The sequence below is a fragment of the Mus caroli genome, unplaced genomic scaffold, assembly GCF_978045245.1.
Source record: "Mus caroli unplaced genomic scaffold, Mus_caroli_1 scaffold_9, whole genome shotgun sequence".
Classification (NCBI taxonomy): Eukaryota; Metazoa; Chordata; class Mammalia; order Rodentia; family Muridae; genus Mus; species Mus caroli.
Genome location: NW_028227264.1, coordinates 19,805,053 through 19,875,630, shown reverse-complemented (window position 1 = coordinate 19,875,630; position 70,578 = coordinate 19,805,053). Strand labels below are relative to the sequence as shown.

Genomic DNA, 70,578 nt, shown 5'->3' with positions numbered 1-70,578 from the left:
GGCATTTTGTTCTTGTGGCTGTCTTATTTTAGGTTTGTTGAGGGATTACCTTCTTGTTGTTTCTAGGGCGTGGTTCCTGTCCTTGTATTGGTTTTTTTCTGTTATTATCCTTTGAAGGGCTGGATTCGTGGAGAGATAATGTGTGAATTTGGTTTTGTCGTGGAATACTTTGGTTTCTCCATCTATGTTAATTGAGAGTTTGGCTGGGTATAGTAGCCTGGGCTGGAATTTGTGTTCTTTTAGTTTCTGTATAACATCCGTCCAGGATCTTCTGGCTTTCATAGTCTCTGGTGAAAAATCTGGTGTAATTCTGATAGGCTTGCCTTTATATGTTACTTGGCCTTTTTCTCTTACTGCTTTTAGTATTCTATCTTTATTTAGAGCATTTGTTGCTCTGATTATTATGTGTCGGGAGGTATTTCTTTTCTGGTCCAGTCTATTTGGAGTTCTGTAGGCTTCTTGTATGTTCATGGGCATCTCTTTCTTTAGATTTGGGAAGTTTTCTTCTATAATTTTGTTGAAGATGTTTGCTGGTCCTTTGAGTTGAAAATCTTCATTCTCATCCACTCCTATTATCCGTAGGTTTGGTCTTCTCATTGCGTCCTGTATTTCTTGGATGTTTTGAGTTAGGATCTTTTTGCATTTTACATTTTCCTTGATTGTTGTGCCGATGTTCTCTATGGAATCTTCTGCACCTGAGATTCTCTCTTCCATCTCTTGTATTCTGTTGCTGATGCTCGTATCTATGGTTCCAGATTTCTTTCCTAGGGTTTCTATCTCCAGTGTTGCCTCATTTTGGGTTTTCTTTATTGTGTCTACTTCCCTTTTTAGGTCTAGTATGGTTTTGTTCATTTCCATCATCTGTTTGGATGTGTTTTCCTGTTTTTCTGTAAGGACTTCTACCTGTTTGATTATGTTATCGTGTTTTTCTTTAAGGATTTGTAACTCTTTAGCAGTGTTCTCCTGCAATTCTTTAAGGGATTTTTGTGCTTTCTCTTTATTGTCTTCTGCCTGTTTAGCAGTGTTCTCCTGCATTTCTTTAAGTGTGTTATTAAAGTCCTTCTTGAAGTTCTCTATCATCATCAGGAGATATGCTTTTAAATCCGTGTCTAGCTTTTCCGGTGTGTTGGGGTGCCCTGGACTGGGCGAAGTGGGGGTGCTGGGTTCTGATGATGGTGAGTGGTTTTGGTTTCTGTTAGTAAGATTATTACGTTTACCTTTCGCCATCTGGTAATCTCTGGGGTTAGTTGTTATCGTTGTCACTGTTTAAAGATTGGAGCAGAAGCTGTGTTCCACTCACCAGCAGTCTCTAAATCCTGCGGCGGGGGTCGTGGGTAGCTGACGGTACCCCGGTGCTGGTCCAGCCGGAAGAGGCCTGTGGTCCTACACAGGCCGTTTTTCTGCTTCCCTAACTAATGCAGTCTCTGGTCCCGCGTGCAATTGGATTGGAGCAGAAGCTGTGTTCCACTCTCCAGAAGTCTTAAGATCCTGTGGTGGGTGTTGTGGGTAGCTGGTGAGTGTCAGCCGACCCTGCGCCCCAGCTGCCCCGGTGCTTTTCTGACCGGAAGAGGGTTGTGGCCCTGTGTAGGCCGGATTTCTCTCTCCCCAACCAGAGCAGTCTCAGGTCCTGCGTGATTGGACTGGAACAGAAGCTGTGTTCCACTCACCAGCAGTCCCAAAATCCTGCGGCGGGGGTCGTGGGTAGCTGGCGGGTGTCAGGCAACCCTGCGCTCCCGCTACCCCGGTGCTGATCTGGCCGGATGAGGCCTGTGGCCCTACTCAGGCCGGTTTCTGCTTCCCTAACTAATGCAGTCTCAGGTCCCGCACAATTGGATTGGAGCAGAAGCTGTGTTCCACTCACCAGCAGTCCCAAAATCCTGCGGCGGGGGTCGTGGGTAGCTGGCGGGTGTCAGGCAACCCTGCGCTCCCGCTACCCCTGTGCTGATCCTGCCGGATGTGGCCTGTGGCCCTACTCAGGCCGGTTTCTGCTTCCCTAACTAATGCAGTCTCAGGTCCCGCGCAATTGGATTGGAGCTGAAGCTGTGTTCCACTCACCAGCAGTCCCCAAATCCTGCGGCGGGGGTCGTGGGTAGCTGGCGGGTGTCAGGCAACCCTGCGCTCCCGCTACCCCGGGCGCTGATCCAGCCGGATGAGGCCTGTGGTCCTACTCAGGCTGGTTTCTGCTTCCCTAACTAATGCAGTCTCAGGTCCCGCGCAATTGGATTGGAGCAGAAGCTGTGCTCCACTCACCAGAAGTCTTAAGATCCTGTGGCGGGTGTTGTGGGTAGCTGGCGAGTGTCAGCAGACCCTGCGCCCCAGCTGCCCCCGGTGCTTTTCTGACCGGAAGAGGGTTGTGGCCCTATGTAGGCCAGATTTCTCTCTCCCCAACCAGGGCAGTCTCAGGTCCCGCGTGATTGGACTGGAGCAGAAGCTGTGTTCCACTCACCAGCAGTCCCAAAATCCTGCAGCGGGGGTCGTGGGTAGCTGGCGGGTGTCAGGCAACCCTGCGCTCCCGCTACCCCGGCGCTGATCCGGCCGGATGAGGCCTGTGGCCCTACTCAGGCCGGTTTCTGCTTCCCTAACTAATGCAGTCTCAGGTCCCGCGCAACTGGATTGGAGCAGAAGCTGTGTTCCACTCACCAGCAGTCCCCAAATCCTGCGGCGGGGGTCGTGGGTAGCTGGCGGGTGTCAGGCAACCCTGCGCTCCCGCTACCCCGGGCGCTGATCCAGCCGGATGAGGCCTGTGGTCCTACTCAGGCTGGTTTCTGCTTCCCTAACTAATGCAGTCTCAGGTCCCGCGCAATTGGATTGGAGCAGAAGCTGTGCTCCACTCACCAGAAGTCTTAAGATCCTGTGGCGGGTGTTGTGGGTAGCTGGCGAGTGTCAGCAGACCCTGCGCCCCAGCTGCCCCCGGTGCTTTTCTGACCGGAAGAGGGTTGTGGCCCTATGTAGGCCGGATTTCTCTCTCCCCAACCAGGGCAGTCTCAGGTCCCGCGTGATTGGACTGGAGCAGAAGCTGTGTTCCACTCACCAGCAGTCCCAAAATCCTGCAGCGGGGGTCGTGGGTAGCTGGCGGGTGTCAGGCAACCCTGCGCTCCCGCTACCCCGGCGCTGATCCGGCCGGATGAGGCCTGTGGCCCTACTCAGGCCGGTTTCTGCTTCCCTAACTAATGCAGTCTCAGGTCCCGCGCAACTGGATTGGAGCAGAAGCTGTGTTCCACTCACCAGCAGTCCCAAAATCCTGCGGCGGGGGTCGTGGGTAGCTGGCGGGTTTCAGGCAACCCTGTGCTCCCGCGACCCCGGCGCTGATCCAGCCGGATGAGGCCTGTGGCCCTACTCAGGCCGGTTTCTGCTTCCCTAACTAATGCAGTCTCAGGTCCCGCGCAATTGGATTGGAGCAGAAGCTGTGTTCCACTCACCAGCAGTCCCAAAATCCTGCGGCGGGGGTCGTGGGTAGCTGGCGGGTGTCAGGCAACCCTGCGCTCCCGCTACCCCTGTGCTGATCTGGCCGGATGTGGCCTGTGGCCCTACTCAGGCCGGTTTCTGCTTCCCTAACTAATGCAGTCTCAGGTCCCGCGCAATTGGATTGGAGCTGAAGCTGTGTTCCACTCACCAGCAGTCCCCAAATCCTGCGGCGGGGGTCGTGGGTAGCTGGCGGGTGTCAGGCAACCCTGCGCTCCCGCTACCCCGGTGCTGATCTGGCCGGATGAGGCCTGTGGCCCTACTCAGGCCGGTTTCTGCTTCCCTAACTAATGCAGTCTCAGGTCCCGCGCAATTGGATTGGAGCAGAAGCTGTGTTCCACTCACCAGCAGTCCCAAAATCCTGCAGCGGGGGTCGTGGGTAGCTGGCGGGTGTCAGGCAACCCTGCGCTCCCGCTACCCCTGTGCTGATCCGGCCGGATGTGGCCTGTGGCCCTACTCAGGCCGGTTTCTGCTTCCCTAACTAATGCAGTCTCAGGTCCCGCGCAATTGGATTGGAGCTGAAGCTGTGTTCCACTCACCAGCAGTCCCCAAATCCTGCGGCGGGGGTCGTGGGTAGCTGGCGGGTGTCAGGCAACCCTGCGCTCCCGCTACCCCGGCGCTGATCCAGCTGGATGAGGCCTGTGGTCCTACCCTGGTGGTTTTTCAATAGCCACTAATCTTGCCTGGTACAATCTGGGGGCTTGTAAATTGGCATGGAAACTTAAAGCAGGTACTTGTTGGTGCAAAGTATAAATTAGTTATATATGGGGACAGTAGTTTGGTTTTTTTTTCTTTTAGTTTATTTTTGGGTTTTTTTTCATCTTCAGTTGTCTCTGATGCAGCTTATACAAAGATAATTGTTGTTCTGTTAACTGAATACCACTCTGTAATTGCAAAAAAAAAAAAAAATGCTGCTGTTTTGTTGACATTCTGAATGCTTCTAAGTAAATACAATTTTTTTATTTAAAAAAATGTATTCTGAAGGCCAGGCATAGAAGTGGAAATTTCTGGTTTTGTTGGAGACACATTTGTGTTTTTCTGATAACTGTTTTATGAGAGGATATTTTGCTGAGAACAGATGAGGTGTTTTTCTGGAAGCTGTCTGGTGAAATGGCATGCGCTATTTTTCTGGAGCAGACATGTGGTGTTTGGAAAGAGTATAAGTATAACCGAACAGACAGTGGACAACGCTCTTGCCTTGGCTCACCTTGTAACTCTTTGCTGGTCTTCATTGGGCTTCTCTGACGCTGGCCTTCACTGACCACACACTTGCATTGTTTCATTGCTTTCTTCATTTTTTTGAGACTTCAGGGAGAGAAATGCATCAAAGAATTTCTGGTGGCATTCCAGCTGGTTCTTGCTGCTTCCACTAACTCTTGCTGGAGCCTCAAGGTTTCTTTTGGATAGAGCCACTGCTACTGATTTGTGTTTGGTGTTTGCCGAGTGGACTGGACTGCTCACTATGAAGATTGGAATCACCCCAAAGAACTATTTCTAAAGAGATCCACGACCCCATTTCCTAATATCCTCTCTTTTCCCCTGCCTCTGGTGGGTGGTGGGATAGAAGGGAGGTTGAAGCATTTAAGAATCATAATTAAAGTAGGTTTTGAAAAAACACCTAAGCCTATAAGGCATGGTCCCTCATGCCTTTAGTCTCTCTACTCAAGAAGCAGAGGCAGGTAGATCCCTGTGAGTTCAAGGCAAGCCTGGTCTAAATAAGGAGTTCTAGGACAGCCAGGGCTACATAGAGACCTTGCCTTTTCAAAGAAGAAATAAATTAAAAATAATTGGCTAAGTAATTTACTTAATGAATCTTGATGAATGTAATTATTTTTAAGTAAATTGCCATTAGTGTCACAGGAACCTATAAAGTGATTTTGTAATAAAGTATTGACTTGTTCTTTGGGCTCCCAAGTCAATAAAAGCCTGGCACCTCTACCTTCATCTGTATTTGTCTCTCTTACTCTGCACACTTCATCATCATACATTTTAAGTTAGCATTAGCTGTGCTAAGTATTATCGAATATCTGTTTGAAAAACAAGGCTAGGTAACCTGTCTCCAATAGTTCAAGAAACACAAGTGTCTTATCATACCTTTCACGATGCCTTGTTCTAGACTCTGAAAGGGTCCCAGAATGTCTCCACACATGGTTTTAAATTTGTAATGATCTTGAATTCCAGGAACAGCAGTGCCTCAAAGACAGTGGGAACTTCTATATGTCATATGGAAGTAGAGCTCAGATAATGGTCAACTAGGCAACAGAGATAAGGAAAAACCAGGCCACACAGTGACCAAGCCTGTTTAGTTAAGCATTTTTTTTTCTTTTTAGCACTTCCTCTATATAAACCTAAAGTTCATATCAGTGCCATGATGATGGACTTGTAGTCACTGAGCCTCTTTATCCATATATCCTACCACAGCCATATTGTGTAACCCTTCTCTGCTTGTCAACACTATGTGTGTCTGTAATTGGTGTGGTGTGGCAGGTGACTGAGCCTAGTTGCTTGGGATTCCCAGAGCTCTTGCTATACTCCACTGATATCACCATGTGGTTTGGATTGCATTCTTCTAGCAGCTAATACTGATGAGCATGCCTCTTGTGTGATTGTGCTCATGGTCTCTGAAGCAGCTTTCTCCTGTATATGTAGCCATCCATTGTGAGTTCTGCCTCCTTGTTGTGAGGCCAAAACTCAAATTCCCACTCTCTCTTGAAGGTATGTCTCCCAGACTCTGCCCTTGACAGATGAGTGTGGTGTTTCAAGAGGAAGCTGTTTAGTGTTCCAGTAGTGGCAAGGTCAAGTTTTGACTGACAAGTGGTATGAAAATATCAGTAGGTATTTGTCCTAGTGTTCAGGGATGCATGAACAGAGTCTCTCTCTCTCTCTCTCTCTCTCTCTCTCTCTCTCTCTCTCTCTCTCTCTCTCTCTCTCTTATGCAAAAGCAAGAGGTTTATTTTCTGGTGCGATGGCATCAACCCACAATCAGTTGAAGGCAACCCTGAATGGCTAATAACTTGTAATACAAGCAGTTTTTATACTCTTTAGGAGTACAGGTTACATCAGCAAGATTACAGCTCAAACTTATTGGCTAAGCATGTTGACCTTTAAATCTATTGGCTAGTAAGCATAACATACATTTGAACTATACCTGGGACTTTCCAGAGGGTCAGGTAACTATCAGTCAATATATGCATTCTGAGAATTTTTTACTAAAGAATGATCCTGTGGGTGGAGAATGGAACTTGGCCTAGCTTTGACCTCAGGTGGGAGGGGGAAGCTGTAAGGAGGGTATGGGACTGGAAAAGCCCTCAGGGTCCCTCATCCTCCCCTGCTTTTCTTGTACAAGCTCCAATCCTGGAGCTATGCTCAGGGGTCTTGGGTAACTAACTCATTCTTCAGGTCCTGTCCTCAGGGTCACATATTGTTGCTTCAGGACCATCAGCTGTACTGCTTCTATTCTCTCTTTTCTGAAGGCTGTTAGGGTGTTCACTATGCAGGGTCTAAATATCAACAATAGCAGGAGAACAATTAGGGGTCCAAACAAGGTGGATATGAGGGTGGTTAACCAAGGGGAGGAGTAAAACCAAGACTCGAACCCCCCCTAACATTGTTTTCTTTCTCTCTTCTGCTTGGCTAGCCCTTCTCTCACCTTGGCCATTGAATCTTTAACTATCCCTGGAATGGTCTCCAGTCTGTGTTTCCCAATGTTTCACACCACCAGGGAGCAGAGAAAAAGTGGTTGGCCCCCTAACACTGATGGGCCTGCTGCTGGCTTCTCCCATCTTGGGGGCACACATATATGGGAGTTTCTTGCAGGACACTCCTCAACTTTCGGTGGCTGTACCCTAAGCCACACCCTCCAAGGCTGCTTCTGGGACAGAATTTAGATTCACAAGTCCCTTGTCCTCCACATTCAGGCAATGCCTCCCCCTGTGTTGAAAGACCCTAGTGGGGAGACCCCCCCACTCAAGTCCCGAGATGGTGAGCACACCCAAGGAATCACGAGAGACCTTCTTGATGCAAACACACGAGGTAGTTTAATGACAGAGCTCCTGGCCAACAAGTGTCTCACTCAGGAGACAGAAGATTCGACCTCAAGGCTCAGAAGCTCGGGGTTTATATACAAAAAAGTTGGGGGCATGGAAAGAATTAGTGAGGTTACACACAATTGGACAGTTTAAACATCAGCAAATTGTATGCGCAGTGCGAGGCAACAGCAATTCTGAGCGGCAGGTGCTTATGACTCAGCTGAGATAGTCCAGATGCCCTTGTATGCCTCTCCTATATTTATGGCTAGGAGTTCCTGGAATGACTTAACAGCAATAGCCTTTGTTCTATGCCCTTAGCCCAGAAAGCCCTTCTAACTAGCAAGCCACATGAGTCATGGACCTTGAATTTAATTTTCTTTTAGTGTCTCCAGGGTGGGGACACCCTAGGAGTCAAGGTCCACCACTAAATCACAGAAATCAAGACAAGGTCTGTCCACCAGATACAATGCAGGTGTTCCTCTGTAGTGGACCAAGACACATCCCCAGTGGCTGAGAACACTTGCCAAGTCACCCTGGTAGGGTTGTGGGGGCTGCCAAGGCTCAACACTAGAAGATACACCATAGCCATCTCATGGTTTCTCTGGCCTTGTAGAAGAGGGTTGCTTGAATGCAAGGTTTCATGAACCCTGGTAGTTACTCCATCCACTTTAACAGAGGTCAGGGTGGTCAACAACACCAGGGATGGCGCTCTCCACATTGCTTTCAAGTTTTCATCACAATGCCTCTTAACATATACCCAGTCTCCAACATGGTACTTGTGTGGAACCTCTGGGGTACCTGTGTTATACAGGGCACCAAGGTTAGGCCACAATTCCTGGTGGCTTATCTGGAAAGCTGGCAATTGAGCAATAAGACTCCTGTCAGGCTGGGCAGTGCTGGCACACGTGTTTAATCCCAACACTCGGGAGGCAGAGGCAGGCAGATTTCTGATTTCGAGGCCAGCCTGGTCTACAGAGTGAGTTCCAGGACAGCCAGGGCTATAGAGAAACCCTGTCTCGAGAAACAAAAAACAAAGAAAAAAAAAAAAAAAGAAGAACCAGGGACAAGGGAGTGGGGGTCCCATGCATGATCCCAAAAGTGGACAGGTTAAATGGGGAGGGGGTGTTCAGGCTCAGAACAGGGCCAAGGAAAGGAGCACCACCCAGTCAGTACCAATCTCCAAGGACAATTTAGTTAAAGTCCCTTTTAGGGTTCAGTTCATTCACTCTACCTGCCCTGATCTCTGGAGAGGGAATGCACAATGGAGCTTCCAATTAGTCCCCAATATCTCTGCCAATCCCTGACTTACCTTAGACAGAAAAGTAGGACTGTTGTCCAATCCATTTACCCTGGGCACTCTGAACCTCAGAAAAATTTCCTCTAATATTTTCTTAGCTATCATAGTAGCTATTTCCTATTTGGTGGAAGAAAACTTCAACCTATCCAGGGAAAGTATCTACAAACACCAGAAGGGATTTGTAACCATTAACTTCTGTAAAATCAACCTCTCAATATACTCCAGGCTGTTCTCCCCTAGGTTTTTGCCCTGTTTACTCTTGGCCACATAAGCATTCCCATGTTGGCCTACCTTACACTGTTCTACTATCTCGCTGGTCCAAAACCTGAGGTCCATTATATATACTTTAGATCCCTTAACTGCTTGAACACGCCTTTTACCCCCTAAATGTGGCTTAGTAAGTTTTTTGCTTGCTTTCTGGGGAGTATAGGTTTTCCTTCTTGTGTGCACCATTGCCCTTCCTTCTCTAGGTAATAGTTGGTAGGGTGGCTAGCAATCTGAGTCCTTTCTTCTTCTGTATATTTTAAGTGAGGCCATCCCTTAGTCCAGTCCCATTCCCCAGTGGGTGTCTCTTGCAGGCCCATTACTGGAATAGGCTCCTGGATAGCCACTTCTCGAGGCACTTGATCTGCCTGGTTATTGCCCCAGGCCAAAGAGTCTCTTTCCTTCTGATGTCCTGGGCACTGAATAATACTCACAGTTGCTAGCTTCATCAGGGCATCCAAGAGATCCAAGATTTCCTGCTTTTTTTTTTTTTTTTTTAATTTCTTGTCCCTCTCTCTTGGTATATAGCCCCGTGGGCATGGGCTGTGGCAAGAGCATACCTGTGTACATATTACTTTTCTTGCTGGCCCCAAGTTCCAAGGCTTTGGTGAGGGCAATTAGCTCTGCTTTCTGCACCAATGTGCCGGGGGGTAGAAGTTCAGCCCAGATGACATTTGATCCACCACAGCAGCATCTGCTCGTCTCTGACCAGCATGGAGAAAACTGCTGCCATCTTGTAGCCTTGGCTCCCTGCAGGGATCAGTTGTAGAGGTCTTTCCTTCACCTATGGGCTCTCCTTTTGGGCCAGTTAGTTGTGGCCCATCAGGCAGGAAATGTATCTGGGCCCCCATTTTGGAGAGTATGTCTCAACCCAGCAGAGGGTACGGACAGTCTGGGATGACCCTAAATGAATGGGATACCCGGTCCATCCCTAAGTCCACTGTTCTTCAGGCAGTCCGTGAATACATTTTGGTGCCAGTGGCTCCTTGGACCCAAGATTTTTCTTGGGGATGCAGCTATTGGCTTGGAGGATGACCTAGTGCTGAGCCCCTGTGTCCACCAAGAATTGAGTGGGTTTCCCCTCAACTCTCAGAGTTACCCTGGGTTCACGGAGGGGGTCTGAACCCTGTCCTCCCTAGACGCCGTCTTCCCTCAGGGCTAACACCTTCACTGTTTGGGGGCGCTTTTCCCAAGGCCTGGGATTTCCTGCCCCTGGCTTCTGTTTGTTAGAGCGCTCTGGGGCCCAGTGGCCCCTCTCCTTGCAATTTGCCCACCGGTCCTTTTCAAGGGGGTTTCTGTCTCTCTTTGGTTGGAGTCTCTCTTCTCTGCTTTCCCTAACTACTTTAGCCAAGATTCTTTGTAAATTCCTTTCCTGTCACTTTTCTTTTTTTCTTCATCTTCCTTTAATCTTCTTCCTTTCTCTTTCTCTGCTCCTTCTCCTCCTCTGTGTCCTTGTTATGGTGGACTTTCTCGGCAACCTGCACTGAATCCCTCAGTGACTTATCCTGCAGTCTCTCTAGCCCCTGAAGCTTTTTCCTGATATCTCTACTAGCGTGGTCTATAAATGCCACAGTCAGTGTAGCTTTGTGCTCCCCACTGCTGGGGTCACAGGATGGATATTGGCAGAAGGCTCATGAGCTCCTCTAAAAAGGCTACAGCAACTCATCTGGTCCCAGCTTAACCTCATGTACCTTGGTCAAATTGGTGCGTTGTCATGCGGTCCCCTTGAGACCTGGCAGTAGACTTTCAGGTGCCCCTTATCTTCTGCTGTATTAAAGTCCCAGTCAGGTCTAGTCAGGGGGAAACCTGCTGTTGATGACAGCCTGATCAATCGATGGTACACCCTGTGTCTGAGGGGACATTCTTTCTGGCTTCCTGCATTATCCTCTCTCACTCTTTGGTAGTGAAGAACACTCTCATAAGTTGTTGGATATCATTCCAGGTGGGCTGATGAGTAAATAAAACAGTCTCAAAGAGATTAATCAGCTCCTTGGGGTTATCTGAAGTGGGGGTTGGGCCTTCCAGTTGTACAAGTTATCCAAAGAATAGGGTCAAAATTATGTAGTCTGATTCCTTTATCATCTAGAGGCTCATATGCCCTCAGTGGGAGAGCCACTGTGGTATCAGGGGAAGTGGCTCTAAGGCTTTGGGTCTCCAGGCCAGGACCAGAAAGTTGGTGGTCTCCTACCACTCCTCCCTCTGGTAAAGGGGGGTACAGTGGCCCTGTTCCTGTATGGGTTGAGGATCCCAGAGCCAGTGCTGGCACTGGCAGGTTCATGGGGGCAAGGATAAGGTCTTGGAGCAACATGTCTGCTGTTGAAAAGTCTTGGAGGATGAACTTCTTCTCAGGTTTGGATCCCTTCTCCCATTTTTCCTTTTTCCTGCAGGCCAGAAACTGTGAGGTGGGTCTTGGGAAAGAAAGGCTTTTATCCATTAAGCAGGGGTTGGGGGTGGGGTGGGGAGTGGGGTGGGGTGGGGTGGGCATGGGGGGGTCTTCCAGTAGAATTTTCCAGGTAACTGTATAGGGCATTTGGTCTGGGTGCCCGAGAGATCCTGGCCTAAAGACTTTCTTCTACTGCTTTGATCACCTCCAAGTTGAAGGTCCCTATGGGTGGCTCCCCTACTCTGAAGGTGGCCATTCAGAGAAGCAGAGTTAACTAACTTTCCTTTCTTTACTACTACTGACAAGTTTTCTCCTCTAGTGCTTAACTAGAATATTTAAGAGGGTAGATTCTGTCTGTCCAATGTCCAAAAATGTCATCAGTCCAAGTCCAAGAACACAGAACAAGATAACCAACACCAACAAGCACAGAAAAAGACAATCAACACACAGACAGTTCACCCCTGCCACAGGCACAGTCACAGACAGTTTGTCCCTTCCACGGGTGCAGAAACCAGGTTATAGCAAGACTCGGCTTCTGCTGATACTCTCTTGCCATAAGGCACATTTGCCCACTGCAAATGCCTTCACCAGACCTGAAGGAGCCCAAAGTGAGATGCAAAAGTCAGAAAGACAAACACTGACAAACACAAACTGGTGCCTGTCGCCTAGCTCTGTCTTTTTCCCTCTGATCAGTCTACTCAGTGGTTGCTTGGGGATGGGGTGGGGTGTCTCCTCAAATCCGATGGAGCCCCCAAATGTAAGACCCCAATCCTCCATCAGCGGTACTTACTTTGAGATGCCCATGGAGATGCAGATCAATGCAAAAGCAAGAGGTTTATTTTCCAGTGCATAGGGGTCAACTCTCAATCAGTTGAAGGTGACTGCAAGAACAGTTTCTTTTTTTTTTTCTTTTTTCTTTTTTTCTTTCTTTTTTTTTTTTTTCCTTGACAGTGTTTCTCTGTATAGCCCTGGCTGTCCTGGAACTCACTTTATAGACCAGGCTGGCCTCGAACTCAGAAATCTGCCCGCCTCTGCCTCCAGAGTGCTGGGATTAAAGGCGTGCGCCACCATGCCCGGCTCAAAAGCAGTTTCTTAATGAAAACAGTATAAAGCCTTTTAGAACTAGCCTCAAAATGAACGATACAGCATTATTTGAAATAATTATAACTATTATAAATAATAATTTATTATGTAAATATATGATAATTATAACAAATATTTATTATTTATAAAATTATTATTATTATTGTCAGGGTCTCACTATGTAGCACTGTATGGCCTGGAACTCACAGAAATTCGTCTCCATCTGTCACTTGAGTACTATGATTAAAGGCTAGCATCACCATGCCTAGCAGCAATTCTTTTTGCCACTCAATAGCTGATGGATAAAATTCTTTTGTGTCATATCATTATTTTGGAAGAAGGGACAGATTTATTTTGTCCAGATCAAGACTGAAATTCTAGAATATATGTAAAGTACTTATAGAAAAACACCTAAAAGGAATCTATCCAAGTGATAATAGAGTGAAGAGCTGGCTAACAAATTCAGATTTAATGGAAATATTATGAAAGCTGTCAAGAATAGAGGTTTTCTCTCTGAACACCATTCTAACTTAAATATACCAAACTGACAACCTATAATAATTCATGCCTCAAAACTGGTCAATATTTTCTCAGCAATTACAGCAATGACCTTGTCATTTCAAACACAATCACTGATAATGTCTGCTGCCCATGCTGAAGGTGACTGTTCAAAAATGTTAGCATTTTGAAAACCTTTTGTTAGCTACTTGGCGAGTTTGACACCTTATCAATCAATACTTAGTAGCTGGTGGTGTTAATGAGTAGGGTCTTACATTTTTATTGGATAAAATATGGCAATGCATAGAAGGCCTACATAATCAGTGAACCAATATTCTCTAGAAGACTTATACAAGGTGCTGGGGAGATGGCTCAGCTTAAGAGAACTAGCTGCTCATCCAGAGGACCTGGGTTCAATTTCTGGCACCCACTTGGGATGAATGTTCTATGTTTTATGTTGGATAATAAAGATGGTATAAAAAACTTTATCTGCAAAGCCAAGAGCTGCCACGTGTTTCAGCCATGAACCAGACACGTGGCAGGAGGGCCCCTGCTGGAAAAATGTTCGTTTTTAGAAAAAGCAGCAAGTGCACAGCCTCTTCATTTCGGACTAAAAAGTCTGATAAATGGTTCATGATTAATGTGTTTGACAATGGTAAATTGCTTTTTTATTCTATGATTGTAGCTACAAAAATTAATATTCTCTGATTGGTCTAAAATTAACTGCTTCATTTGGTTCTTCTTTATTGAAAATGTGCTCTGCATGATTTCACATTCAGCTCATAAGTTGTTGGTTAAGATTAATAATTGTTACATTGCTACAGATGGTTAATGTTAAATTTGATAACTCAAGTTTAGAGTCCTTCCTACACCTGGCATAAGGCAGCCCAAGAGGCTGGGTCTCTAAAGATATTTCTAGTTTAGATAATGATTAATATGGTTCCTATCCTAAATAGTAAAATTTAAGATAAGATTTAAAGCAATGCCTCTTTATTAAAGCATTAAAGCTTGCTTTAATAGGTATTCATAGGTATTAATTGACATCCAAACTTCGTAATATGATAGTAATGCTTCTAATATTGATTTTAAAGGTGATAAATTGTTTTAAACTTAGGTTTTGCTTTCCCAAAGTTGTAGGTATTATCCTAACCTTACACAAAAAACTTAAAAATTATGGTTAAAACTGCCATTGTTCCATTGACTGCAGCTTGCAGTTTGATTGCAAATTTAAGATTGATGCTCAGATTAAAAAGTATTTTACCTTTGAGTCAATACAGGGCTCTGGGCAGCCCCAGAGCGGCTTGTGGCCTTTCTTTTGTTTTGCAAACAATGCCTGAAAAGGTTTTTCCCTGTGTTCAAGAAAATTTCTTTTTAACAGTGTTACAGATCTATTCAGATGTTTAAAATAATGCTTAAATTCAAAGATTTTTGCTTCTAGTAAACTGGTAATCGCTAGAAAATTTTGCCTCTAGGTATGGCTAATATAGCTTTACATTATGTAAGAAAAAATTTTATTGTTTCTGCTTCTATACAAGAAGCCAAAAGTTTTAATCTTTCAGTATATATTGTTTCCTAAGTGGAAAGTATTTTATTAACTAATGCTTCTCAAGGGAAGTTTACCTTAAATCCTTGCTCTCACCCAAAAGATTCAGAGACAGTATCCTTTTATTACTTAGTGTTTTAGTTTACTACAAAAGATTTTACAAAAAATAAAGAAAGCTTTTATAATTGTTGTTAATTGGTAATTAAAAATTAGTTGTGCCCAAGACAATTCTTTGGCCAGAAAAAACATTATTGTAAAGTCATTTTTCTCATCCTCCCAGCCGATCTTGGGCCCACGTGGGCCCAACTAGCTGCTGTGGGGCGAAGTCTTAAGACACACAGTTGCCCCTGTTCCCAGTACAAATAATCTGGTTGTGTGCTGTAGATGGTGTTTTAAAATGCTGAACAATCAAACCTTAATTTGTATATTAATAGTCAATGCTATATCTCTGAGCTTATAATTTCTTAAAATTGTTCTTCCCTCAGATACTATTAATTCTCAAATTTGCAATTGCTTATACATATTTCTAGTTAATAAATAAATAAATTATGCACGTGTGACTCTTAATAACTTTTCAAGCTTTCTAGTTACAACCGTTCCTTAAGAAAAATGATTGAGAGCTGGGCGGTGGTGGCACACGCCTTTAATCCCAGCACTCGGGAGGCAGAGGCAGGCGGATTTCTGAGTTCGAGGCCAGCCTGGTCTACAAAGTGAGTTCCAGGACAGCCAGGGCTATACAGAGAAACCCTGTCTCGAAAAACGAAAAATGATTGAAAGTGCAATTAGTCACTGCCCCTTTACAGCCAAGTATGTAAAATGTTTTGTCCAACAAGTTATTAATTCAAAAGGTTGGATATTGTAAAATTTTAAACTTTAACTCCTTAAAAGACAAAAGAGAGAAATTGTATCCCCATATATACTATTTAGTGCATTTCCATGCACACTATTTAAATCATACCTTTATTTTCAAAATTTGAGATTAAAATGTCAAATTTAATAAATGCTTTTTAGTATCTTAAAAGGGTCTACTTATTGGCTTATAGATTGATCCTAAAACAGCTACCTTATTAGGAAAGGGAAAAACAGGTTCTCTCCACAGAACGCTACAGAAGCCTATTAGTAATTCGTGTGCCAAGCTGACAGGTAAGTTAACTCAGTGTCCTAATTAAAAGGACTAAAAGATTAAGTTCATGTTTTAGATCCATCCTTGCTTGTCATTTTTCCAGTTTAGACTAGCTTCTAGCCTTTTAACTTTATGGCAATAGTACATCAGAGACTGTATATTCAGACTTAGTAAAATTAGTCATTTAATAGAGTCATAATGATTTTTCACTTTTCTTCAGTGTGACCAGCCATTCTAACTCAATCTTAGACTGGTCTAATATTCAGTCCAATTATTAGAGATTCCTATATTCTAAATTACCTAGCAAAGTTAATTCAGAGCATATCCCCCAAGGTCACCAAAGGCTCATCTTGCCTTATTTGTCCTAAACTTTTTGCAAACTGATATTAAAGGTCAGTCTGCAGCGGATCGCCACTGGCATCCAGTTACTTCTAATTCTTATCGATTAATAAAATGGAAGGACCCCCTAACTAACGAATGACAGGATCCGGTTCTAATCTGGGGAAGGGGCTCGGTTTGTGTTTTTTCAAGAGATAAAGATAGAGCACGGTGGCTGCCAGAGAGATTAATTAGTCAGATAAACACACATTCCAAATCTTCTTATAAGTATCACCTTGAGGACTAAAATTCCTCTTTTGCTTAAAATTCAGCTGGAAACTGAAGCTCCCAGAAAAGCTGTTTTCCTGCTACTCTCTGCCAGCTCCCCCACAGGAGGCCAGAGACTAGCCTTAGCCTTACAATTTGCAACTGAATAAAGTACCTAGACTTCTCCAAAAAGAAAATTTGCATTGCTACTCTCTCATTGTCTAGATCTCTTTCTTTTTTTCAAGTAGGCCAATCTACGTTCTCCTGCCGGACCTGCAGGCATGCCTTCCCCTCCCCCAAGAGCACACAGGTGGCTACTGCTATCTCCCTTCCAAGGACATTCCAGCACGTGGCTTTCAGTCTGAGATAGAATTTAGATTTACCAAGAGAGCTAGGGAAGTAGAAATTTCATATATTTACAGAGATTAGTTCTTATTTTGATAGATGGAATTAGTCCCTTAGCTGGCCTCTGGCTTTTCACCCTTGCTGTTACTGCAAGGTGTCCTTAGTTCCTCAGGCTATTGGGAATAACAGGGATGAGGAGGAAAGACTTCCAGCTCCTATTTTAACCATAATTCGTGGTGTTAATAATGACATAATTCTTGTCTAGGCCTTGCTAAATCTGAGGTTGACAAGTCTCCTATAGAGACTGCGCAGCGCTCAGAACTGCGCGTACTGCTTCGTGATCATACGAATACAGTATGGCTACCGCTTGGCACAGAAGATTACAGCGGGGGAAGGTCCAGCTTGATCGTTTCTGAGTTCCCTGTGCGACACACCTGGTTTGAAGGAGGTTGGTATCTGATTCCAGCCAAAAACCAAAAATACCTAAGGCTCTGCCTCCCCTCCCCAAAAGATACCAAGAGCCACAGATGTGGGTCGTTATAACACCCACGGAAGGAATCGGGTCAATGTCCACCCAAGCCAAGGTTAAAGGCCCACTCATCTACGAATGAGAAAATCATTTGATCACCTCAGTTAAGCGTTGCCTTATTAAACTTAATAAATAGGGGGGAGAGAGGTTTGAGACCATACTGTCGAAAGGGCAAGCCCTTCACTGCCTCCCACCCAAATAAAAAAGCCAATTGGCCTTGTACTAAGGAGCCAGCCGGTCTTGCCCCTTTTCCCTGTTTCCCTGCCTGTCATCCAAAATTGCGGAGGAATATCAACTCAGTGTTATTCTTTAGCCAGGGTTCCAACGCCCTACTTAAAATGCAACCAGGAAGTTACCTATTCAGCACTAATTAGCATTATAAAGTCAGAGCCTACAGCTCAGCGCTATTCTGTTAGTGGTTTACTAGGATAATAAGGACAGTCTTAGCCAGATACAGTTTACCATTAGAAAAGTTAGGGAATCCCACGGAAACAGGTTTTTTTCTTTAGCCCTAAGAACTCAGGCAGAACTATTGCGCATAGATAATTTTTCTGCCTCAGGCCAGCCTTTTTTTTTCTTTTATTTTTCGTTAACTAATGGGAGGAGATGTGGTTTCCCTTCCCCCACCTGCTTGAACCTGCTTGCTCAAGGGTGGAGCTTCCTGCTCATTCATCCTGCCACGCCCACTGCTGGACCCTGCCTCTTTGCTGCTTGGAGGCACACACGTGTTCGTCCTGCTACTGGACCCCGAGATTGTTTGGCGGGAAATCGGGTTCCCTCCCCCTTCCTTTATAACTGAGTGTCTGGAAATAGTAAAATTGAGCTTTGATCAGAATACTGTCTTAGCTACATTTCTTTCTCTCGCCGCCTAGCCCCTCTTCTCTTCCAGGTTTCCAAAATGCCTTTCCAGGCTAGAACCCAGGCTGTGATCTGCTGGCCGGACACAACATTTCTCCACATCCTGGCTCTGCCCTCTGGGCCCCTGAGCTCCGCCCTCAGCCTCTGGCTTCACACCGAGGCCCCGACTCCCACGTGCAGTCCATACTCTCCCAGTGCTCACTGGTCCTTCTAGCAGTACCTGGGTTGCATGCAACCAGCAGTGAACTTTACTGGGTAGGGGTGGGAAGCCGGTGGCTCTGGGCAGCCATGATAACCTGGCACAGAAGCAGAGTTGCACTTTGGCGCGTCCACTCCTAATGCGGCTTCTCGCAGGCAGAGCCAATAGTCCAGGGAGAGGAGGCCAGGGAGACCCTGGAGAGGTTGTAGGTGCAGGCGGATCAGCGGCAGAGACCCTGTCTGGCTCAGGAAGGTACTGTGAGCCGCAGGGAGCTGAACCCCTTTCCCAGACAGTAGAGTCTCCCTTTCCCCTCTGGGGACCTTTACCTGTCACCTCCTGAAGAATCGAACTGGGATTGTCCACTAAAGTGGCCTTAGGCACCATTTGTCTAGGGCACTCTGGCTGGGCCTCAGAACTTAGTGCTCTGGGCCATTGAGTTGTCCAGGGAGCACAGGGTGTATCACTTTTATGTAGGGATTGTGCCCGGGGCTGTGGCATGGGCAGGAGCTGATGTCCACAGGCAGTGTCAGCAATATGCCAAATGCACCAAGCACCGAGGCAAAGCCACAAGAATGCAGATACCTTCTTTCAGGCAACTCAGTTTTGTGCTAAACCTCAATAGGCTTTCTTTTGTTAGGACCATGCAAAGAGTGGAACACCAGCTATTCAAGGATGTGAGAGACCCCGACTTAGAGCATTTCTCCCTGGAAGGTAAAGCCCCTGGATGTTCCCCAAGCTTGTTTTCCCTGATCTTTAAAATTACAGCTAGAAAGAAGCTCTTTGTTCTCTATAGCCAGCAAAAGACCTTTTTGTTTCTATACTGTACAACCAGAGATGTCTGACTTCCTGTGCCAAGGACATGGAGATAGACGCCTAAGAGGAGGCTGTAGCTCACTCCCCCCCCCCCCACACACACCAGAAAGGAGCTGTAGCCAACTCTCCTCCCAACTCCTCCCAATTCCTCAGCTAGCTGTTAGAAGCCCCCTACTGTCACCGCTCAGGGTCAAACTCCTCTGGCCTGCACAGCTGTGGAGGGACTTCATCCTCAGCTAGCTGATAATAAAACCTCTTGCAGTTTGCATCAGGTGTGGTTTTCTCTCGGGACACTGGGGGGCTGGCCAGCTCATCTGGGACTTGAGTGGAGGCCCAGCTTTGGGGGTCTTACATATGTAGATGAAAGTTGCTCCCCAAAACTAAGAGTGGTGTGAATTATATATAGTTCCTGCCTCCAAGGGTTTATTAAAATAACTTAAAATGCCTTTGAGATGACAAACGTTAAGACTCATCATTTTACTTAGATTTGCCTCCTGCCGTTATAATTTTAGGCTCCCTCATAATCCTACTAACATTTTATTCTCTCTGTACTATTTTTTCATTCATTCATCAATATCGTTTTATCCTGGCCAGGTTCTTTCTGCTCTTCCTTCCCAGCATGCACTTGGGTCTGCTGTAGATTCCACTCTCTTCAGTACCACAACAGGACTATTTAATCCTTAGATGATTTACAGCCAAACAAGGTGACTAGCTGCTCCCAGGAGAGCTTATTAAAAGATTTCATTTCTTCGCATCCAGGTAACTTACCCACAAAAACTAATTCTTCTTTTTCTTCTTCTTCTTCTTGAATTTTAATTATATTTATATTGGAGTTTTGACTTATATATGTCTACATGAACCTTTGGAGCCTTGGAACCCTTGAAACATGAGTTACAGACATGAGCTGCCGTGTGGGTGCTGGGAATTGAACCCAGGTCCTCTGGAAGAAGAGCCAGTGCTCTTGAGTCATCTTTCCAGCCCCTGGAATATTTTTCAAGACATTTCTCATCTGTGCCTTAAAGACTAATACAACTGTAACTTAAAAGTGTAACTAAAAGGGCATTTTTTCCCTTGAAGAAATGCTTCTCGAATAAGGAAATCAATAGTCTGAAGGTAATTAAAATATTTTCAATTTATGCAAACAAGGCTCATGTTTATGAAAGTTTTCATTTGCTGCATCTTAGTATTCAAGAAGTTCTGGAGAATTTCATATTTTCAAGATTAGGGATATTTAATCGTTTGGTTTTCTACTTTTTGTTTTCTTTGGAGATTTGTGGGAAGATTACTTTCTAATACTTCCACATCTGGGGGTGAGTGGTGTTGCAATACACACATACACACACACACACACACACACACACACACACACACACACACAGGCGGGCACACACATGCACACACACACACACACACACACACACACGAGAACTTAGTATTCTGGAGAGCAGAGTGTTATGGATTGAATTACGTTCCTTTAGAACTTATATGTTGGCCTGGTATAGTGGCACATATCTGCAATGTCAGCACTTGGGAGATAGAGGTAGGAAAATTACAAATTCAAGACCATGCTTAGTATATATATACATATATATATATATATATACGCACACATATATACACACACATATATACACACACATATATAACATATATATGTATGTATACACACGCATATATATATATATATATATATATATATATATATATATATACACACAGTGAGTTTGAGGCCAGGCTTGGCTACATGAAACTTTGTTTCTAAATAAATAAATTAAATTAATAAATAAATAAGCAAAATAATTTTTACACTCCCCTATGAGGTCATATAGTTGCTATGGTTGCTCTCACAGACTAATATAGCCATTATAAAGAAAGTAAAATCACCCAGGTACAGGGTGTATGCCTGTAGTCCCAGAACTCAGGCAGGCAGGGCTAGAGGCAAGAAGATCTCAGGTGGGAAACAGCCTGGATTGCAAGATGACACTATCAGAAAAAGCAAATGGAATGACAATACAGTAGACTGGAGGGATGGCTCTGTGTTGCAGGAAATTTAAGAAAAACAACTGGCCATGAACTGGCGGGTAATGGTCAGCCTGTTTTTATCTCGTGAAGACTCTGACTCAGTGCTCCAAAATCTCTCCATCCAGCTCCCTAAGTTTCTACTGGCAGGTCCTCACCAAGTCAGCCCCATGCTTCAAAACCCCCATGACCTTGTGGTACACCTCAGGCAAGCCCACAGTTTGCCACCATACCTTTCTCTCTTGAACCCAGACAAGCCACTGTGTGGAGGATAACATTACACAATCTTAGTTCAGAAAGGACAGCAACTCAATTGCTGGACCCACAGCTAAAACCCTAATCTTGTAAGCCTTATTAAATCTAAATCCTCTGGGACCTCTCTTCCTCCTTCTAACCCAAAGTCCTGCCTACCCACCCAGTGATTGGATCCTTTATTCATTAGGGGATGGTTCAGAAGATGTCACCTGAGTACTTGACCCATTCCTTGTCTGCAGCCCCTCCCGGGAGAGCAGGATTAGCATCAAAATACAAGCAACCCCAGGGCCATCCACAACAGCTCCCTGATTAAGAGCTCTTGCTATGCCAGGCAAGTAGCACAACCTTTAATCCTAATACTCAGGATGCAGAGTCAGGCTGATGTCTGTGAGTTCAAGGCCAGTACATCCAGGGACCCTTAACTACTCCACAAACAACAACAACAACAACTAGCAGCTCTTGTTACTCTTGCAGAAGAAATAGGTTTGGTCCCCAGCACCAACATGGTAGTTTATAGCCTCTTATAACTACAGATGAAGGGGATCTGATCCCTCTTCTGACCTCCATGTGCACCACCACACCTGTGAAATCACACAGATATTTGCTGGCAAAACAGTTGTACACATCAAATTTTAAAAGTTTTTTAAAAAAAAGACATTTTCTCCTTTCTCCTACAGCTCTGTTTCCTGAGGCATTTGCAAACCAATTCAGCACTATGGAAAAACAAGTCCAGGAAAGAAATGCTTTAAAAGCTGGCATATCAAGCTGGGTACAATGTCTCATACCTGCACTTGGAAATCTGAACAGAAGGAAGGCAGAAAGGCTGAGACCAGCTTGGGGTACAAGTGAGACTGTCTCAAAAAACAAAGAAACAATACCCCTCACCCCCCCCCCCGCCAGAAATCCGAAAACAAAATGAGATAGAAAAAGTATACCACGATGTCCTGGTGTCAGTGGCTCTTGGGTCACTCTAGTTTTCTCTACACTGACTGTATCAACAAACTAACTCCTTAGAACCACCATGTGGCGATGTGACCTGTAGATGCCTCAGAAATGGCTACTGTGTGGTATCTCAGGAGAGGTTTCGCATGATTTCTTTCATGACTGCACCTGCTTTCCTTCTTAATGCTTTGGCTTTGCCTACTTACTAGAAGTGTTCAATGGCACACAGATCCTTTCTCTGTACTGTCTATTCTCACTCGGTCTAGTTCCACGTTTGATGTCACTGTCTTCTCCAGATACTAATGCCACAGAGTGTTGACATAGGCAGAGTTCATCTGTAGAAGATCCTTTCCCTAGCCTGAGTGTTGCCAAGGCTTTCTTAGGAAAAGCCTTCCAAATGTTAGAGGCCCAGAGTTTTAGCATGAGAGTCTTGTCAAATAATCTCAATAAAGAGAAGCGTTGTCCCAAGTATTAACAGTGATACTCCTTCTATTGCCCATCCCAGCTATCTTATGAAAGGGATCATAGTAATTATTTTCTTTGTGTTATTATGAGACTAGTTCTGTTTCGTAGCACACTACAGTTTTATATTGTGCTTAAATGTTTTGGGTAAATGCCTGTCTACATGATCACTTATCATTGTAGGCTCTGCATCTGAGTTGGCCATGACATCTATAGTCAGAGCTGGGTGAGGCTCTTCGTCAAGGAGGGACATTACAAGGATACTACCCTCTGCTTTCTCCTCCCTTGTGGAACTTCATGAAAAGCTTGACTCTTCTTTCTATGTGGCTGAATAAAGAGCCAAATGGTTTCTCTGAATCCTGATAGGATGAGAACTATATCCTTGCACAGACCACAGAGCTACAGGTCCTTTGTCTGCCCTTAGAGATATGTCTGCATCTTTCTTACCACGAGTCTGAATCACAGAAGCACTGGAAGGTGAAGGTCCTTTTTAGAGAATGTCCGGGCCTGCGGGACAGTCGAAGAAGATCTGGGGAACCACCTGTGGAGAGAATGAAAGGTGCGAAACACAAGGACGGACCCCAAGTCTGATTGATCAAGCTGTCAAATTTTTACTGTTCCCAGGCAGGTTTTATGTCCAGAGAAGCAGGGTATGGGGATCGGGAGGGGGATGGGGGTGAAGCAGAATGGCTTTGTTTCTGGGAGAACGAATCTGTTCCCAAAAGCTGGATATTGGCCAGGTAAAAAGTTCAGCAGGAGAAACAGAACCGAATGGGTTGCTAGATACTTGTCCACAAGATCTATAGCTATTTGTTCTAACTGGGGGTAGTACTTTCCCATAAAGGCCTCAACTTTTTTCCACAGAAATTTCAACTAAGCTAATTCTTTTCCACTCAGGCCAAGACTTTTTAAGTAAGCATTTATGGCTGATAAGGCAGTTAACATTCAAACACGGTCGCTCCTAACACCTCCCCCTTCCTTTTAGTGTAGAAGGACCATGGCGATTTTATTCTTTGCTAAGGCGAGGATAGAGGCCTGCACTTCAGTGAGCAAAGGGGACCTTGTAATGGCTATGATCTTCCTGGTGTTGTCCAGTGAGGCATGGGGGCCATACAACATCATTTCTCTCTAAGAGGACCATCCAAATGTAATTCCAAGGGAGGTATCTGTAATTAGGAGATTTGGTGGAGGCAGTTGAAGATTGGGCCTAGAACACACAGAACAGGCATAGAGGCAGGCCAGGCCCATGGCCAATAAGAGTAGGAAGTCTTTCAGGCCCCTGAGTGGAGTCAGCTGTGGACCATTGGCTGTGTCTGACACTAGGCCTGGGAGGGCCATTCGGACACCTCTTGCCACTCCTCCCCTAACACACAATGCTCTTGAGCTATACCCAGCCTACTGATCATTCTAACATGGTTGTTTCTGGTAATAAGAGTCTTTTTACAGTGAAAAGCATTAGCTTTGTGTCGCCTTGTACCCTCTCTACAAGCCCCTGGAGTAGTGAGTTTTAGCTGCATGTTCTGAGTTCTGTCTTCTGAGTGCTAAGAGCCACTCTTCTCTGAGCACTGGCACTTTATGGACAGTGAATTGAAGCCAGAGAGGGAGTGCCAGAGGACACGGCACTTAGCAGCCATCATCTGTCTATCCTCATGAGGGAGGGGCTCAGAGGACAGAAAATGCAGTGGGTAATATTTGTCAGTAGTGAGAATAAAGTCAGTCATGAGCAGTTCCCTGTGCCCTAGTCTGTTCCCTCCTTCTATCATTGTCTGCTGTGGGCTTTGGTACATACCCAAAGGAAGGAAACCTGTCCAGACCAGAAACTGCTGCCAGTCTAATGGCCAGTCTTCCTCCCCCTGCCCCAATTTGCTCACTCTGCCTACAAAATGCTGCAGATCTAATGAGAACCTGCCTTGAAGGATTTCTAGGCTAGCCTGATCTACACAGATAGAGTTGTAGGTCACCCAGGGCAACATGTCTGTACAGAACATGTCTGTAAACATTCAACCCATCACACTCTGCTCTTGAGACTTCTAAGTTCTCATATATATTTTTTGACAGTCCCCAAATTCTTATCCCACTTCACTATCAAATTATAAATCCAAAATCTTATCAAAATATAGATAGAAACTTATAAAGTCACAATCCTGTAATTCCAGCATATGATGGGGGCAGGAGAATTGCTTGTGCCTTGGAGTTAGAGACAGGTACAGGCAATATATTGAGATACCCCCCACCCCCAGATGTGAAAGTAACAGAAAGTAAACCTACCAAAAACTTCAAAGAAAACAAAAAATAAAAAACAAAACGATTAAATGTCCCTAATCTTGAAAATCTGAAATTCTCCAGAACTTCTTGAATACTACAATGCAGCAAAGAAAAACTTTCATACAGATGAAACTTTTGCATAAATTAAAAATATTTTAATTACCTTCACACTATCGATTTCCTTATGCAATAAACCTTTCTTTCAGGAAAAAAAATGCCCTTTAAGATACACTTAAAAGTTACAGTTCTATTAGTCTTTAAGGCACAAATGAGAAATGTCTTGATAAATAGTCTAGGGGCTGGAAAGATGACTCAAGAGCAGTGGCTGTTTTTCCAGAGACCTGGGTTCCATTCCCAGCACCCACACGGCAGCTCATGTCTGTAATTCCTGTTTCAAGGGTTCCAAGGGTTTATACATACATATAGATGTCATAACACCAATACACATGTAATTGAAATTTAAAAAAGGAAAGGATGAGTTTTCATGAATAAGTTACCTGGATGCCCCCAAAATGAAATCTTTTAATAAGCTCTCCTTGCAGGTGGCTAGTCACCTTGTTTGGCTGTACATCCTCTAAAGATTTTGTAGTCCTGTTGTGGTACTGAAGAGAGTGGAGTGTACCGCATGTACAAGTGCATGCTGGGAAGGAAGTGAGGAAAGAACCTAGGCAGGATGAAATGAAATTGATGAATTAATGAAAAATAGTACCGCGAGAGTAAAATGTTAGTAGGATTATGAGGGAGCCTAGAATTATAACGGTAGGAGGCAAATCTAAGTAAAATGATGAGTCTTAACGTTTGTCATCTCAAAGGCATTTTAAGTTATCCTAATAAACCTTTGGAGGCAGGAACTAAATATAATTCACACCACTCTTAGTTTTGGGGAGCAACTTTCATCTACATCCTTGAATAGCTGGTGTTCCACTCTTTGCATGGTCCTGACAAAAGAAAGTATATTGAGGTCTAGCAAAAATTTGAGTTGCCTGAAAGAAGGCATCTGCAGTCTTGTGGTTTTGCCTTGGTGCTTGGTGCATTTGGCATATTGCTGGCACTGCCTGTGGACATCAGCTCCTGCCCATGCCCCAGCCCTGGGCACAACCCCTACATAAAAGTGATGCACCCTGTTCTCCATGGACAACTCAGTGGCCCAGAGTACTAAGTTCTGAGGCCCAGCCAGCGTGCCCTAGACAAATGGTGCCTAAGGCCACTTTAGTGGACAATCCCAGTTTGATCATTCAGGAGGTGACAGGTAAAGGTCCCCGGAGGGGGAGGGGAGACTCTACTGTCTGGCAAAGGGGTTCAGCTCCATGAGGCTCACAGTACCTTCCTGAGCCTGACCGGGTCTCTGCTGCTGATCCTCCTGCATCTACAACCTCTCCAGGGCCGCCCTGGCCTCCTCTCCTCTGGACTGGGCTCCGTGTGCGAGAAGCCGCGTTAGGAGTGGACGCTCCGAAATGCGACTCTGCTTCTGTGCTGGGTTATCATGGCTGCCCGGAGCCAGCAGCTTCCCACCCCTACCCAGTAAAGTTCACTGCTGGTCCCATGCAATCTGAGGACTGCTGGAAGGACCAGTGAGCACTGGGAGAAACGCCCCAGCACGTGGGAGGCGGGGCCTAGGTGTGAAGTCAGAGGCTGAGGGCGGAGCTCAGGGGCCCTGAGGGCAGAGCCCGGATGTGGAGAAATAGGCTGAGGGCGGGGCTTGGTGCGCGAGAGGCGGAGCCCAGAGGGGAGCAACAGTTATGAGGGCAGAAGTTAGAAACCATGAAGGCGGAGCCCGGGTCTGTAGTAATTGGGCTGAAGGCGGGGCTTAGCGCAGAAAGCGGAGTCCAGGTGTAGAGCAATTAGATTGAGGGCGGGACTTGGAGCGTGAGAGGCGGAGTCCGAGTGTGGAGCAACAGGACCAGGGCAGAACTTATGAGCGCAAAAGGCGGAGCCCGGGCGTGGGCCAGCAGTCTGAGGGCGGTGCTTGTTGCTCAGGAGAGGTGGAACAACTGAGGGATAAACTTAACAAAGTTTGAGAGGAGGAGCCCTGGGTTCAGTGGTCAGCTTAGGCTGAGGCTTAGAACTGCCAGACTCTGTCTGTGGCCAGTGCCCAAGCTAGTCGCTCTAGGCCATGGCAGGGAAGGGAGGAGCTGTGGGTGCTGTTTCCCAACCCCTCCGGGCAGGCACTGAGCAAAGGGATCAATCCCTACCCAGGGCACCACATTCCCACCCACCCAGCCGAGCTCCGGAAACTCACGGGGGCTCAGGGGGTCAGAGTTGAAGTCCCTCAGTGAGATTTGGAAGGTGCGGATCCTAGTGTGGGAGGCTGATGGAGAGTTGGCTCCGAGGTTAAGAGCATCTGTTCTTGCACAGGACCCGGGTTTCATTCTCAGCACCCAGGTCAAGACTCACCTAGGGTGGGAGGGAATGGAAGGCATGATGCGATGTTGCAGAGAGGTAGTGGAAAAACAGAGAGATATGGAAGCCCTAACGTTTGTGGTGAGGCTACGATGGTTCTGACGGGAAATGATGAAAATGATCTGTATGGGAACAAGAAACAAATAACTATACGTCCATGAATTGTAAAATCCCTTAAAGTTTCAAACGTTGGTGTTAAACTCCTCAAGTTTAAATTAAAAGTGAGTTTACTAATTCAGTCAGGAACTTCAAGTAGGTGGCGCTCTGTGCCATAGCTATGTGAAAGTGAGACTCACAGATTTGTTGGGCCACAGGTTTTACTTTGGAAATTACCAGCTAGAAGCAGCCGAACTTAATCATGTTCTGCTTTGAAATATGTGCTTTACATCCCTCTAGAATTGATATTTTGTTTTTATCTTTTCGTTTTCATAATTGGAACGTTTTTTGTTGTACTGGTATTGTAGGTTGGCAGAGTGCTGGCTCCCCATATGTGAGGCCCTGGATTCAGTCCCAGCACTGAAGAAAAACAGATGTACTTGAAAACTTGTTTCTGAACCTCTATATTGTTTATCTGGGTATGTTTAAATATAAGCTATATAATATAATTGGTATGGAAATATTATTTTAAAAAAGAGTAAATCTGTTCTTTTTTTTCCTGGAACTCACTTTGTAGTCCAGGCTGTCCTGGAATTCAGAAATACACCTGTCTCTGTCTCCCAAGTGCTGGGATTAAAGGATGGCGCCACCATGCCTGGCTCTATTTTCTTTTTGTAACTTGCAAAGAAACCTAATAGCCTATTTTACTTTTGCCTTATTCTAACTTCTTCTTAAACATACATGTCCTAGTTTCCATTCTGTTGCTGTGATAAAACACTCTGACCAACATCAGCCTAGGGAAGAAAAGGTGTGTTTGGTTTACATGTCTAGGTCACATTCATGTTTGAATAAATTCAGGGCAGAAAGGAACCTGGAGGGAAGACCCATGGAGAAAAGATGTTCCAGCCATGCACAGGTAGCTTCCTTGTTCAGCCCAGGACCACCTGCCCAGGGAATAATGCCACCCACAATGGGGTAAGCTCTCCTGTATCAATTAAGATAATGAAGACAAGCTCTCAGATACATGCCCACAGCCCAGCTTTATACAGCTAATTACTCAGTATTACTCAGTTGAGACCTTTTTTTTTTTTTTTTTTTTTTTTTTTTGAGGCCCTCTAGGAAGTGTTGGGTACACAGTTAATTATTATTTTCTAGAACAATAATCCTTTTTTTTTTCCATTGTGTCCAATGTGGGTGTTTCAGGCTTGACTTGTCCATTAAGAATACTGCACCATTGGACATGTTAGAGCTCACCTTTAATCCTGGCACACATGAGGCAAAGGAAAAGGGATTTCTATGAGGTTGAGGCCAGTCTGGGCTACATAGGAAGTTTCACTACAACCTGGAGTACATAGAGAGACCCTGTATCAAAGAAAGAAAGAATGAAAAAATGAAAGAAAGAAAGAATGAATAAATGAGCAGCAATTTGAAAAATAGTGGTACCCATAAGCTCATAGGGAGTAAGCAGCACTATTAGGAAGTGTGGCCTTGTTGGTGGAAATGTGTCACTGGGTTCAGGCTCTGAAGCCTGATGCTCAAAGCCAGGCCTATTGTGGTACTCATTTCCCCTGGCCTGCTGATGCAGATATAGAACTCTTGGCTTCTTCTCTGGCATCATGTCTGTCTGCGTACCACCATGCTTCCTGCCATGATGATAATTTATTAAACCTCTGAAGTGTAAGCCAGTCCCAATGAAATGTTTTCCTTTATAAGAGTTGCCATGGTCATGGTGTCTGTTCACGATAAAAGAAACCCTAAGACAGAAGACTATAAAGAAGAAAGGAAGGAAGGAAGGAAGGAAGGAAGGAAGAAAGAAAGAAAGAAAGAAAGAAAGAAAGAAAAAAAGAAAGGAAGGAAGGAAAGAAAGAAGGGAAGAAAGAAGGAAATTACAAGACTAACGCATTCCTTCTTTCAATAGCATTTTGAATCTAAAACTAGTAGTCATTTCTATTAAAAAAATTCTATAACATTTCAATATCTAACACTAAGATTTTATTTTAGCCACTTTGCTATGTCCTGTATTTTGAAATATTATAGGAATACAAGTCAATTTGAAATAAACCATTTCAATTATCACCCATATAAAAATCAGAATATTTTATGCTGTGCCTAGTGGCATGTGCCTTTAGTCCCATCGTTCAAGAGGAGACTAAGGCACACAGATCTCTGTGAATTCTGAGCTACATAGCAAGTTTCAGGCCAGACAGTGCTGAAGAGTGAGACCCTGTGTAAGAAAAACAAAACATGCACATTTCATAATATACCATTTTTTTCTCTTTATGGGAAGTGTAGTTATTGCAGGGTTTTTTTCCTGTTTTACTGAAAAATAAAAGTTGCCTCTCAACCACTAAATTGTTTTATGGTAAGTTTTATTGTAAAAAGCTGATATTATAGTGTAGTCCTGGAACGCTAGCACCCCAGAAGTAGAAGCAGGAAGATCACAGCAAGTTCAAAGCCAATCCCAGCAAGTCTCAAGTCAGCCAGAGTTACATAGAAACAAACAAGAGTCTCTAGTGTTATAACAGGGTGTTATTCTATGGCCTAAGAATCATCAAGTTGAATAAAATGTAATTAGAATGTTTAGAGTGGCAGGAGCCCACTTAATGAAGATATATAACTTTATAACCAAAATCCTAACACAAACTAAGTGGTACTTGGGAGATTGCTGGGAGATCCCCTAGAGTAAGAGCTGCTGGCTGCTCCAGCAGAGAGTGAAATCACACAAGATGATTGGATAGTAGCAGAGCCTGCTGGATCCCCTAGAGTAAGAGCTGCTGGCTGCTCCAGCAGAGAGTGAAATCACACAAGATGATTGGACAGTAACAGAGCCTGCTGGCCACACCAAGCCAGAGAAAATGGTTCACTCTGAGTACCTTAGGTGCAAACTGAGTGGGGAGCCCTAAGGCTTCGGGGTATGTGCTGAACGTGAGTGCTGGGAACTGGACCCGGGTTCAACTGGAAGTGGGTAAGCTTTGCTGAATTCCCTGAGGAGAAGGATGAGGGTGTGCATGCCTGTTGGCGCAGTAACCAAGCTGATGGTTTTCCATTTCTCGCTGAAGGATGGAATTCTGTTTCATCTCTTTTATCTAGGGATCATCACTTATGAATCAACACAGCTTTGATGTATGGACAGTTCTCTGTTTACAGTAATTCCATTATGAAGTATACACATTTCAGGGCTACAAAGTGGTTCAAGGGTTAAGAACCCTGGCTGCTCTTCCAGAGGATCCATGTTCAATTCCCAGCACTCACATGGCAGCTCAGTGCTGTCTATATCTGCAGTTCCAGGGGAGCTGACACCCTCACACAGACAAAACATCATTGCATATGGAATAAAAATAAACAAGTTTTTAAAGAAAAAATTCAGCAAAGTGGTCATGGTTCACAACTTTAATCCCAGCACTCAGGAGAAAGTCTGGCAGATCTCTGAGTTAGAGGCCAGCCTGGTCTACATAACTGTTCCAGAACAGCCATGGCTACATAAATACACCCTTTCTCAAATAAATAAATAAATACATACATACATATAAATTAATAATAAATAAAACGACAATCAAAGCCTTGAAAATACACATTTCAGAACAAACTAGGCTATGTGTATCCTTTGTAGATTGCTGTTTTTACTGTTTCAGTTTAGACCTTGTACTTTCAGTGACTTTTCATAGATGGTATATGTGTGGGGTAGGCTGGGAAGACCATAAAGTTAGAAACCAGGGAGAAATCTCTTTCCAGTATTCCCTGCCTCCATCAAAGAAAGACTTCAGAGACCAGATAAAGTACGGAATTTGGGTGAAGATTGTTACAGGACAAAGGATCCCACCCCAAGGGTGGATCAGGTTTCTTTTTGGTGAGGGACTTTGTTTTAAGCCAGGGCTTCTCCATAGAACATTGGCTGTCTTGGAAATTTTCTGTATACCAGGCTGACCTTGAATGTATAGAGACCTGCCTGCTTCTGTCTCCCAAGTATTGGAATTAAAAGTATGCATCTCCCTCTGCCCTGCCTGTTTCAGGTTTCCTGAAGGAGTTACATCTTGGGATTTTGGGAACCTCAACTTATGTGAAAACATTAATGGGGAAAATTGTGAGTTAAGTGAGGCAAGATGGGAAATTCAGGGATGGGTTTGGGATTTTCCAGAATAGGGTTTAGTTCCCTTTTCTACACTGATGGGGTCAGGATGCTGATATGCCATGGTGTCAGGTGCATGATGGGAACTGGAAATTGTAAAGCAAAGAATTTTAATAAAGCAGAGAGGGATTGATACCTTGGTCAGCCTTGCTGGTCCCCGTAGGTCTGAGCAGTCAAACTGTAATATGCTAACTACACCTGCTTCTGGTTTAATTGTAATATGCTAACTACACAAGCCTCTAGTCTAACTGTGACATGCTAACAACAGCAACCTCTGGTCTAACTGTAATATGCTACCTACATCATCCTGTGGTCTAACTGTAATATACTAACTTCACAAGCCTCTGGTCGACTTACAGTTTGTCCCTTGTATTAACCAGCATCAATCAAACTCATGTCAGTTTGGTATTTTGATTTCAATGAACGTACAGTAACATTGTTCCGAATGTCAGAGGGTGACATAAACTCTCAGAAGGAAGAGCTGAGTAAGCAGATTCCTTGTAGACAAAGCATACCTGGTCCAGAGTGTATTGGTTTCAGGCTATTACTGCTTGAGAGTTACAGTGTACAAAACTTGAATTCAGATCTGACCTCGATTTTGAGAGGGAAAAGAATTTTCAAAGCAGGCAGATTTTAAATCAGGACAAATCTCAAAGAAAGCTGCTGTATAATGGTTTTGACAGGCTCCTCTGATATCCTAGTGTCTGAGCTGCAGTAAACATAGCATTTAAGCCATGTTTGCATCAGCAAGATGTGCTGCAGACCTTGCTTTATTCCCAAGGACCCCATAGAGTGTGAATGGCATATCCTCGGGGGAGCACTGCAGAGAATATTGATCTGTGTAAGCAAGGAGAAGATTGTACCCACTTTTCTGTATTTGAAAGCATATTTGTGTCCTAATCAGGGAGCGGAGATCATATTTTGGCAAAGCTAATTGACCAAGCACAAGATAGATAATAAAGAGTCATTTGCAGAGTCGTTTTTTTAATAGTTGTTCCTCATTGCAAAGGAATAGATATCTAATGTAGAACATTTTCATTACATGGAGTAAAACTGCACAAAAATGTACAGTTAAGGGTGAATACTGCTGAGTAATCTCCTCTGGGGTTGTTTCATATTTTTTAATTTATTTGTGGTTTTCATGTTTCTGGTGTTTTCTTGCTGTATGTGTTTATACACAGAATCCAGAAGAGCGCATCAGCTCCTCATGGGCTGGATTTGAGACAGTTGTGAGTGAGCAGGTGGGTACTGGAAACTGAACCAGGATCCTCCAGAAGAGCTGCAGGAACCTTAACTGCTAGGCCATCTCAGCAGCCCGGTTTTCTTTCATTTCATTTTTGTTGTTTCGTCCTGGATGCTGGGATTAGAGGCAGAGGCCACCATGTCCTGCTTTAAAATAAGCTCTTTTACAAGACTTGTCATTGTCCCTTTTTGAGGTTTCATCTTGCCTTTTGTTTCTAAAGATTTATTTGTTTTTATCTTATGTGTGTGGCCTGAGTGTATGTTTCTTTGCCTTGTGCATTGGACCTGGAGCTCACTGACTGACTAGGTTGTCTGACCATATCTCTGCCTCCCAGTCCTGGGACTCCACTCGTTTTGCTGCCATGCCTGGCTTCTCACACAAATGCTAAGGATCCAAACTCAAGTCCTCATGCTTGCATAGCAAGCTCTTTATCCACCCAGGGCCAGTAGTGTGCTGGATTTTCAGGCCCAGTAATGATCACTACTTACCCTAAATGCAACTCATGATGGAAAATTCCAAAAGGATGAGGGACTGATTGTATTGTAGAGACTGCAAGCATCTAGAGCATGTCGATCATAACTGAAACAGCATGTCTACTCTTCCAGGACCACTTTGCTCTTCCAAAGACTGCATTGCCTTTAAGGAAGGCCAGCTACATCGAAGGGCACACCACATGAACATGATGAGTCATCCTGTGAAGGAACTGAGCCATCTGCAATACAACAGCTGTTTGGAAACTTCATCTTCTTACTGAGCTTTGCTGTCTGCTACATGCTTCCTGTGGAGTGGAACATCCACAAACATTTTAAAGAAACGGCTTTTTGTCCCACCAAAGGTACCCATCCTTGGGTCTCTTAAGCTGCTAGGCCTCAGTGCTGTTTTGCACAGACAATGCTATTAATAGCATTGCAGTCTTTGGTTTCAATGGAGAGGCTCTCAGGGACTTATCCTGGGAATAGAGACATCAGCAGGTTTCCAGATGTTTCTTGGTTATTGAAATATCCTGACATATTTTGGGGTTTCAAGTCCTACAGTCCAACAATCCAGATGTTCTTTCTGGGCCATTTGGCATTGGATATAGCCAGGGTCTTAAATATTAGACACCTCTAGTAGTCTAATAGAGTGTTAATGGCATTGGCAACACAGGGTATGAGAAATAGTTTCAATTTAAGTTATTTTGGGGCATCAGAACAAAGTTGAGCCATTGAAGCTTTCTGTAAAAATATCCTTCATGTCTTCCAGCTCCTGGCACTACTGACTTTGGATCTGTGGGCAGTATTTGGATCAATAGCAGTATTGTTGCTGATTGAAAAGTCAGGGAGACACACACACATGTACCCCAGGTTAGTTTCAGCCTTCTGTGTTCCTGAGGATTGCTTTAACTTGTGATCTCCCTGGCCCTGCCTCCCCAGGGCTGGATTTGTAGGAATGCACAGCCATATCTGGTTCATATGTGCTGAGGACCAATCCCAGGGCTCTATGCATGCTGGGTAAGCATGTTACCACTAGGCTTGACCCCCAGTCCCTTAGCTCAGCATTTTCAAGTGCATTCTTTAAAAATGTTTTAAAAACGGGAGGGAGGTGTTGGAGAGTTGGCTCTACCATTAAGATCACTTGTGGCTCTTACACAGGAACCAGGTTTGGTTCCCAGAATCTAGGGACCAGATGGCAGCTACCCATAATTCCAGTTCCAAGGGATCCAGCACCCTCTTCTGACTTGTGAGGGTAGCAGTCATCCAAGTGGTACACAGACATACATGCAGCCAAAACACTTCTACACAGAAAATAAATCTACAGATGGTTTTAAGTGTTTGATAACACGTATCTGTGTATAGGTTGAAAAGCTTTGCTTTGTTCTGGGTTTGTTTATATTTTCCCATGCTTATAGACTACTTACATATTACTCATCAATTGTGTATTTTTGTTCATTGTCTCGGGGAGGGGAAGGTCTTAACATTTTACTGACTTTTATGAGATCTACATCCTCACTGTATGACAATAGAGATTTTTCAGTCACAATTGCTATGAATTTTAATATTATTTGCTTTTTAATTGCATGCCTTTTGAGGTCTTTTGATTATTGTTTTTTAATTTTCAAGACAGGATGTCCCTGTAGAGCTCTTGCTGCCCTGAAACTCACTCTGTACAACAGGCTGGCCTCAAAGTCTGACTTGCCTACATCTGCTGGGACTAAAGGTGTTTGCCACCACTCCTGCCTTAGTACTTGTCTTTAGATACACATCAATTTTAAATTTCTAAACAGCACAAAATATACCACTCTCTCTTCTTTTTAATTTCTGATCCATTTTTCTGCTTTAGAGATATTTTCTTTATATACATTTCAAAAGCTATCTCGAAAGTACCCCATACCCTCCCTCCGCCATGTTCCCCTACCCATCCACTCCTGCTTCTTGCCCTGGCATTCCCCGGTACTGGATTATATAAAGTTTACAATATTAAGAGGCCTCTCTTCCCAGTGATGGCTGACTAGGCCATCTTCTGCTACATATGCAGCTAGCGTTACAAGCTCTGGGGCTACTGGTTAGTTCATATTGTTGTTCCACCTATAGGCTTGCAGACCCCTTCAGCTCCTTGGGTGCTTTCTCTAGCTTCTCCTTGGGGGCCCTGTGTTCCATTTTATACATGACTGTGAGCATCCACTTCTGTATTTGCCAGGCACTGGCATAGCCTCATATGAGACAGCTATCACAGGGTCCCTTCAGCAAAATCTTTCTGGCATATGCAATAGTGTCTGGGTTTGGTGGCTGATTGTGGGATGGATCCTTGGGTGGAGTATACTCTGGATAGTCCATCCTTTTGTCTTAGCTCCAAACATTGTCTCTGTAAATTCTTTCATGGGTATTTTGTTCCCTATTCTAAGGAGGAATGAAGTATCCACCCATTGGTCTTCCATCTTCTTGATTTTCTTATGTTTTGCAAACTGTATCTTGGGTGTTCTGTGTTTCTGCGCAAATATCCATTTATCAATGAGTGCATATCAAATGACTTCTTTTGTGATTGGGTTACCTCACTAAGGATGATATCCTCCAGATACATCCATTTGTCAAAGAATTTCATGAATCCATTCTTTTTAATAGTTGAGTAGTACTCCATTGTGTAAATGTACCTCATTTTCTGTATCCATTCTTCTGTTGAGGGACATCTGGGTTCTTTCCAGCTTCTGGCTATTATAAATAAGGCTGCTATGAACATAGTGGAGCATGTGTTCTTATTACCAGTTGGAACTTCCTCTGAGTATATGCCCAGGAGAGGTATTGCTGGATCTTCCGGTAATATTATGTCCAATGTTCTGAGGAACCTCCAGACTGATTTCCGGAGTGGTTGTACCAGCTTGCAATCCCACCAGCAGTGGAGGAGTGTTCCTCTTTCTCCATATCCTCGCCAGCATCTGCTGTCACCTGAATTTTTTATCTTAGCCATTATGACTGGTGTGAGGTGGAATCTCAGGGTTGTTTTGATTTGCATTTTGCTGATGATTAAGGATGTTGAATATTTTTTTCAAGTGCTTCTCAGCCATTCGGTATTCCTGAGTTGAGAATTCTTTGTTTAGCTATGAACCCCATTTTTAATGGGATTATTTGTATTTCTGGAGTCCAACTTCTTGAGCTCCTTGTATATATTGGGTATTAGTCCCCTATCAGATTTAGGATTGGTAAAAATCCTTTCCCAATCTGTTGGTGGCCTTTTTGTCTTATTGACAGTGTCTTTTGCCTTACAGAAGCTTTGCAATTTTATGAGGTCCCATTAATCAATTCTTGATCTTACAGCACAAGCCTTTGCTGTTCTGTTTAGGAATTTTTCCCCTGTGCCCATATCTTCGAGGCTTTTCCCTACTTTCTCCTGTATATATTTCAGTGTCTCTGGTCTTATGTGGAAGTCTTTGATCCACTTAGACTTGAGCTTTGTACAAGGAGATAGGAATGGATCAATTCGCATTCTTCTACATGATAAACACCACTTGTACCAGCACCATTTGTTGAAAACGCCTTCTTTTTTCCATTGGAATGTTTTTTGCTCCTTTATCAAAGATCAAGTGACCATAGCTGTGTGGATTCATTTCTGGGTCTTCAATTCTATTCCATTGATCTACCTGTCTGTTACTGTACCAGTACCATGCAGTTTTTATCATGATTGCTCTGTAGTGCCACTTAATGTCAGGCATGGTGATTCCACCAGAGGTTCTTTTATTGTTGAGAATACTTTAAGTTATCCTAGGTTTTTTGTTTTTCCAGATGAATTTGTAAATTGCCCTTTCTATCTCAGTGAAGAATGGAGTTGGAATTTTGATGGGGATTGCAATGAATCTGTAGATTGCTTTTGGCAGGATAGCCATTTTTACTATATTAATCCTGCCGATCTATGAGCGTGGGAGATCTTTCCATCTTCTGAGATCTTCAATTTCTTCCTTCAGAGACTTATCATACAGATCTTTCACTTCCTTAGTTAGAGTCACACCATGATATTTTATATTATTTGTGATTATTGTGAAGGATTTTGTTTCCCTAATTTCTTTCTCAGTCCTTTTATCCTTTGTGTAGAGAAAGGCCATTGTTATATTTGAGTTAATTTTATATCCAGCTACTGCACTGAAGCTGTTTATCAGGTTTAGGAGTTCTCTGGTAGAATTTTTGGGGTCACTTATATATACTATCATATCATCTGCAAATAGTGATATTTTGACTTCTTCCTTTCCAATTTGTATCCCTTTGATATCCTTTTGTTATCGAATTGCTCTGGCTAGAACTTCAAGTACTATATTAAGTAGGTAGGGAGAAAGTGGGCATCCTTGTCTAGTCCCTGATTTTAGTGGGATTGCTTCCAGTTTCTCTGCATTTAGTTTGATGTTAGCTACTGGTTTGCTGTAGATTGCTTTTATTATGTTTAGGTATGGGCCTTGAATTCCTGATCTTTCCAAAACTTTTATCATGAAGGGGTGTTGGATTTTGTCAAATGCTTTCTCTTAATATCTATGCTCCAAATGGGCAGCCACATTTATTAAAGAAACTTTGTGAAGCTCAAAGCACACATTGCACCTCACACAATAATAGTGGGAGACTTCAACACCCCACTCTTACCAATGGACAGATCCTGGAAACAGAAACTAAACAGAGACACATGGACACTAACAGAAGTTATGAAACAAATGGATCTAATTGATATCTACAGAACATTTTATCCTAAAACAAAAGGGTTTACCTTCTTCTCAGCACCACATGGTATCTCCTCCAAAATTGACCATATAATTGGTCACAAAACAGAACTGAAGAGATACAAAAATATTGAAATTATCCCATGCATCCTATCTGATCACCACGGACTTAGGATGATCTTCAATAACAACATAGAAAATGGAAAGCCAACATTCACGTGGAAACTGAACAATACTCTTATCGATTCCTTGGTCAAGGATGAAATAAAGCTTTAGACGCTCACGTGTTTTGTCTTTGTAATTTTCTCATTTTTAGCTCAAAACTCTCTGCCATGTTTGCTGTTTTGTGTAGACACACATTTATTCTGGTGGTTTCTTCATAAGTTACTGGTTTCTAAATAAATTAAGATGATCAGCCTTTTTTAATTATAATTCATTTTTATTGTATGAGCAATGGTTTGTGTTTTGCCCACATATATGTCTTTGTGAGGGTGTCAGATCTCCTGGGACTAGAGTTTTAGAGAACTGTGACATGTGGGTGCTGGGAATTGAAACAATGACCTTGGAAAAGCAGTCACTGCTCTTAATTGCTGAGCCATCACTCTAGAGACTGCCACCCCCCATTTGTAGCATTACTTCATTTAGTTATTAAGTGCTTATATTTAGATGGTATGTCTATTGATATATTGTATTTTTTTCTTGATAAAAGTTCTGTTTGTAGTTTTTATTAATTACCAGTTTGACAATGAAAAAACTTCTTTCAATATGTATGCATTACCATTTCAAACTCTGTTTTTCTTCCTTTTGCAGGTGCTGATGACTGAACACTTAGACTCACACATCATATGTGGGTAAGCTCTCCCATCTACCACCTATCTTGAGGATTATCAGCCACCTCTCAACACACACATTAAGCATTTGAAAATAGACACTGCTAATATTGGATGATAGCAAGGTTCAGAAGACCTTCCAGAGGATTTCGAGGATCTTCTGTCCACAAGGAATCGATTACAGACTTCTCCTTGCAGAAAAGGCAAGAATGGCTGATTAGGAAGAAAGATACTCCCAAGGGAGGAGTTGGGCAGGAGGAAAGAGATAAGATGGAAAAACTCTCTGCCATAAAGGACCTGGGCTCTTCTGACTTACGGCCACCCATCATGGCTTCTCATAATGGGGCCCTGGGTGCAACTTGGTTACTTACACTTACTAGCAAGTACTTGGCCAACTGATACATTCCCCCAACTCAGTGTTATCTTTTCTATACATCCTCAAGCTACTATAGACAAGAGAGAATTGAGACGATTTCTCGCTCTAAATCTGGTCCTAAGTATGAAGGTCCTGTTTCCTTTTCCAGTGTGTGTATCGGTCTGTGATAGGGGTCAGGAGTGGACCTGCCTGACTTCCCATTTACAGTAATGCAGAGTAGCTTCAATGACAAGTGGCCCCTTGTATATTAATACATTTCTCCATTGATCCTACTTTACATCTCAGCTGGAGACAGCTCAACTGAGCAGCACATATATTCTCCCTCTACAACCTACAATAAAGGAGTGGATGCTCTCTGGAACATTCCTACTCCACTGCAGAGGCCCAGAACAGAGTAACAATCACTGGTATGGACTATGTATCTAAGGCTTAAGCTGGTGAGTCACACCCTCAACACCTACTTCTCAGGTCACCTCACAAACCAGGTGATATTACTAATTACATATTACTATGCCATAAAAGAAACAGGAAACACCACACCTTGTGACATGTTTAAATAACTTTAAACTTTATTAAGTAAAAATTGCATAAACACAACCATAAAATAATGAATAGAAAAGTTAAATACAAACTATCACATGAAATTAGATTATTACATAACTGGTGGTTTCAACTCTAAATACTAAATACCCAATTTTCCACAGTGGGAATATTGATCTAATGAGAAAAAAATCAATTTCATCTTAACATATGTCAAAGCTTTTTAAGAAAAAAATTTAAGTTAATTGGAACTTTTCAAAAAAAAATTCAATACAGCAATAGATGGGGTTTGTATTCAATGAGACCTGAGATAGAAATGGACTTTTGCCATTATAGTTACTTCAAACCAACTTCCAAAACTAAGGTAGGTCTGGGAAAGAATATGTCTTTAAATGACCATGGTGCATTTCGTACGAGTCCTGGAGTCCAGTCCGTAGCTTGGCTGCAGTTCTACATCCTGTAGAGGTCCAGCAGAGTATGGTGGTGCAGAACAGCATCAGTCTGTGCAACTCAATTCCATTTCTTATACTATTTTCAAGCTTTTTAAAAAAATATGAAAAAAAACCACACATCACTATCCCCTGCTTCAATTTAACAGCATACAACTCTATCATTAGAGATGCTAGTGAAGGGCTTCTGCCTCTTCCTGCTGATGTCCCTCCTGATCTTCAACAGGAAATGGCACCTTGATGAGCATTCCTTTCAGAAATAGTTCAAACAAGAACTATAGGATTGGAATTTGACAATGGCCACGGTTACAAATGAAGAAAAGAAAACAGTGAGTTAGGGCCAAGAAGAAAAAAACCAAACAAAAACACAAAAAAGACAAGAATATAACAAACAAACAAACAAACAAACAAATAGAAAAAACAACAAACAACAAAATCAGAACCCCAAAGAACAAACGAAAAAATAAAAAATACAAAATACAAAACTGAAAACACAAACAAAAAAAACCAAAATAAAGCCACAAACAAACAAAAACAAATGAATAAGAAACAAAATCCAAACCACAAACAAAAACAACCAACAAACAAAACCAGAAAACCAAAAAGAACAAAAAACAAAAGCCAAAACACAAACACAAACAAAAAAATGTAAACAAAACAAAACAAAAAACCATCCAAACAATCAAAAACAAAAGACAAAACCAAAGACAAAATCAAAAAACAAAAAAAGAAAACAGAAATAGACAACAAAAACAAACCAAAAACCACAAAACAAACATACAAAATACAATTGATTGCCTAAATCCAGCATTAAAACAGTTTTTCTTCAACCTGTGGTTTCCTGTGGGTTGGCAGCAGCAGTTTCTAAGCTTGCAATAGTTGCATGCATCCTAGAGATGGCATTAGGGCATCAGTCCCACATCCCACGTTAGGACTATATTGAAGAGAGTGGGTTTCATCCAGTCAGGCAGCTCAGTACCTGTTTCAAATCTCTTCAACTCATCCTCCCTGAGGTATATTAGAAACAGGGATGGAAAAGAACAGGGATGGGGACCATAGCAACCAGGTGGATGTTGTTACAGTAATTGACTGTGCAGGATTTCCCAGACCATCCTCTTCCTGAAGGTGGGCATGTGTTGCTGAGAAAAGGTCACAGGCTGGCTCCTATCAATGCAATCTGCATATTTACAGGTAAACATTCCACAGTCACTCCCATTCAGTTGCAGAGGAATCTCCTCTGATCTCACACTGTACTGCTTCCACTCCAAAGGGTCCAGCTCAATGTTCCTGCATGTCTTGTTCTCGTTTTGAAAAATTTGGAAGATGGTCTCACAGATAGACTTCCCTGTCTGTCCCATGGAATCGAGGTATACAATACTTCCCTTTCTTAAATCGATTACCACCAGGCTCCAATGTATGTTCTAGTGAATAGGCACCAAGATGAGTTCTTTTTCAAAGACATTGATGCCTCTAGTCTATCTTTTCACAGAACTGTAACCGCTATGCTTTAGACATGAAGACCCGGGTAGCCTTGGTTTTTATTTCTCTCAACCAGAAGGTTCATGTAGAAGTTCATGGCCTCATCATTGAGGCACTGACCGTTCTCCAGCGTCTGGATATCTCCTCTTGTGATTTGCAACTTGAATCTGGAACTTAGGATTTTCTCTTGGGGTCCTGGACCCAGTGCATTCTCAATTTCCTTCTCCATGTCCGTCCTCTGTAATATCAAGGATTTGATCCATTTCTCTGCTCTTTTCTTGGTCTGTGAGAGGCTTTTCCTCTGCTGCAAGTACTGCCATCTTGTTGGGGAGTAAGCTACTGACTCTGTCACTATCCAGGATGATCTGAGCCTGTGTTCCCAGTAAATCAGGCTCCAAATTATTCCCCCTTCTTCCTTCACCCTTTACACATCCTTTCTTCTCTGTAACACATTTCTCCTCAGAACACTTCTTTCTCTTGTCTTGTGAAAGACATTCTTTTAGAACAACAACAGTAGATGATTCTCTATCTCTCTGACATGTTTTCTGATTCATGACTGTCTCCTGACTTTGAACTTCCAGGTGTTTATAAGGATTGGGTGAGGCTTGTGTGGGTCTGACCACACATCTTGGTCGCACTGAAGGTGTTGAAGCACCCTTCTGTACTTTTCCTTTTGGAGGCTTTGTTCATTTTCCACCATGATGGAATAGGGCTGCTTGAGACCCTTGCCACCATCAGCAGGCTTCCTCCCAGTTACAGCCTGCTCTGGTGGATCTTCAGTTTAGGGGTTTTAGTTGTTTTTGAGTCTCTCCCTGGGTTTATGTACCTGACACTTGCTAGGCTGTTCTCTCAGAAGCTCTAGGTCTTGAGTCTCCTGAGGGGTCTTCTTCTGAGCCTTGCCGGGCTCTTTAAATATCATCCTTGTTCCATCCTGGCATTTCTTTTTGGACCTTGTCCCAAAGCTTCAGACTCTGTCTCTATCCCACTTTAATCCTGGTATTTCGTTTCATTTTCCCTTTTCCTGAAGCTTCAGGCTTATTCTCCAACCCACACTGTTTAGGTTGCCACATGGAGAACTTCTTGGATTGCTTTTTCAAGTGTGTTGACTATAATATAGCACTGCCTTTCTAATTTCCAAGGGAAATAACCCTATGCCTTGGTCTGGGTGGGTACTCTTTGGTTGTTCATCCTGATGTACAAAGAATCACTTCTTCCAGTAGATGTTTGGAACAAGGTCAGGAGCCTATGAGGCTCCTTTATAAACAGTTGACTTTGCAGGTCATGGTCAGTCAAAGAATGGATATAATTAAGCAGTCAATATCGGAGACCGATTTCTGTATAGTCAGAGGTTGGCAGTTCACCAGGGGTTCACTCTGGAAAAGTCAGAGGAGTTCTAAGAACACTTCCTAATAAGTATCGTTCTTGGGTGCTGTAACCAGCTAAATATCCAAAACTTCGAAATAGGATTCATCTCCCTAGTTAATCACTAGTAAGACACCAGGCCTAAACCTAGCAGCTACCACAATGGAGGTAACCTCAAAAATGATGCTTAACTCAGAGGGTTGCCACTAGGCATAGCCTACAAGGTTCCATTACTGGGCGTGATGTCACCTGAAAGAACACTAAGCAATGTTTTTGAAGGGTGGAAGCCCTCCCCAACCCCAACTTGGTCCAGGGTTTCAAAGCACTCCCTTTCCAGAGTGGCAAGTTTGAATGTATTGATACATATCTCAGTTCTTCAGCAGAGCACAGGGTTACCTAAATCCTCTCAGCATAGTTCATTTGGTCCTGACTAGTACATGTGTCTTTTAGGAAACTGACCCATTATGGTCAATTATAGAAATTTAAGTGCCCTTCTAAATATCTTCTCACACACAATATGCTTGCTAATTACAAAGAGTAAATAGAATTTTACAGTTATAAACCTATTAGGTAGTGTTGTGTGACAAAACGTATTTCTCCTCTGCATGAGGAGCCCAGGGCAGACCAAAGTGCTCATATCACCAAAGTCCTACTTGGTGAACTGATAAGTTTTATTGGGTTTACATATAGGAATATTTGTGAGGGTTTACTTACAGGAGCAGAAATGACTCAAAGACAGCTGCATCAATAAAGCCCACCCAGCATGGGTTACAGCTCACAAAAGCTGGAACTTAGAGAAAATGCACAGCCTGTAGATGGTTCAGAGGGCTCAAGAATGTCCTTTCCATGTGCCTCAGTTGGTCTAAACTTCCTCCAGACAGCGGGTATGAGGGTGCCTCTTTTGAGAGTCTGCTTGGCAGCTCAGCTTCCTTTCATCTGAGAGGGACTCTCAGCTCTTATTGCTCTCTGGCAGAGAAGGAGCCCAGTGGATTTGATCAGTTTCAGGGACCATTTTTAGATCTTTTGAGTGCCTTCCTGCCTGATGAGCTTCCTTTCATAGCAAATGAATGGTGGTGTGGTTCAGTATTTCAATATTGGAGGAAACTTGAGAAACTGGAACCAATTAACTAAGGATCAATCACAAAGAGAATAAATAAAATCTCACCATTGTCAATAGGATCCATTGAGAAAGATACATCACAACTTCAGTTTCACTCCTAACAATAACACAATCCCTGAACTCCTCCCTAGAAAACAGTAGGCAGAATTCAATTGTAGCTGTAGTTACAGAGGTGGGTGTTTTATGTGGGTCCTGGAATCTGAACTCCTGCCACCATGATTAAACAGCAAGCACTTGACCCTCTGGTCCGTTTCAATGCCCGCCCCTTCTCCACCTTGAGCATTTCTTTGATCTACTCTCAAAGGTATGGAGATATTTTTACAAAAATGTGAGAAAAGAGTTGAGACACATATTGGTTTTTTTTCCACTAATAATATTAACAAAATGTGCACATTTATCTAAACCAATGTTTTACTGTAAGGAAAAAAATGTATTTTTTTTTCTGGAAACGGTTTGACTTTCTTGTGATTGCTATTTCCCCATGTATCATTTTCTTTATACCAGGCCTCTTTCTCTTCTTTCTAATCATACCATGGAGGGATTTGTTCCCATACCAAAAAAAAAAAAAAAAAAAAAAAAAACCCTTTAAACTACCACATTGGTCTTACACCTCTGAATAACCTAGCAGGGCTGCCTTTGTGATAGTGAACATTGTGTTTAGAAGATACATTTATTGTTCTAGGCTTGTAAAAACAAAATTGTTTTTAGGTTGCATAAGCCCTGAAGAAATTACTCTATCTTGAATGTACCCTATGAGGTAGCCTGAGATGGACCACTTCCTGGTACAGTTGAGCTACTCTTAAAAAAAAGATGAATGTTGCAAAATATTTCAATGCCTCAGGTATTCTTATAAAGTGATGGGTCACAAGATTACACTGGCTAATGGTTATGTTCTTGACCCACGCTACCGTCTCACCAGCAAAAACGCACGCAGGCCACTCGGATCCTTCTGTAGTAAAGCTTTAATACACCTCGAGAGATAGATGATCAGCTTCAGGAGAGGAGACCCAGAGAGCAGAAAACCCTTCCCTTTTATAGGCTGTGAAAAACAGTTGGAGACGTGCACCACCCGGATTGGCTGCTCACTATCAGTCAGTTAACGCCACGAGAGAGGCAGTGCTCAGGTAATGGAAAGATACCCTGATGCCTGCACACACTTATGAGCAACAGATGTCAGAGCCATCTTGTAACAGCGACTGTGAGGGCGGATCCTCACATCTCCCCCTTTTCTTTTATTTTAGAAGCAACAGGCCACCCAGTACTGAGAGTGGAGACAGAGGTCAAATCCCCAGTGTGCAAGTATAGGGGCTTTACACAAAACCTCCTCCCAGGCTCGTCACCCGGAGGGGTCTTGGTCCACTCCCGTGTCGTTTTTTCCTGGGGGAAGGACACTTGGACACTCAACCTTCATACAAGATGACATGTCTCCCTAGAATAGGCTCATCTTTGCTGCAGAGCCTTTCTACTGCAGTGCTTAGCCGTACAACTCTCCCAGGCTGCTGAAGCACACTCACTCTATCCCGAGCAATGAGACTAGCCTCGTGGGGTGCAAGAGCTGACCTATTGCTTAAGCATTGATAATCGTATAACGGGGGAGGCACCATGCTCCAAAGCAACAAGCGCCTGGGTTACTACCATCCTGTCCCTCCTTGTTTGGACTTTAAGTTTGCAGATCATCCATAGTAGGAGCAGTACTCCACCGCACACAGCCACTCCAAACAAATCCACCCCCACCCATTCCTTGAAGTAGGAGAATGCTGCAGAAATCCAGGTAGAAAATCCTTCCATCAATGACAGGTCAAGACATGTCAGATTGACTTGTAAGACAGCGATCCTCAGCTCCTGGAGTGTCTGTTCAAATTCTATGGTCCAATTCTGTAACAAATAACGAGACAAAGCCTTTGACAGGTTAGTTGCTCTTGTAAAATTCTCAAATTGTACTGAGTTGATACAGAGGCTAGGCAGCTTATGTTCGCAACTCAGATGAGCCATTTGCCACAGGACATCCACCTGCTCTTGGACCAGATCGATCCGTTGGTTTACCAACATGAGGCCTCCCTATATCTGGGAGTTGGCCTTGGCCTGCCTGTCCAGGGCCGATGTCACTCTTGCCGAAAGGTCACTGATGGTTTGCGTTGTCTGAACCGTAGCAGACAAGGCAAGGGCTGAAGCAGTGATAGAGGCAGCTATTGCTGCTGTTGCTACCAAGCCAACTATAATAGCAGAGATTCCAAAAATCTCTCTGTCCTTTAAATAAGCTTAAACTGCTAGGGGCTTCCACAGGAACTGGAACAAATTTAGGCATGCGAGTAACCAAAGCAAAGAGATACTTAGTAGCATCCCAACACAGGGCATAGAAACATTCATTAAGCAAGTAATCTAACTCTAATTGATTACTATTTAAACTTTTTTACTTACCACCCACAGAAAGGGGGCCAAACACTATATAAGGATATACACTGGCTTTGGTCTTTCAAGTCAGAGATCACAAAGCACAGGCTTCCTTTGAGGGAAAAGTTCTATTTTCCATCAGAGCCTGAATTTGCCCATCTAATGGTAAAAAGGCAAGTCCCAGCTCCCTATCAGTAGTAAAGAAACGTGGAAACACTTGTGCACTGTGCATGAAACACTTGTGCACTGTGCCTGACAGGCATGGGCAGGGGAAAGGTGGACATAATACCCCAACACAAATCCCCCGATATACTAGGAACCAGGATCTCCAGTAGAAGGGTCAGTATCCATTGTTGTTTCAGTGTTCCCTCTTTTGTCCACATCTTCTGAAGGGGAGATCCTTCGGGTGAGGCATTCTGGAACCCGAAGAGGATTGTCTTCTTCCTGTGGAAAAACACAAATAGCTCCCCTGGATCTTATTAAAATAGGATCTGGGCCTCTCCATTTTCCAGTTAAGACATCTTTCCATTTAATCATTTCTCTAGGTCTGTTTGGTTCTGAACAGTGACGATCAGCCGCAGTGCGGCCTTGTTCATCAAGATTCAAAAAATTAAGAGTAAAGAGTGCCATAGAGATGGCCACTCTCAGTGTTAAGGGCAGAGCCTCATTGACTCCCCCTTTCTGTTTGATTAGGTAAGATTTAAGAGTGCGGTGAGCACGTTCCACAATGCCTTGTCCCTGAGGGTTGTATGGCAAACCAGTTAAATGAGTTACATTCATCTGGTGACAGAACTGTCGAAATTTTTGAGAGGTGTAGGCCGGTCCATTATCTGTTTTAAGAATTTTGGGTTGTCCCCAAGCACTCCAAGCTTCAAGGCAATGTTGAATTACATGTGAGGCCTTTTCCCCCATAAGAGGCGAGGCAAAAATGATACCAGAACAAGTATCCACAGAAACATGCAGGTATTGAAGCCTCCTAAAGGAGGAAATGTGTGTTACATCCATCTGCCAGACTTGTAGCGGTTGAATTCCCCATGGGTTAACCCACACATGTGGCACTGGCAAGAATTGGTGTATTAGTCAGGGTTCTCTAGAGTCACAGAACTTATGGATAAAAGAATTTATTGATGACTTACAGTCGGCAGCCCAATTCCCAACAATGGTTCAGTCGCAGCTGTGAATGGAAGTCCAAGGATCTAGCAGTTACTCAGTCTCACGCAGCAAGCAGGCGAAGGAACAAGAGCTAGACTCCCTTCTTCCAGTGTCCTTATATTGTCTCCAGCAGAAGGTGTAGCCCAGATTAAAGGTGTGTTCCACCACACCTTTAATCCCAGATGAAAGGTGTAGCCCAGATTAAATCTCCTTAAACTCGAAGATTTAATCTTCTGGAATCCATAGCCACTATGGCTCAAGATCTCCATACCAAGATCCAGATAAGGATCTCCAAGCCTCCAGATAAGGGTCACTGGTGAGCCTTCCAATTCTGGATTGTAGTTCATTCCAAATATAGTCAAGTTGACAACCAAGAATAGCCACTACAACTGGCAACAGTTTTGACACTGAGTAACTATTTCCCTAGCCTCTTTTCTGGTCAATGCAAAGCGATGGCGCAAGGTTTCAGCTGTCACATGGAATTGTTTGTGAAATTTTCTTGCAGCATACACTTGGGATGAAAGGGCAGCAGCCACAACCCAAGTAGCTCGGTCTGCGAGATCATTGCCTCTGGATATGGGCCCAGGGAGACCCGAATATCTCTGACATGGGTGATATAAACAGAAAATCTCCTATGTAATAAAACAGCCTGTATTTTTTGAAAAATATCAGCGACTTTACTGGATGATTTTATTACCCCAGCAGCCTCTAGAAGGTTAACTGCATTGACCCACATAGGAGGAATCTGACACAATGTTAAGTGGTCCCAAAAAGGCCTTAAGGACCTCCAAAACCACCAAACACCCCACAATCTGAGGTGAAGTTTCATTATATTGTTTAGACACTATTTTGTTATTGGTCACATAAGCACCTACACCAGTTTTTGACCCATCTGTATACTCCTTCTGGAAGCGGGTTTTTTGCTGTCACCTGTGGAAACACTATGGCCTGATTCAGGGTAAATTGTAAAATTGGATGTCTAGGATAATGATTGTCAATTTGTCCTGAAAAGGAGGTGACTAATACTGCCCAGTCATCAGATGTAGCCGCAAGGACCTGAACTTGTGTGGCAGTATAGGGAACAATTAGCAATTTAGGATCTCGTCCAAAATGAGTGACTGCTGCTTTTAAGCCACGAAGTGCAAGTTGTGCAACGGCGTTAGGATACCAATCGATTACTCTTGCTGGAGAAGCATTGGGATGGATCCATAATAATGGTCCATCTTGCCACAATACAGCAGTTGGTAACTGAGCTGTCTTAAAGACACACAAGTCGAAAGGTTGTGATTGCTCAATACACCGTAACTGGGCATTTTGTAAGGCATTCTCTACTATTTGCAAGGCTTTATTAGCCGCAGGAGTAAGGGCTCTAGGGGAGGAAATATGTGAATCCCCCTTTAAAATATCAAATAAAGGTTTAAGTTCGGCAGAAGAAATCTTTTAAAAAGGCCTAAGCCAATTTATACTCCCCAATAACTTTTGAAAATCATTAAGTAAATGATTTCATTTTTCAATGATTTTGAAAATCATTAAGTAAATGAAAATCATTAAGTAAATGATAATTTTGTAAATGATCTCTGCGAATTTCCAATTTTTGAGGAAGTATCTTATCTGGGAAAATAATGGTTCCCAGAAAGGAGCCCACTTCCAAAAGCTGAACCTTTTCTGCAGCTATCTGCAGTCCCCATTGGGTTAACATTTTTTTCAAAAATGAATAGGATTTTTGTAAAAGCATCATATCTTTATGGCACAAAAGAATATCATCCCTATAATGTAATAACAGTAAGGAGGGAAAATATTGTCTCACAGGTTCTAATGCTGCCTGTACAAAAAGCTGGCACATAGTGGGGCTATTTGCCATGCCCTGAGGGAGGACTTTCCACTGGAACCTCTTATCAGGCTCCATATGATTAAGGGCTGGAATTGTAAAAGCAAATCTTGGTCGATCTTGGTGACACAAAGGGATGGAAAAGAAACAGTCTTTAATGTCTAAAATGACAATTTTCCATTGCTTAGGCAGGGCAGATAACAGAGGTAAACCCCGCTGGATTGAGCCAAAAAGGTTCATTTGTGCATTAATTGCTCGAAGGTCATGAAGTAACCTCCATTTGCCTGATTTCTTTTTTTATGGCAAAAATTGGAGTATTCCACGGGGACGTGGAAGGTTCCAAATGTCCGAGCTGCACCTGTTCTGTAACTAGCTTGTTGACTGCCTCCAATTTTTCAGAGGATAGCGGCCATTGGGAGACCCACACGGGTTCCTCTGTTACCCAGGGGATGGGTCTTGTAACTCCAACAGCCCCTAGGAAAAACCCAAGCCCCCTCCACCTGGGTTACCATTGTAGGAGATGGGCTCAAGTCTACCTTGTTCTTTGCTTCCCAATCCCTTTCCCTTTGTGTACCCCCATCTTCTTCATAATATTAGTGGTCTGAACTGAGTATTCATTGGTTAATTTGATTCCCATCTCAGAAAGCACATCTCTGCCCCATAGGTTTATCGGCAGTGGGAACACATATGGAGTAAACAGGCCCCTCTTTCCTTCTGAGGTTTGCCATGTCAAGGTGGATGAACTAATCGCTGGGCAAGACTGATAACCCAGGCCTTGTAAAGAATGAGAAGATTTTGTAACAGGCCAGCTCTTGGGCCACCAGTAAGATGAAATGATACTCTTATCTGCCCAGGTGTCCATAATTCCCTCAAAATCTTTGTCATTAATAAAAAGATGTAGAGTAGGCCTGGCATTCAAAGGCATAACTAGATAGGCTGAATCAGGGCCAGTAGAACCCATACCTCTCAATTCTTTTGTGTTATTTTATGCCAGTCTTGTAACCCTTTGTTTTTTCTTGGTGTGATAGCCGCCCTGCACTCTTGGGTGGCTTGCTCATAAATGAGCTGTTCAATTAGAGGCATGGCTTGCTCGGGGTCGCCAAAGACCCGAGCTGTGGCCTCAGTCATTCTTGCCACAAAATCAGAGAATGGTTCCTGGGGGCCCTGAACAATCTTTGTAAGGTGGCCCCCAGCCTCCCCTTTTCTTGTAAGTGCCTTCCAAGCCTTGACCGCAGCTGCCCCTATCTGGGCGTATGCCCCCCAAGGATAGTTAATTTGATTAGTGGCATACTGCCCTTGGCCGGTCAACAATTCAAAGGTCCATTGTCTCTGGTTCTCATCAACTGCTGTGGTATTGGCCCTGACCTGATTTTGGGCCGCATCATACCATAGAGCTTTCCATTCCATATATTGTCCCATATTAGGGAGTGTAGCGTTTGCTATCATTTGCCAATCTGATGGGGTCATGGCCATTTTGGCGAATCTCTCGACCTGAACCAGAGTAAAATTGGCACTGACCCCATAATTACCGACAGATTCAGCAAGTTCTTTAAGTTGTTTATAGTCCACTGGGGCATGCATACGCCCCACCTCCCCAGTATCCAAGACTGGAAATGCCATCTGTATCTTTTTTAACTCTTCCTGAGGAAAAAAAGAGTTAGCACTATACTGCAATTCATAAAGCGGTGGCGCTGTGGGCACAGTAGCTGGTATGCTACCCTTTTTATTACTTCCTGATTGCGACCATCGGTCAGGGTTATATCTTTTTTCTTTATATTTTGCTGCCTCTTCCTATAATTCAGCCTCTTCACTGGGGTCTAAATCTTTGGACCCTGAACTATCAATCTCTAAGGCCTCCAAGTCATGGATAGGATAAAAATTATTATAAGGCTTTTTCTTAGTAGAGGGCTCAGTTTCACTGCCCTTCTTTCTCTCTCCCCTTCCTTCTGAATCCCGGGGAGGTCCCTTTTTCTTAGACATGTCTTTCTTTTTTTGAGCTCTTATTCTCTCACTCCTTTCAGTTTCTGACATACTGTCCTGAACCTCTTCTAGTGTTCCCTGTCCCACCACAATGGCGGGGCGGCAGGTTTCATCCTCTAGACAGTTTTTTATCAGCTTCCAAATTGCCTTGGTGCCCAGGCGTAAGTCTCCCTCTTCATGCTTACTGTCAAGGTCCCTTCCTAGCTTATTCCATGAGGCTACAGTTAGAGACCCTGAACAGGCATACCAGGGAGCAACGCGATCCATTTCCTTAACAAAATTCTGCAGCGTACGGGGGCAACCTGCAAATCACGTTGCTTTAGCACTGCCTGTAACGCGGTGATCACTGACTGTGAAGAGCCCATGTTAGAGTGAGTGCCTGCGGCTGATCTACACCCGACTTATGGTACTCCTTAAGCAAAGCGAAAGTAAACACAGTGCTCCGCTCCCTTATCTACGGGAGGCTTACAAGATACCTTGGTGCTGCCACTTATCTACGCCGGACTGACCACACCTCAAATTTCAACACCAGCCTTGATGGACAGAACAAAAATTTCAGCACCAGCCTCGATGGACAGCAGCACCAGCCTCGATGGACAGAAATAAAATTTCAGCACCAGCCTCGATGGACAGAAAATTTCAGCACCAGCCTCGATGGACAGCAAATTTCAGCACCAGCCTCGATGGACAGCAACCAAGACTAGAGCTTCTACCACCCCTTCTTAGGGTGCATCTAGATTAAGACCGAAATCAAAAGGGATAAGAGGTTCACGATCAGATATATCTCTCCGAACTTACCTTTTCCCTGCAGTTCTGAACCCACCCCATCTCCAGGGGTTCTCCTCGATGCCTGCTATGCTAATCCCAGGTTTCCAGCACCAGATGATCCACGCTACCGTCTCACCAGCGAAAACGCACGCAGGCCACTCGGATCCTTCTGCAGTAAAGCTTTAATACATCTCGAGAGATAGATGATCAGCTTCAGGAGAGGAGACCCAGAGAGCAGAAAACCCTTCCCTTTTATAGGCTGCAAAAAACGGTTGGGGACGTGCACCACCCGGATTGGCTGCTCACTATCAGTCAGTTAACGCCACGAGAGAGGCAGGGCTCAGGTAATGGAAAGATACCCTGACGCCTGTGCACACTTATGATCAACAGATGTCAGCGCCATCTTGTAACGGTGACTGTGAGGGCGGCTCCTCACATGTTCTGGTTTTTACAAACTGCCTGCTTGATTGCATGTCTGAGGCATCTGCTGGACATGTCACCAAATCAAGCCTTGCCTGTTCCGGGAGAAGATATGAGTTACTTTGGCTTCCCAAAATTGTAACCTTGTAGGTTTTGCCATATACTCCTTTAGCTTGAAATAGCTGGGGCCTTATCTAGAGAATTCTCTCTTGGTTGGCTCCGGTCAGTCTTTTAATAAAAATGCCTCTTATTTACTGAAAGCAAACTTGAGTCAGAATGATGAACCTCTGAAGGACCACAGACCCATAGCATCTTCTCTTCCATGGTCCAAGGACTGCAGAATAATGTTTCTAGTTGTTAGACTTATGATCCTTTGGTTGGCTGTTCTGGCTGGCACCTCTCTAACGTGCCTCAGCACAGCCCTCATCTCTTCTTCCTGATGTTGAAAGGAATCTTCTGGCTATTTCTCCACCCACTGTAGGTTTTATTAGGTGAATAAATTTCCCTTATAATCCTACCTAGAGAGATTTTCTTTTGTTTAAATTATTAATGGATGTTTAGATTTGTCCAGGGTTTTTTCCCCCCTCTTTGAGACAACCGTATCATTTTTCCCCTTTTAATCTAACACGATCAACTCTGGATCCTAGGAAGAACTGGAATGTGATCATGATATTTCTTCTTAAGCCATTGTTTGATTTTCTTCTACATTTGCATGTTTTATTGAATCACATCAACATGTTCCTGGCTTTCCCCTACTTTATTATTTGTCTATTTTTTGTTTGTGACAGGATGTTCTTATGTAGCCTTTGTTGGCCTTAATCTTGCTATGGTGCCCAGACTGGATTTGAACTTGGGATTCTCCTGCCTCAGTTTCCACATTGCTGAGATTGCAATCATGTAACCCTACACCTAGCTTTTACTTTTTTGTTTTTGCATCAAAGATTCCTAACCAGGTAAAGTCTCCTGGGGTTGTTTACTCAAAAGTTTGTAATAATTTGGATACATGCGTCTGACTTTTTTTCCCTCCTTCACTGTGTGTGTGTGTGTTTGTATATATGTGTGTGTGTGTGTGTTCATAAGAATGAACTCAGAATCTCACATAGACTTTACCAATGAGCTATTTTCTAGTGGATTCATGTTTCTTGGATATATGGTAGAACTTTCTTAAAAGATACCTGTTTCTGGTGCTTTCTTTTGGAAGAAAAGCCATGACACCTTATTGCCTCAGACTGGACTCAGTGTGTCCCCCAACTGGTAGGGAACCTGGGCTTCAGTGTTCGGGTGAGCAAGGAGTCAGCGGAAAATGACAAACAGACACTGACACAGAGAGAGTGCTGTATCTGAATGTATTTTCTCAAAGCGAGCATCAAACTTATAATACAGAAGAAAACAAAAAGGTTAGGTGACACATCAAACAAGGTACATTGAAGTTATCTGACACAAAACAGAGAAATTCATACATAAATACTGGCAGTAACCAGGCAATGGTTACAACTGAGATAAAAAGCAGTCCTTTCTGAAGTCAGCCATTAGTGAGCCAGGTGAGGATTTCTCAGCCTAGTCACAATTTATTGTATTCCTCTGAGCCTTGTGAGAGCTTGCAGTAGGGGGTTCTGCTCTTGTTGACCTTTTCATGAATAATGGAATACTGTAGTTTCTCCTTAAACCACAACCCAATCTTCTTCTTAAACCATTGTAAATCCCTGTATATGGGAGTGACTCAGCTGTTATTCTAAGTGATTTTGTGGGGAACTTACTTCTATTAAGTACTGTAGTCTGCCATACATAACTATGATAAGAATTCTAAACTTACTTTGCTAAGCCCACCCTGAAATTCCTAACTCTATGTAGTAGATAATAAGGCCTGATTTCTTCCACTATCTCTCTTTCAATACTGGGGGCAATTCATCTGAATAGGTAACATTCTTACTGAATTCCAAGCCCAGGGTCAGCTCAAGGATTGCCTAGGACATTGGTGAAGGCCAGGAAAAAGTTCAATCTAATTTAGGTATTTGACAAATCATTTCTTGGAGACACCTATAATAAAACAATACTGGAAGAAAGCACACATACATTCACTAACTAACACAGGACAAGATTGGAGCATTCATGCTTCGGGATGCCATGGCTCAAGGAGACTAAGATCCATGAATTTTTATGCCTCAGGAATCCGTCCAAGATTTTGGGCTTGCCACTCAGATTTTACTGCAGTGGGTGTGGCACCTCATTACTCTCTAGTGGCTATATAAATATACTTTCACCCTTCTACTTGCTTTTGGTAGGTTATATTATCTAAAATATTGTCTATTTTCTCTGAATTTTCAAATTAATTGGCATAACACTCTTTGCCTAAAATCATTTCAAAACTTGATTAGTATTAAGATAATTTAGTGTTAAGTGTTGAATGTAGAAGATTCTGTTAGATTTTCAAGTCAGCTTTAGAGAGATGTAGTGGTTTGAATAGGTTTGGCCCCCATAGACTCCTGTGTTTGAATGTTTGTCCCAGAGGAATGGCACTATTAAGAGGTGTGGCTTTGTTGGAGTAAGAGTGGTACTTTTGGGTGGGCTTAGAGGTCTCCTATGAATAAGTTCCACCCAGTGTAAAATACAAGTCTCCTCCTGGCTGCCTTTGGATCAAGAAGTAGAACTCCCTTCTCCTCCAGCATCATGTCTACCTGTATACTACCATGCTTCCTGCCATGATGACAATGGGCTGAACCTCTGAACCTGTAATCCAGCACCAATTAAATGCTGTCCGTTTTATAAGAGTTGTCTTGGTCATGTTGTCCCTTCATAGCAATAAAACCCTAAGATAACAAATTAGATAGTAAATGTTTATAATGCTAAATTTTATATTTTTCTCTCTACTCTTAAATTTTTGTTTCTTTTGATTTTTGAGATAGGATTTGTCATTATAATCAAGGCAGGAGTAGACCTTATTAGTGTCCCAGTGCTGGAATTAAAGCTGTGCTCACCATGCCCAGCTATTTAGTTAGTTTCTATCATCTAAGATAATTTAAATAAGCTTGTAAGTGATATTAAACTCTGAAAGGACCTGTGAGGTAACTGACCTTCAATCAAAGAGCAATCAAAGGAGACAACATAACAACACTAGCTTGATACACAAAGTAACATGGTGTGCAAGCTGAACCCAACAAAACTAGTCCTTAGTTTGTTCAAAATGCGTAAATAGACAAAGAACTTCAAGTATTCTTTCCCATGGAAAAAAAAAACTTCTCTTTAGACAAAAACCCTGCTGATAATTTTGTTACAAAGGGACACAGTGAAGTCTGATATGTTGGCTCTTTTTTTTCAATTCTCAAGAAAATGAGATCTGCATGGGCAATGGAGAAAGAAGTTTTTTGTTTGTTTGTTTGTTTATTTTAAAAGGATATGAGATTGGAGAGATGGCTCAGTAGGTAAGAGCCCTGGCTGTTCTTCTAGTTGACTGGGGTTTGATTCCCAACACACAAATGTCAGTTTGCAACTGTCTATAAATCTAATTCGATGGTATCTGATGCCCTTGTCTGGCCTCTGAGGGCACTGCATGCATGTGGTGCACAGACATCCATGAAGAAAGAGTACCCAAATATTTGATGTGATTTTTTGAAATGTGGACTGTGGAAAAGATTATTCATAGCAAAGCATCATACTATATGCTTGGCACACTGGAGATGAAGGCAGGAGAATTAGAATAATGAATTAGTGCAGGTAAGCTACATTACAAGATCCTCTTATAGAAAGACAAAAGGATTATATGTCAAAGTAACTTTTGGGAATTTCATTTTCTTACATTCATTTTTTTTATTGTTATCATTTAACAGATTTTTCTTACTACCTTTATTCTGCGTATGTGTGTGTTGCTGCATGCATACCTGTGCTCCATATACACACAGTGCCCATGCAAGAAGACATGACTTGATCCCCTGAAACTTGAGTTATCACCTTCTAAAAGGGAAAAGTAATTTCACAGCAATGACTATGCTGTTTGACCATAAACCTCTCCCAGGCTCTTGTAGTCCATCCCAAATGTCTGCTCTATTGAGAAGAAGAAATCACCAAAAATTATCATCATAACCTGGGAGTGGAGTTGCCTCTGGAATTGGTGCAAAAGTCCAACCCAGTGACTTCTCAAACTTCAACATGCTTAGGAGTCCCCTGGTACTGTAAAGTCCCAAAACTGGGGAAGACGACCTTATAGCTCAAAAGAGATCCCAGGTTACACAGGCACACGGAAGTGGCCACTTTTCCTCAGTGACCACCTGGGTGCATGCAGGCTCTTTCCCACCAGGAATTGCTCTCAGCTCAATCCCATCACTGACAATGCAGCTCAACAGATGGACCTTCATCTAAGATCTTAGGACTGCTGTCATTCCTGGCTCACTATATTTGCTGATTGTGTGTTGTCGACTTCTAATAGAGAACAGACCCCAAAATTAGGGGATGGATTCAATGGCAGTCATTTATGAGTGGGTGAATTCCAAGCCAATGCCCTTTAAGGCAGGGGGTTTGGATTTCTTCTCAGGCGCATCCTTAGCAGCTAGAGAGAGTAGAACCTTCCTGAAGAGTTAGAAATGGCTATGGGATATGCCGCGTGTCTCCCTCAAGGGTCAACTAGAGTCAGGGACAGAACTGGGGTACCACAGGCCACTGCAAGGCCACTTCTAATCTTAGCTTAGCCTTAGGATTTGGCAATATCCAAACCAGAGAGAATGTTTCTCATTAGGTGCCAAGTATATACAGAAGATAGAGCAGGGGACACAGAAGAGGGCAGACCAACAAAATCCTGAGACCCCCAAAGCTACAGGGCAATGTGGTGAATTGTCAAATCAAAGAACTCAGAAACAAACATCAAAGCCAGGGAGCACAGCCAGGAATCCCAGACCAGAGATGAAGAGAAAAGGCAAGTGGGTAGATCACAGCTGGGTAGGATGAGGCCTGCTTTAATGTGCCTCCAGAGCCAAGCTGGGGTGAGTGACTCAAGGTTTCAGGTAACATGGGGGCTGGGCAGAATGGGATTTCTGTAGCTTCTTGCTCCCTAGAGCAGAACCGGGAAAAACTGTATGTGGAGTTAAAAGACATAGGGCCATTGTCAACGGGAGTGAAACCTGGGTAAGCAGCCTGAAACCAGGACTCAGTCTTTGTCCACTGTGGACCAAGAGCTGGCATATACCAGCCCTGTGTCATCGTCAGTTCTCAGAGGTGGATTTCAAGACTGGAAAGAAATCTGCTAAGTTTTCACTGAAGTCAAGGGTGGTGAAACATTTATAATCCCAATCTTTGAAAGAGGTGGGGTTAAAGTTCATCCTCAGCTAAATGGTGAATTTTAGGCCAACCTGAGCTATGTGAACAATCCTGTCTCAAAACAATGTAACTAAAGGGGAAAGGCAGTATGAAAAGATTGTGGCAACTTTCTAGCTCCCAGCTTGGCCTGAAGGATAAATAAATAAATAAAAGGTCTCAGGACACTTAGCAGACTCTGGCTAATCATCTGAGGACTCCTGCTTCCTTCTAGAATGGGCTCCCATGCCTGGTAACTGGCGAACACATTTCCCTCCAATGGAGCTGGTCATTCGCTATTGCCTTCGCTGATAGCCCCACAGCCTCCTGGCCACCATATCATCCTTAACAGCAGAAGTCCTTTATGGTGTTTCCTGTACCAAAACAAAAATCAACAACAAAAAGCTTTCTTTTTCTTGTTTTAATTTTCTGTTTTGTTGTCCTAGATGCAAGCCAGGGCCATATATGCTAGGCTAGTGCTCCACAACTTAACCACTTCCACCTCTACATTGTATCCCTTCTGGGCTTTCCAGTCTCTCACCCAGCTTCAGGAAAAGCCTGACCACCCACTATCAGCTCACTGGCTTTCCAGAGAGCTGGCCAAGGAGGAGCCAGGAGCCAAGGGAGGCAATAAGTCTGCAATGTATTTTCTAGGTATGTAAGTTTTCTGGCCCCTGATAAAATACCAGAGAGAAGCAAAGTATGGTTTGAGGGAACAGAGGGTGTTATGGGAAATATGGTAACAGGAACTGCTCACTCCAAGTATGGTGGGGCTGGTGGCACAGCTCGGTCACCTCTAGGTATATCAGGACACAGGGACCTGTGCTGGCCTGTAACTTTCATGCCTTGGCTTTAAGATTCTCTGCCAGCAAGGCTCTTCAACTTTCCAGAACAGCGCCATCAGCTGGAGACCAAGCGATCAAATACACCACCCTGTAGGGACATTACACAGTGAGGCCATGGTTAGTCACTGATCTTCCAGCCTCCTCGTCCATAAAAAGAACATCTGCAAGAACACAGTAAAGCTGTGGACATCAAGCTAGAAAATGTTGTAGAAGGGCTTTGTAAACTGTAAAGTGCAAGGACGAGCAGAGCGTGGCAGCAAATGCCTGTAATGGAAGCCTTTGGAAGGCTGAGACAGGATGGCAAGTTTTGTCTCAAAAAGTGTAGGTAGGCATTGTCGTCATCATCATCATCCTCACCATCATCGTTATCTTTGCTATCATCTCCTTTTGCCTTAACTGTGTTGCCTCCAAAATTGTTACATGATTGAATACTGTCATGGATTAGAATTAAGTTTGACCACTAATTCCAAAAACAGTATTGTATCATTCCATAATGCTATGAGTTAAACATGAAAAAATGTATTTCACATGAAATCTATTAGAGCTATGTAACACTGTGGTCTTTCTGCTTTTTCCTGAGTGGTTGCCAGTTAAGGTCATCTCAGAGTCCAATGTAGCTACACTGCTACATAGTTACACTACATCCAGCCACTACATCATACTCCTACAATTCCCTAGAATTTTGTTCCCTCCTGTAAATCTGCTTTCCTCCACTGGCCAAATATAACCACATTGGAATGCAGTGTGGAAGCTGAGAAATGTGGCATTATTCTGAGAGACCATGTGACTATCAAAACACAGGGGCCTGGTCCTGTTATTTGAAAAGGAGACAGGGGTCTATGTTGTAAGTAGTCACTTCTCCATCGTCATCTCTGTGTGAAGAGGAGCAGCTGATCTCCCCTGTCCCCAAAAGCTTTCCCTTACCACTGAGAGCAAATCACACCCCTGCTTCTCCAACTCTTCCTTCCCTATACACACCATGCCTCGCCACAGGGCTGACCATAGCTTCTCTTCTCAGCCCCAACGTCTCCTCTCAGTCATGTCCCCAACTCCCAACCCAAATAAGAATATGCTGTACTTCCTGAGTCTGATTCAATGAGAAAGGTGTCCACTGAAGGGCAGGCACAGTCATCCAGGCAAGGCCTCCTGCATTTCTGCTCAGGACCAGGAACAATGAGAGAGCGGTGCAGCAGGAACAGGTGGGGCTTATGCATCAGACCTGTCTGAACTCCAGACTAGTTCAGATTAGCACAGTAGAGCGGTTGAATTGAGTAAGATGCTCAGTAGTGTTGTGGAATGAATGAATGCTCTTGATATTTCAGCATGATGCAATGGAATATCTGGGGCCCCAAAGAAAGAAAAGACAAAATCTATGAAGATGGGAAGAGAAGTACTGGACAGAATTAAAGGTGGCTATGTTCAACATATATACATGTATAAAATTGTCAAAAATAAATTCTTTATAGAGAGGAGATTACTGCTAATAAGTGTCTAGAAATTTGACTCTTGATCCTTGGATGGGAGAACCAGAGCACCATATTGGGCACAGGACTTAAAGAAGTGCACACTCTTTTAATGTCATCCAACTCCTATTAATGTGGATGCCAGCCTCAGGCACCAGTGCTTTCCCATGGTGGAAGGGCCCCCTACAATAATGGAACATACCAGAGAGCAGACAGTGTCCTAGTGCCCAGGGCATGTACCTTTTGGGTGTGACCTACTAGAGTGGCACATGAGCTTTTATCAGTCATGCCATTGTGATTTTCTGTCCTAGCCAGCTTGCTGATCACTAAGCCATTTTATTTCTGTGTCAAGTGCTAAATTTGAAGTCCTGAGATGCTAAGTAAGGTTCACACCCTTACTGCAGGCCCTGGCTGAATCCATTACCCCTTCTCAGGACTAATACAATGATTTCTGAGACCATTTCTTCCATTAAGTACACAGGGCTGTGCACTCAGAAACCAAACAAGGAGCCCCCTGCTGGACGCTCAAAGGAGAGATGACCAAAGATTTGCAGAGCCTTGGTAGTTTCTAATGCACACGTTCTTTCATAACACAGTGATGCTGGCTGGACCTTTACCTTTGAGGGCTTTCAGGTGGCTGCTTTAACTGACAGGTACTCTGTAGTGTTTGAGAAATGTTGGCTATATCCTGTGCCCTTAGTCCATAGCACTGTAAAGTGTTAGCAGAGGACCCTTAGCCCTGGCCTGCTGCTGTTCCCATGGTTCAGTGAGCCTTACTCATGTGCACCTGCCCAGTGTCTGCTCCCTGGTGTGCACTTGTTACTTTGTGTACCTGCTCCAAGACACACTTGATCTCTCCCATCTGTGGTGGCAAATTGTTGTGGGGACCTCCCGACCTTACTGCATAGCTCACTAGACTCTCCCCTCTGTTCATGTCAGTTAATGCCAATGCATGTATTTTGGAACTGGAGGATGTGCTCAGCACTGTAAAGCATTGCTCATAAATAGGGTTGATAACTTGGTACCTATTTTACAGGCAGGAAACTGAGATACAGTGCAATTAAGTGTGTTGCCCTAAGGCTGTGCAATGAGTTAGTATGGGCTGACTCCCGAGTGCTGCTCACCTCTTCTCTGCACCACCACCTCTGCTGCCCTGCTCATGTCTGCTTTCCCACAGAATACCTTGTGAGAGCTGGGCACACACAACCCCTCCCAGGTTGGACCTTCCACCTCTGCTCCAGATTACTTGAAGCAGTGTAACCAACAGCACCAGCACCGGTTAGAATGGAAGCAAAGGGACCCTTGGGTGTTGATCCCCAACATCTGGTGATGTTCTTGGCTGAGTCCACTGGGCTCTTGGGTGTTTCCTTATTCTCAGTTCTACCAGCTCATCCAGTCATTTCAGTTCTTTTGGAAAATGCAAGACACCTTAGGATCATTGGCACAGCCAGATCAGACAGTTCACTCACAACTTCGGTCACTTGTAGTGAGACAAACACGACAGGGTATGCCACCACATTCCACCTGTGGCAGAAGAAGTGTAAATGGGCATCCGGGCACAGGTCTGCAAATAGGCACAGAGAACCAGGGTCGGGTAGAACCTTCAGAGGCCATGCTCTAGTGTCCCAGTGTCAAAAACCATGCCCTGCCTCTTAAAGTCTACTCTGACTGCAAAACAGAGCCACCAATCATTCAAGAAATGAGCATGGAGTGGAAAAGATATCAGATTCTAATGAAAGCAAACTCCTAGCCTGGAAAGCATGTGGTCATCTCACAATGCAATGCATTTAGTGCAACTTCAAAGGCCTCTATACGCCTGCTGTGTCCGAAGTCTTTGTCTTCTCTTAGCTATGAGCTTTTGTCAAATAAAAAGAAGGTGACATTGTTCTGGTATAAAATGGCCCTAGGTAAGCATTCCTATTCCAAAAGGAAGAAATAGGAAAACAGCAAAAAATAAAAATTAAGAAAAATTAGAATTGACCAAAGCAAGACCCTGGAACCTAGCAAGGCATACATTGAATCCTAAAGCTCCATATCCAATATCTGGGAATCATGGGGGCATCATCTGAGCTCCAAGAAACTTGGGCAACTCAGACCATATGGCCCTGCCATTTACAGCATCCATGGAGTCTTGGGCCAGGTCCACTCACTGATGCTGTGTTTGTTGCCAGATTATCATCTCACATCCTCACATCTTCAACTCATTTTCACACTATAACTCAAGTTTCACCTTTACTACTTTGAGTGTGTCCTGCTTGAAGGTACCCTGCAGGGAATCTGACTCTACTACATGTTACCAGATCTTACAGGGCTACCTCTGGGATGTCTGGCCTAGAACCATAGCTACAGCCAAGGTGAATATAACCCTTCCACGCCTGACTACACATGCTCTGTCTCTGCCAAACAGACACTACTGTTCAGTTTCTGCAGTTCCCAATGTATTGCCACAAGGTGGAGAAAAGCATTCAAAACATGAGCCTATGGGGGAAGTCAAGATTCAAGCCATAATCGATGCTAGAATGCTTTGTAAATTTTTGGTTCAGGGAGTGGCACTATTTGGAGTAGTGGTGTCATTGTGGGTGTGGGCTTTAAGATCCTACTCCTAGATGCCTGAAAGTCAGTATTCTGCTAGCAGCCTTTGTATGTAAAAGTCTCAGCTCCTCCTGCACTATGCCTGCCTGGATGGTGCCATGTACCTGTCTTGACAAAAATGGACTGAACCTCTAAACATGTAAGCCAGACCCAATTAAATGTTGTCCTGATAAGAGTTGCCTTGGTCCTGGTGTCTGTTCACAGCAGTAAAACCCAAACTAAGACAGGTGATAACACCTCTAGTGTATTAGTCATGGTTTGTATTTGGGCATACAACATGACCAAGAAGCAAATTTGGGAGGAAAGGGTTTATTCAGCTTATATTTCACATTGCCATTCATCACGAAAGGAAATCAGGACTAGAACTCAAGCAGGACAGGAAGCAGGAGTTAATGCAGAGGCCAGGGAGGGATGTTACTTACTGGATTGCTTCCCCTGTATTGCTCAGCTTGCTTTCTTATAGAAACCAGGTCGAACAGTCCAGGGATGGCACCACCCAAAATGGGCCCTCTCACTCCCCCCGCCCCCGACCATGATCACTGTCTTTGTAATGGTTTCTATTCCTGCATAAAACAGCATGACCTAGAAACAAGTTGGGGAGCAAAGGGCTTATTTAGCATACACTTCCACACTGCTATTTACCATCAAAGGAAGTCAGAACTGGAACTCAGGGAGGTCAGAAAGCTGAAACTGATGTAGAGGCCATGTAGGGATGTTGCTTACTGGCTTGCTTCCCCTAGCATGTTCAGCTTGCTCTCTTATAGAACCCAAGACCACCAGCCCAGGCATGGCACTGCACAGAATGGCCCCTCTGCTTTGAACACTAATTGAGAAAATGCCATACAGCTGTATCTCGTGGAGGCATTTCCTCAAGGGAGGCTCCTTTCTCTGTGATTACTCAAGTTTGTGTCAAGTTGAAACACAAAACCAGTCAGTACATCTAGCAATATAATTTTCAGTTTTGTCTCTAAGAGACAGTTTCATAATCCAAGACAGAGGAAACCTTTGCAGAGTCAGTTTTGATAGTGAAAAAACACAAGGAGACAAAGCAGAACAGAGGACTGGCAGATGGCATGCTGGGAAGTTCTCCTGTTGGAATCTGCCAAAGAACCTCACTCACAAAGACCACAGAGACCGACAGTGATGCAAACTGCAAGAGATTATTTTTTTATTTATCCAACACATTGGGGACCTCCCTCAGCATGCAGGCAAAAGGAGAGACCCTGAACAAACAAAGAACATACTTAATATACCTTGTAGGGGGAGATTTAGGCAACAGGGCAAGCTGGTTTATTATAATTGGTGTGGCAAGTAACCTTTTCAGGCATTGGTTGATTTGCATAGGGTGACCACCTTTGGCCTAGTCCCTCACTCTGCCTGCCCTTGTGGTTTTTCTCAGCTTTGTTTAGTCGTCCAGCTTCTTTATCTGGCTCTGCACTTGGCCTGCTAGTATAGTTTGGAAAGTCCCTTCAGAGGGGAAGGGGCTGAGTGGTCCTGAATTTATTTTGGATTCTACATTTCTCTGGTGCATTTCAATTCTGAAATGATGTCTTACATTGTTGTAGCTGCTGATATTGTTGTCTGAGCATCAAAACTTGTACTGTACTTCTGTGATTAAGGATGCATGGGTCAAAGGTTAAGAGCAGGAACAGGATAAGAAGGTAGTAAGCAGGACTAGGTAGGGACCCTTCCAGTGAGCTTTGAGGCTCTGGGCACAATGCTGGCACACGGATATCAGATCTCTGACCTGGAACTGGTGGAATGTCTTTGGGGTACCGGGCTTGCATGCTGCAGCCAGTTGTGACCAGACTTCCTTCTGCACCACCTGCAAGCCTTGTAACCTAGCATATAGACTGTTATTACAACAACATGTGGGTTCAATCACATCATTTAAGACAGTTATGGGTGTGGGAGCCCCATAAAGGATCTCAAAAGGAATAAGATTGAATCGAGAGAGAGAGAATATTTCTGGCTCTAAATAGGGCGATAGGGAGGAGCACCACCCAGTCTGTGCCAGTCTCCATGGTTAATTTTGTCAAGGTCTCTTTGAGGGTTCTATTCATCCTTTCTACCTGTCATGGGCTCTGAGGTCTGTACACACAATGTAATTTCCATTCAAACTCTAAATACTTGGCCATGCCCTGACTTACCTGGGCAACAAAGGCAGGGCCATTATCTGACCCTATTGCTTTTGGCACTCTGAACCTTGGAACATTTTCTTCAATAATATTCTTGACGACAATCTGAGCAGTCTCATTTTTACAGGGAAATGCTTCTATCCATCTCATGAACATATCCACAAAATCCAGAAGATATTTATACCCATATTTTCCAGGTCTTACCTCAGTAACGTCTACCTCCCAGTAGATACCAGGTCTATCTCCCCAGTACTTCTTCCCTGGATCCACCATAATAGGGCCTATATTGACTCTTTCGCAAGGCACACACTTGTGCACCACCTGCTCCACAATGTTTTAAACCTGGTACATGGTACTTAGTCTTGGAAAATGTCTGGATAAGCTTGCTTACCCATAAATGAGTCCACTGGTGCATCTGTGTGATCATAGCCTCTGCTTGTCTTTGTGGTAGGATTTTCGTTACCCCAGAGGTGTGCCACATTCTCTTATATTTGTTGAACTGGTGACTGGAATTTTTGGAAATGATGGCTAAGTCCTCTGCTGTGTAAGCAAACTCTGGGATGGGATTTCCAGGCTCCATTGCCAAGAGCAACAGCAGGGCCATGGCTGCAACTGCTCGTGTCTCTTGATCTGTCATGTTGTTATCCCTTGCTATCATGGTATCTCTCTTCTGGTCACTAGGACAGTGGATGATGTGTGGGCTGTGGCAAAAGTGTACCTGCTATCTGTGTAGACATTGAGTCTTTTTCCTTTTCCTAATTCCAAGGCCTTAGTGAGGGGGATTAGTTTTGCCTTTTGGGCCGATGTGCCCTCAAGCAGGGCCTGTGCCCAGACACTTGGTGTCCATCTACCACAGCTGCTCTAGCATGTCTCCTCCCTTCTTGTAGATAGCTGTTCCCATCTGTGAACCAGGTAAGGTCTGTGCCTCTAGTGGCTGGTCTGTCAGATCTTTATGCCACCAATGTGCCTTAGCAAGAACTTGCAGACAGTCATGGACAGGGGGCTCTATGTATGGATCTGGGAGCAGGATAGCTGAGGTCAGAATCACAGGGGAGAGGGGTCCAAAAGTGACTCTATCAGAGTTGATAAACAGAGACTGGTACACTAGCAGGCAGGCCACCCCACTGCTACTGTATCTAGCTTCTTTTTCATGTAAGCTATCACCCTCTTCCAAGGACCCAGCTTCTGTGTTAGCACCCCTTTTGCTATCCCTTTCCTCTCAGCTACACTGTTCCTTTCCGAGGTCAGTCCAGCACAACACTTCAAAGAGAACACTGGAGGGACCAGCACAAGGCAAGGAACCCAAGGCTCAGCTGGCATGCTGTGTGCCAGCTCCCATCCGGATGCCACTGCTCCTGATCCCAGCAATCCTGCCTCATTTTTCCTGTTTCCTGCTCCTGCCTGGATACCACAGGCACTACAGAGCCTCTGGGCTAAGAGCATGTGCATCAGTGGAGGATCAGTGGAGCTAGCTAGGTTAGCATAGAGGTGCTAGGTTCCACCCCAGTGCACAAAGAAAGAATAAGTAGGGAGAATAAGACAGGGATAGGAAGAAATTCACCCAAAGGAAGACCTCCCACCACCCTCAGTGCTCCAGCCTTGGCCCAATTCCTGCAGTGGGCTCCAGTGTGGGCCCCTTTTCTGGTTGCCTCAGATAGGAAACAACACTCTCTTTCCACAATCCCAATGCATGGAATAGAGGCCCAGGGCTTACCCAGTGTTTCCTGAAGACCAAATCATTGGTGAATCTCAGTTCGAACAGTTCCTTGAGGCCACCCATCTCTGGGAGTTGGTGATAGATCTGGTAGATGTTTATGATGACTACCACATAATGCTAACTGTAGCTTGGGCTTGATTGGCTGATATGTTTTACAGGTGCGTGTGTTACTGTGGACAGAAGGGTAGTTCATCTGAGAGTGACATCCAGAGGGCATCAGAGTAGAGAGACAGCTCTAGCACCCACCCCACTCATGACCTGGGTCAAATTACTTCACCATTATTCACCATCTTTCCCTTCTGGAAAAAGAGATGGGAAAGGTTTTCTTTCACACAGGATTTCCTGAGGAAATGTGTATTTGATTAACAAAGACATCAGTTTAAAACCTAAGCTAGAGAACGTATGAGCACCCCTTTTTGCATGCCTCCCACCTCCACATGCTACTCTGATCTTTTCAGATGACTCTCCTTTCTCAGGATTCTAGTCATTGAAGGGAACAGACCAGGGCCAGCCTGCTCTACCCTGCTAGTGTCCTTGAAGACATGAATCAGATGCCAGAAGTTCCTTAGCTTTCTGTGGGCAAAAGCTAGAGCAGAGGGAAGGAAAGTGAGACCAGGGTTGGGAAGAAAGGACATTAGAACGAGAGGGGAACATAAAGGACATGGGAGGAGCCTAAGAGCTGAGAGAGAAGAGGGAAGCTTGTAGACAGAAGGTAGGACAGGAAAGAGGAGGCCTGTGAGGACCAAGGAAGCTACAATAAACTCTGAAGAGGAACAGGCAAGAAGCTAAAGGAGAGGGGAGAAGGCCCAGCCTCCAGGATTGAGCACCTACCCTGTCCAGGTCACACTGGTGCTCCAGGAAGCAAAAACAAAGTCCAGGGTGCAGAACTTGGAGCTGGCCACACTGTTGCCCTGACATTGGTGTACCAGATGTGTAGAGAAATCCAAAAGCAGATCACACCCGACAGGTGAGACAAGCACTTGGAATCTGGAATCCCATCTTTGAGTACTCAGCTATGTCAATGAGAACACTGACTGACAGGTCTAAGCACAAGCTGGGGTAATTGGGAGCAGCCTGTAGAGAAAAGTGCTCACACCATCATTCAATGGGCTCAAACTCAAGGCAGATGTGTTCTGCAGGGGCTCAGGTCAACTGTCCTGGAGAGCACACTGGCCATTCACTTAGGAATGGCTACCCTTGAGGCTCTCATTGTTCATGGAGGAAGATGGTGCAGTGAAACAATTTTCGCAACTCTGCAGGGACTCTAGGAACAGGAAATTTCCTGGATGGCTTTGCTTTCCCTCAGATTCATAGACTGTCAGCTGCCACACATGACGATGGAGCAAATGTTGATGAAGTAGGTCCTCAGTATATCACAGGAGCTTTTGGTGCTCCCAAGGCTGGTCATGAAGGTGAGGACTCCCCCACATTCTGATGCCCCAAAGCACTCATGAGTAATGGTCTTGCTGTTAACTGCAAGAGGACTTTTATTTCAAGAGCGCTCTCGGGCCCACAGTCATACACCACACAGGGGTAGAGGACCGTTGCACCCCAAGTAGTTGGGTAAGGGGGTATTTAAGGGAAGAAACCACAACTCAAGGAGGTAGGGAGGGCATTGTTGTAAAATACCAAAAATACCAGTTAAGAGTCACAAGGAAGTGGAAAGTCAAGACAGTTTTTAGGAGCCTCTAACATTAGCACCTTTGCATAGCAGGTACCAGCAACAACCATCATGGGTGGGTCAGGGTGACTTTCTTTGATCGAACACTCCCTGAACCCAGTAAGCAGGTGGGTGGAGGAATGTCTCTGTTTTATGATTAGCATGCCTTGGAGCATTGAGTCACAAAGGTCACATACTCAAGCCTTGGCCTAAAGGCCTAGCATTTTGTTTTTACATTATACTTTTTCAAAAGAAGCATGAAGTTAAAGGACAAGTCCTGGGTGGACACAGGGAAAGGATAGCCTAAGCCTGCAACTATCAAGGGTCAGTGAAGGAAACTAGTTATGTGAGTCTGGAGAGTTAGAGAAGAGCAAAGGTGGGCTGCTGGCAGGAACCAACAGTACAGAGCCAGCCAAGTGTGCATGACTGATACGACAGCTTCTATTCTCATGTCACGGGACTGAAGCAGGGCTGAGAAATGTCCAGCACTGATTTGTTGATTATGAACTTGTAGTATCATGGATGGAACCCAAGGCCTTGGCAAGCATCCAGGCAAGCTTCCTATCACTGGGCCATCCCCAGGCGACTTTTGCATTTTTGTGCACTCCTGCTCTAGTTTGGGATACAGCACATTACAAGCCTGGCCTTGGGAATTTTTCAAGTAAAAGTGAGCCAGGACATGAAGTAAAGAGGAAATGAATAGGCACATTTTTCAACAGTTGGTGGCATCAGCCTGTGAGGAGAACTGTGGATCACCCAGGTTTTTCTTCTTTAAGCCTGGTGGCCTCTAGCATTCTGCACAGAAGCAGTGGACTCAGCCCAGAGTATACAAAAGGCAGAGGAGATGAAGAAACAACAGTCCAGGAGAGAAGCCAGCCATGATGAACACACCAGCCCATGCTAAGGGCATCCATCAATCTTTTATTTCTTTTTTTAGCCCCAGGGCACCCATGAATGTGTACATAGTGTGAGACCTGGCATCGGACTGTACCCAGTTGGTCCTTTCACCCACAGGAGAATCAGTGTCCTGGTACAGGTGGGCAGGGAGTTGGCAAAAAGGGTGACAATAGACAGGAACACAAGGGAGTGTTGTATCTGAATGTAATTTCTCAAAGCAAGCACTAGACTTATAATACAGAAGAAAAACAAGAAAGCTAGGCAAATACAACAGCCAAGGTTCATCAAGATGCATAATGGTTCTTTACACAAAACAAAGAAAATGCATACATAAAACGATGGCAGTAGCCAGGCTGTGTTTACAACTGAGATAGGAACATCTCTAAGATCAGCTAAACACATGAGCCAGGTGGATGGTCTGATGCAATGCTAGTCTATTGTTAAACCCACCACCAGGAGTCCTTTAATAAATACCTAATTATGCTATTCCTCTGGGCCTAGTGAAAAACATGCACCAGGGGAATTTCGTTCTACTAACCCTTTCATGAATAATACAATACTTCAGTTCCTCCTAAAATCACAACCCACCTTCTTACTAGGCCATTGCAAATTCCTGTGTATGGGAGTGACTTGTCTAGTCTTCTAAATATTTACTATGTAAACTAGCCCTGAGATTTCTAGCTCTATTAAAATAAATTGTAATGCCTGATTTCTTTCACTGTCTCTCTTACAATACTAGAGGTAATTCTGAATGTTACTGAGTAGGTAACATTCTTACTGAATTCCAAAGCCAGGGTCGGCTCAAGGGCTGTCTATGAAATTGCAACACAGGTGGAGGCTAATCTAACTTAGCTATATGTCAAATTCAATCCTTAAAGGCACTAATAATAAATCAATATTGAAGGAAAGCACACAGATCCATTGGACAGATTTGGAGTATTCGTGCTATGGAAATGCCAAGGTTCCAGGAGGCTAAGTTTCCCTGAAACTCTTTGCCTTGGACTGCATCCAAGCCATTAGGCCTGTCACACAGAATTCACTGGAGTGGGTGTGGCAAGACCCCACAATGATATGCAGATACAGCTGTCCTAGAACAAACAGAAATAGCAAAGAAGACTACCTCAGCTAGACAGAGGTCTGCAGAGCCCGGGCTGGGCAAACAGTGGGCACCTAACCTTGGTGGGAGCAGGTGAGAGGATCCATGGCCCAGGAGCAGCAGCCACAGCCCAGAGGCAGAGCAGGGAGCACAGTGGACAGAACAGGGAGCACAGTCAGCTGAGGCTCAGGATTCCAGCAGATCCAC

The 70,578-nt window shown here is 43.9% G+C and overlaps 2 long non-coding RNA genes and 1 pseudogene across 2 annotated transcripts; 1 reads left to right on the top strand and 2 right to left on the bottom strand.

Annotated features, from left to right (window-relative positions):
- Positions 1 to 23,143: 23,143 nt before the first annotated feature.
- Positions 23,144 to 26,489, bottom strand: LOC147002583 (uncharacterized). Its single transcript, XR_015048520.1, has 3 exons — positions 26,277 to 26,489; positions 25,451 to 25,617; positions 23,144 to 23,229 (listed from the first exon to the last, which is right to left on the bottom strand). It is a non-coding gene; the product is annotated as an uncharacterized LOC147002583 (long non-coding RNA).
- Positions 26,490 to 26,674: 185 nt separating this feature from the next.
- LOC110288434 (uncharacterized) lies at positions 26,675 to 39,729 on the top strand. The gene is made up of 5 exons (XR_015048519.1): positions 26,675 to 26,731; positions 27,818 to 27,928; positions 33,424 to 33,653; positions 34,061 to 34,161; positions 38,799 to 39,729. It is a non-coding gene; the product is annotated as an uncharacterized LOC110288434 (long non-coding RNA).
- A 1,303-nt stretch (positions 39,730 to 41,032) lies between these two features.
- On the bottom strand, positions 41,033 to 42,732 carry LOC110288435 (sentrin-specific protease 2 pseudogene; annotated as a pseudogene).
- Between the last annotated feature and the right edge of the window lie 27,846 nt (positions 42,733 to 70,578).